The sequence below is a fragment of the Centroberyx gerrardi genome, chromosome 15 (assembly GCF_048128805.1).
Source record: "Centroberyx gerrardi isolate f3 chromosome 15, fCenGer3.hap1.cur.20231027, whole genome shotgun sequence".
Lineage (NCBI taxonomy): Eukaryota > Metazoa > Chordata > Actinopteri > Beryciformes > Berycidae > Centroberyx > Centroberyx gerrardi.
The window spans coordinates 9356958-9427028 of record NC_136011.1 but is presented as its reverse complement, the minus strand read 5'-3'; the positions used below and the strand labels follow the sequence as shown (position 1 = coordinate 9427028).

General features: G+C 45.6%; 5 protein-coding genes across 5 annotated transcripts; 2 read left to right on the top strand and 3 right to left on the bottom strand.

The window, feature by feature from the left end:
* The first annotated feature begins 21046 nt into the window (after positions 1-21046).
* Positions 21047-23593, top strand: map10 (microtubule associated protein 10). Its single transcript, XM_071922605.2, has one exon. It carries the CDS (start codon positions 21047-21049, stop codon positions 23552-23554), a length of 2508 nt encoding a protein of 835 aa, XP_071778706.2. The 3' UTR covers positions 23555-23593.
* Positions 23594-24219: 626 nt separating this feature from the next.
* ntpcr (nucleoside-triphosphatase, cancer-related) lies at positions 24220-27885 on the top strand. The gene is made up of 5 exons (XM_071922596.2): positions 24220-24291; positions 24901-25063; positions 25154-25256; positions 25870-26079; positions 26713-27885. The coding sequence occupies exons 1-5, from the start codon at positions 24246-24248 to the stop codon at positions 26785-26787; spliced, it is 597 nt and encodes a 198-aa protein (XP_071778697.1). The 5' UTR covers positions 24220-24245; the 3' UTR covers positions 26788-27885.
* Positions 27886-32766: 4881 nt separating this feature from the next.
* On the bottom strand, positions 32767-40972 carry LOC139929655 (uncharacterized). Its single transcript, XM_071922609.2, has 11 exons — positions 40899-40972; positions 36332-38326; positions 35947-36081; positions 35725-35799; positions 35531-35617; positions 35343-35434; positions 35081-35166; positions 34934-34997; positions 34630-34847; positions 33883-34029; positions 32767-33752 (listed from the first exon to the last, which is right to left on the bottom strand). The coding sequence occupies exons 1-11, from the start codon at positions 40938-40940 to the stop codon at positions 33481-33483; spliced, it is 3213 nt and encodes a 1070-aa protein (XP_071778710.2). The 5' UTR covers positions 40941-40972; the 3' UTR covers positions 32767-33480.
* Positions 40942-63927, bottom strand: mymx (myomixer). Its single transcript, XM_078288915.1, has 24 exons — positions 63427-63927; positions 62291-62380; positions 60753-60902; positions 57531-57677; positions 56716-56907; positions 55486-55572; positions 55066-55184; positions 54839-54953; positions 54661-54738; positions 54455-54570; positions 52972-53134; positions 49187-49332; positions 48994-49090; positions 48323-48472; positions 47926-48075; positions 47042-47298; positions 45783-45918; positions 44929-45123; positions 44240-44392; positions 43058-43275; positions 42537-42720; positions 42274-42429; positions 41010-41267; positions 40942-40971 (listed from the first exon to the last, which is right to left on the bottom strand). Exons 1-24 carry the CDS (start codon positions 63925-63927, stop codon positions 40942-40944), a joined length of 3888 nt encoding a protein of 1295 aa, XP_078145041.1.
* Positions 63928-64007: 80 nt separating this feature from the next.
* Positions 64008-64321, bottom strand: LOC139929627 (protein myomixer-like). Its single transcript, XM_071922574.1, has one exon. It carries the CDS (start codon positions 64319-64321, stop codon positions 64094-64096), a length of 228 nt encoding a protein of 75 aa, XP_071778675.1. The 3' UTR covers positions 64008-64093.
* Between the last annotated feature and the right edge of the window lie 5750 nt (positions 64322-70071).

Genomic DNA, 70071 nt, shown 5'->3' with positions numbered 1-70071 from the left:
GCAGCACTAAGCCAAGGTCACGCTCCTCCAACCGTCGTCTCGCCACACCTCATCTGTCAACAGTTACGCTCTCAGCCATAAAACTAAACAAAAGATAGCCGTTTGGTCTGTCATGGACTTTGCGGTTTGGGCCGGTGCCTATTTATTTATGGTCGTTGTCTTATCATCTAGGCAGCTAACACCAATGTGTATGTTTTTCTACAGGAGATTTACCAGCATACATCCCCCCACCCCCCTACCACCCACCACCCCGAAACCCCCCACCCCTGAGTGCGTTCTGCTTGATGCTAGTAGCTCCATCTGGAATGTGCTGGCTAGCTGAGTCTGGAGCACAGAGGACTCCCGTGGCCTGACTCCATTTCACTTAGTTCAGGAAAACTAGGCATTTACTGAACAGAAACAGCAAATGGTAAATTCTTTTCATTCCCTGTACACATTAAAATCTCATAATATCTACCATATGTTCTGTTACACACAAAGGAGGAGGTCTGCTAGAAGTGAGTGGTTTGAACTGTGATTGTGTTTTGAAGCCAGCACAATCGAGCCAAGAGCTGGTTACACTGAACTGGGAGCTGGGAGAGTCAAGGTAAATCCACTTATGGGTATAGTGATACACACAATGTGATTTCAAAAACCATTCATGCTCTCTGAAAACATTAATTTAGTGTTTCAAAGCACTTCCAATTGAAGATGTTGTGAAAGACAACAGCATGTTTTGAAGCTTTGTATGTATCCAAAAGCACTTCAGGAGAGTCAGAGAGCATTTGTGTTTGTAAAACAGTCACCAAATAGTGTTTTGGGCCGCTTTACTGTCTGTAAACAGCCGGAATAAAGCTTTTAGAAAAGCTCTACGAGAGCTTTGACTCTAACCAGTTACCACCAACTGGTTAGAGTCAAAGCTCTCGTAGAGTACTTGCTCAGCTTTAAAAACAGTGGTTTTTAACAGTGTATCTAGTGTATCTGATGAAAAATCATGCATGCTATATTGTTTCTGAATTTCAATGCCAGATTATGCATGACCAGATGACAGCCACTGATAAAATGACATTACCATTGCAGTACTGGAATGACAACCATTGCATGTCAAGATTAACCTGATTACTAACAGCAACCCATCAAGCAGGAGCTTAACTGTAGTGCTGATGGTAACCTCAAATAATCACATTGACAAGGTGTGGAGCTGAGTTATGGGGCGAAGTTATGTTTTGAACAGAATAGAACACTTGTTCTAAAGTCAGACTGAGCCTCTGGTTCCTCTCATACAAAATACCACAATAGCAGCAGTGCTGGCTGTAGGTACTGGGGGAGTGGCAGGCCTCCTCCTAGCTACACTGAAAATGGGAGTCTCCTGCCCAGTTGCCCTGCCAGCTGGCTGTCTGCCCAGCTCCTGCCAGGCAGCACACTGCCATTGTCCTTTAGTTGTTTCTGGGTGATTTGAGAATGAAAATAGACCGACAGGACAACAGATTTTCCCTCTGTATCTGTCTATTCACATGAGAACAAAGAACAACACCATCAAGGTAAATAGAGATATGCACAATGCACCAACCTGATAGATATAAGTGACTTTGTAAACTAGGCTGAAGAAAAAGTTGCGTGACTTCCAGTACTGTTATAAAGCTACTGGAATATAATTACACTAGAGGAACTATCACACACTGCTTGGTGGGATGTCAAAGAACAATATCAGCAGCCAGCATTACACCCAAGATATGCATGCATAGTTTTAGATGTCATTCTCATAGCCTCTTTCAGGCCTGAAGGCCAGACCGAAGCTCCTGTATGTTCCCAACAGAAGGAGATCGTGTTTGTTCTTGGCTGCTCCAGCAGAGCCCCACTGACAGGGAGCGCTGTGCCGTGGCCCTCCTCCAAAAAGGACCATCTGTCCCCCGGACCGGGCCTGGCCACTCCGGCCCTCACTTCTATTGGGGAGACAGAGAGGGACGGGCAGGGTTGATGTGGCCCAGCAGGCCTCCAGAATAAACCACCACCTATTACCATCGGCGCACATCCCCCCTCTGCCACCCTCCCGGCAGCCTGCTGCTTACCCTGCTACCTCCCTATCAATGACAGCCTGTCAGTGGAGCGCGCTCTCTCAGGGAGGGAGAGGAAGAAGGGAGGAGAGGAACCACAAGAAGAGCCCTCCCGTAGCAATCTGTTAAAAGGGGAGTGAGGATTGGTTCAGATGGGAAGCTCCGAAAGTGTCGCTGCTTCGTTCTCACTGCGCTCTTCAACGGAGGTCAGTCAGAGTCCACATTGTCACATTATCACTGAGGAACAGCGGAGCGGAGGAGGGAAGTGGGGATGGGGAGCTGTTTGACACTGTTAAGACGGATAACCTACACACTGACACACACACACATTCACACAAGCGCAGTCAGAGAACCACATTTATACACGCTGACCGAGAGAGCGACCCCAGAATATGTCAGTTCTGCGGAACATCCCTCCCTCCCTCCCTCCCTCCCTCACTGCAGTGGTACTTATTTTTCTTTTCAAAGTTTGTTGTTCACCGTTTTTGGTCTTGTGTTGCTGACAGAAACCTGGCAAAAGGGAGACAATTTGGACTTTTGGGGCAGCAGCTGTGAGCTCCACAGCGGAAAGAGAGTAAGGTTTACTCAACCAGAGGAAGTGAGGGGAAGACAGCGGTAGGGAGGACAGGAGTAAGTGCACATACACAGATGAATCACTCGTTTATTCACCTCTCAAGAACTGTCCATTCCTCAGCCTCTGCCAGAAACACACAGTCGCACAGATTCTTCAAACATACCATCCTCTCTAGAATAGCAGTCTTTCTTTAGCTTATGCTATGCTGAACATAAATGCAAAGCAAACTCAGGTACAAAACATTATTTAGCCTTGACACCTTTTCCTACAGGGCTATTACGTGCAAAACCAACATGGGATATTGACAGTTGCCTTGTTTACCTGATTAAGAGAGTCCGTAACCGTCAGAGCCATAAATCCTACAAGCAAGGGACACAAAGCCCTGTGAGCCACTGTGATAATGAGCCCACTGTGGAGACGCTATCCAACTGCATTAAATCCATCAGCCACTTGTTGAGTACAAGCCACCCAAAAAAAACACACACACAAGAGAGAGAAATCCACCACACTTCCTCCACTCACAGCAGAAAGGCTCGAAAATAAAATCCCACAACAACGCTTCCTTCTGCTCCTTCATCCAACAGCTAGTTTGGAGAGAAAAGAGAGGGAGAATGAGGAAAAAGAGTGAGAGAGAGCGAGAAAGAAGAGCCTATAGCAGCCATTGGGGAGTCAGTTTAGTGAAATGCATACAGCTGCTCCCCTAATGCACACTGCCCTCTCCCTCCCCCTGTGACAAAGCCACCAACAGCTGAAAGAGACTGCGACATTAGCATATGTAAGGGAAAAGTAGGTGGCGGTGCTGGGTGGGGGGGGGAAAGACCGCTGGGTGCTGTTGGTGGTGGTTGGGGTTGGGGGGGGGCGACATTCAAAGCTTCTCTGGCTGACAGGAAAGACACGAAAAAAGGGGGGGAAAAGAAGAGGGGGAAAAACTATTGTTCCCGGGGAAAAGATGCCCAGGCCCAGGTCGACCCCGTGACCTTCCGAGTTCCGTGCGATGGCCGACATTTGGAGCGGCTGGAGCAGCGGGAGACGGAGGAATCCACTTATCCATTCCCCCTCCTCTGAACTGCTCCGGCCCGCCACAAAGGTCTCCTTGACTAACCGAGTCAGCAACCATGACCACCTCAGCCACACTGAGATAAGGGGAGACAGACACGGGCAGAGAGGGGGAATCGCCCCGCTTTCAGAAACTCTGATAATCCCTCTATCCACATGCCATATGCTGAGCCTGCATATTTTTTAACTTCGGCAGAGGCCAGAGCAACAGACAGGCGGGGAGGAGGGAGGGGAATGCCGGTAAAAAGGGAAGAAGATGCGATGAAGAGTGCATGAAAAGAGGTTTTCGCTCTGCAGGACTCCGCTCTCCAATGCTCCACTGCAAACAGATGCGGCAGTAACATGGAGGTTAGAAAAGCAGGCTTGTGACCGGAAAGTCGACGGTTCAAACCTCTGGACCAGCTGGGAAAACGTGGGTGGGAAGAATGAATGAGAAACATTGTCTACCTTCTCAACAACAAAAAACATCGAGGTGCCTTTGAGCAAGGGATTTAACCCCCAACTGCTCCAGTGGCCAATAGTAGAAGACTGGGGTTGTACAGGCAACTAGCAGACGTGAATGTGTGTAAGTATGTTAAAGTGAAGCAGGGCGTTGCTGAAAAGGTCAACTTTCCCTGGACAAATAAAGGGTTTAAAAAAAGAACAACTCTGTGAGATGACTGAGTGTTGATGATATAATTCTCTCCTTGTATAGCTGAACCATAGAGCTTCAGTGAACTTTGTTGGAAAAACACTAAAACACTGTCGTTCTCACCACTTCCTGATGACTTGACACAAGCCCTTTGCTTTGCTCTGTCTGTTTCTAGTTGGAGGTAGGCGCGTGTTAATAGCAGGAAATGACAGACTTTAATCAAGCTGAATGAATGGCAGCAAGTATAGGTCTTTGTGCCACATTCCGCTTTGATCCAGCCTCTGCAGTCAGGTTCTCAGCTTTGAATTGACTTGAAGGGAAGGAAAGAGTTTTATTTGAAGAGCGGGGAGCCCCAGGAGGTAGCACTTAAGAGTGCTTGTCACTGCGTCCCAGCAAACAGACAAACTATTCATCAACCTACACACATGTGCAGCAGGGCCTGTGGAGAGACACACACTCCCACATACGCTTGCTGGTTTCCACATGGACGACCAGGTCCGACGGGTAATTTACATACCAAGGGTAGTCATTACACAAACGGATACACATGCACAAGGGCATCCACAAACACTCAAAAACTTTCTTTTTTCACAGCTGATCTTTCAAACACTGCACAGAGAAGATCTACTGATTTTTTTTTTCAAAGCCAACATAAACCAGTCCAAGAAGCAGTCTGATCCAATTATCTCACACTGAACATCCTCTGGGCCGCCCATGTTGTGACTTAGCATGGGGAAGCCACTTCCCAAGTAATAACTCTGTATCATCACTGGAACCCATTTTGATAGGAAGGCAGCAGTGTGGGTGACTCTTGTGATTTGGTGTAAACTACGGTCAACCTGAAAAGACAACCAAACTCAGCATGGCAGTAATTACAGTACTAAACAAGTTGAAACACTGTAATGTGGCAGGGAACAAAGGCTTTGGCGTGATTGCTTCCACCAGGGGACGTTGAATAATCCACAGAGAATGAGAGACACCTGTGTCCCACGAGTGAAATCTACGCTCCCTTTCATGAGGGTGTGATGATAGCCAGGCATTTTGATGCATTACTGTCCAGTATTTTTAGTCCTACTGATAACAGCTTAGTGTGGTGAGACAAGTTCCTCCTTAGTCATGCAGAGTGGGAGAGGAGAGGAGCTGTTTAGGGAAATGGCCTGTAACTCCTGCAGAGAGGGAGGGAGGAATAGCAGCTGGTTGGCAGCGGGCAGACACAGCATCCCTGAATGTCACTTCTCCCCCATCCACCCACCCCCACTTTCTTTCTCCACCTTCTCTCCTCCTCTCAGTTTGTTCTGTATCTGTTGTCTGCATTCATCAGAGAGCAGGAGCACTGTCCTCCCATGCCACTCCATCTCTAGGACAGAGGAAGAGAGGGAGGTAGGAAGAGTAGGAGGGAGGGAGGGAGGGAGCACACGAGGTGAGGGGATGGAGAGTAAACACTGCCTCTGCATCCCTCCACGTTGTTGCTAGGCAACTTTTTTCTGAATATGACAGCCATGAGTGACAGCGGACCTCCCCTCAGAACAAAGGCAGAAAGTTGAGGGAGGGAAGAGAGTGAAGAGCAGGGAGCTGCGGAGGGATGAGTGGTGCTCTGGTGAATACAGGGCCACAGACACATTGTCACACTGAAATTCAGTGCAATACAATGCAGTGTAATGAAAAATTCTGACAAAGTGTAGGCAAACTAATCTGGAAAGAGAAGGTGCACCGAGATTCTCTCGGATAGGGAAACATATTTTGGGAACATCCTGTCACCGCTGGAGGCAAAATTCAAATTTTCCCTATCAAAGAAACAAAATAAACTTAATTTATCTTGCTGTGATCACACTGAACAGCAAACTAATGGATTATTTTTTCAACAAGTGGCAGCTGTAATGTTGCCAATAGAACGCTGAGGATGTCTACAGCAGTGATGAGTTTATTCAATTCTTGTTTACATTTTGCAGCGTTATGCATGCTCTTTCATTGCCTATAAACATATGATTAGGATCTGTAAGAAACCCCTGAGGCAGAGCACCAACATCACCACCACAAACTATGCTAGAGCAAAGGTTGGCACACACCAATTCAACAAATCCGGCTCAGCTCAGTTGTGCGCCGCACAGATGACGTCTTTCATACATAGGGCAGATAATGAGGGTTTTTGACGATTGCAGGGGCTAAAATTAGCACGTGAATAATAATCACTGGCCAGAGAGCTGCTTTTCATTGGGAGTTTGGCAGAGGAGGCTGTGCTGCATGCCAGCTCAGGGGTGCTGCTCAATGGATGTGTGCTGAGGGAGCAGGCAGGCAGGAAGTAAAGGAAAGTTGACATTGGAAACCATATTGTTAGCAGCAGCACAGCAGCGCGGCCAGTGCCTTCAGATGCCCATGGAGGACGCCACATGCCCGCAGCAAGGTTGGCTGGAGAGCAGGAGAGCAAGTTCAGGGGCAGCAACACTAGAAAGAGCAGAGCAGTGGAGCTGTGGTCAGATTCAGAAATGTATCAGCCTGTTGACATGGGTATGCACAGTGTGAGCATGTGCAGTACACAGCAAAGGAGTAAAATAGAAAATCTGTATTCCGAACATACAGCAGAAGTCTAGCCACAAAAATAACAATAACAACAACAACAAAGAGCAATTTTTTCAAAGTGAAGACCATGGCCATCTGGAGCATATGTTCCAGTACAGCAATTTCCTCCTGTAATTAATGAAGATCTCCAAAGGGAACAGTCTGATTAAGTGAAAACTCTCCTTATTCTCCACAGGCCATGTTTCCAGCGCTCGGAGAGAAATGGCTCCGATACAATTCATGAGAACTAGGCGGCTCTGGTTTGTCATGCAGCTGGCATCTTTTTTTTATGGAGTCACTTTCAAAGCTTTTCCTCGCAAGTGGCATCAAAAACATCTGTTCCCAGGGCAGCCGCCCACATGAGAGATCGGCCAGTCCTGGCAGGATGGCCAGCAGATGTAGGCAACAAGCAACATGCAAATGCACATGCAAAACCCCAGACAGCCACACTGAGACAGTTAGACAATAATATGCCAAACTCAACAAGTCACAGAGGAGAACGGAGAGGAATAGAGGAGGACAGAGAGAGAAAAAATGGACAGCGGAAAGGGAGGGACTGAGGAATGATGGCTGCTGAAAGGTAATAATGACAGTGAGAAGAAAGAAATGAAAGGAAAGGGAGAAAATGAATGAAAGGAGATGGTGGGTTATAGTGGGAAAATGAGTGAGGTTGAGAAGGAGGAGTGTAATAACTAGTAACGCCGCGCCAGTGTCTTCTGGCCATATTCAAGGATGCACAGTAGCACTCTAAAAACCCAGGCAGCAGACCAATTTGACCTCCATCCTGTTCAAAGCAGCGCTGTGAGTGGAGGGGCCTGGTAACGGCTGACGAGGTAGCAGTAGCACAGCCTTGTTAAGGCTGCGCTGGCCTGGGTGTATGAGATGGCTTAAATGTGCACTCTGCTGCTGCTCAGAGCTGAGTAACACACTGTGCATCATTAAGGAAGTGTGCTTAAGTACTGTCCACGGCCCTGTAAAGAGAGTGCTAGTGGGGGGAGAGTGGATGGAGGGAGGCAGTGGGAAATGGTCCGAGTTATTTCCATTCCCTCAGCCCGTTTATGGAAACATTATGGGAGCAAGGTTCAGTTCTCACGGAGGAGAACAAGACTTAGGGAGCGAGTAAGAGAGAGAGAGAGAGAGAGAGAGAGAGAGAGAGAGAGAGAGAGAGAGAGAGAGAGAGAGAGAGAGAGAGAGAGAGAGAGAGAGAGAGAGAGTGAAGGGGAAAGCAAAGGAGAGAGTGAAAGAGGAAGAGGAGGAGGGACTGCAGAAATGCTGCTTTTAGCTGTTTTCGCTGGAAAAGACCTTGCTCTGTGTGTGTCCTTCATTGTGTAATTCTCCCTCTGGCAAAGGCCACAAAAGCCTCCATTTATCCATCCTGAGCATCTAGCCTTATTGAGGAAAGGCCCAGAAAGGCGGGCGGCCATCACGTGTGCCAGGGTGACATGGCTTTTCCCTTGTTAACACTATAGCCCTGCGCCCAGAGTGCGCCCAGCACAATCTCCACCGGAGTGAGGGATTACTCCTGCCGACAAACGGGAGAAAAGAGGTAGTACATCTGTTCTATATATTTGCATTTCTTTGGTTGAGATCACAATGCACCACTTGACTCGATGGAAAGCGAACATTCTCAGTCAGGCGTGAGAAACCCACCCCATCAATGAGGCCTTTTTCCACTCTTTGGTTTCTTTAACCGGGGTAACGGCACATCACAAGGAGCAGCTTGCACAAAACACAATCTGTCAACTGGAGGCAGACGGGGCTAGTTTATTCATGATTCTCTCTCATCACTTTCTATTTACCCAGTGTTCTTGGGAGTAGAAAGGGAACCGAGTGCAATTTTAGGACATCGCAATGTGTGCTATTCAGCGATCTGCAGCTCTAATTGCAGAGTGAGAGGAATTTTCTACATCTCTAGCATTGAGACACAACAGCTGCAGCTGGCATGGCATGCAATGGGTGTGTTCCAGGGAGGTGTCGCAGCTAAAAGGGTGTCGAAGACCAACCTCCCACTAAGAGCCACCCACACACACGCACACGCACAGGCACCACTCAAACACACACGTTAACAAACACACAGTATGCTTTGGACACTATTGGCAGACTAATGACAATAATGACACACCAAAGCATCTTGTATAAGTGAGATCCAGAACGGCGAGAGCTAAAGACGCAGAGAGCCATTGCCCATGTACCCGAGCTCAAACATGCACTCCCCTCACCACTGTCACTCATCAACACATCCTTGATCTCAATGATTTAGAAAGAAGTCAGCTGCCATAACCCCCCCCCCCCCCGCCCAGTCAACCTGTCACGGCTGATTATTCCCCCGTCTACCTCCACTCCTATTCCCCACCATCCCCTGCAAACCATCCACACACACACTGATCACAACAAGTGCGTTGAGTGGAGGAAATGCATATGAATGCTTTGAAAGTCTTTTAATTCTGCTGCTTTCTGCCTCTCCATCTTCCCTCTATCCCTGTTCCCACCTCCTTGCACTACCCTCTCACCATCCCCCCCTTCCTGAATGCTAAATGGGGAAAAGTGTCCAGGGAGATGAGCGCGGATGAATTCATTCCTTCCACCAGGAGCCAAGTGCACTCATCCGACCTGACGTGAGGCCCCCAATGATCGACCTTTGACCTTTAAAAACGCATCGAGGCCAACGATCTGATGAGGCGCTCTGATAAAAGGGAGGGGACACGAAGAATGGGGAACAAGGAGAAATACCTCCAACAGTCGCGAGGAGTTATGGTTCTGTCGCACACTGCAATATTCCCTTCAGAGAGACCTCACTGGTAAATGCACATGGGAGTCCTCGGGCATTAATATTTATGTAATTCAGAGTGACATAAAGGGAGCTGGAGTTACATACTTTAATGTATTTCCACTACACTCAAGCAGAGATCAGGCACCAGATGAAAAATGAGCGCAGGAAGGAGTCTGTCCTTAATCGCAGAGCTGGCCAGGCTTAACAACAGCATCCCAAATAAGCCCAGATTTCCTTATTCCTCACTTCCTTATCTCTAAACTGCAGCAGGCTCTGAAGAATGTCAGAAAGATGGTAGTGTTTGGAGAAAGCGCCAGGCACTGGCAGCTGTACAACTTGCGCTCAGGGTCACCAACCCAGTAGAAACGGGAGGAAAGTCTTCCATATGAACTTGTGTTTTTGACTTGGAGGGATTGGTAGATTCCAAACGGAGTGATAGCTACATCCAGCAGGGTTAGATAAGATCTACGACTACCCGGGCCACTGCTATAAATAAGAATGTGCTCTTAGTCAACTTGCCTGGTGAAACAAGAGATACAAAGACCAGTCAATGACTTTCCTCCATTAGCAAGTTAGCATCAATACAATGGTATCTTGTGTTGAACCAGTTGACCTTTGCCTTCTGGCCTTGAAATACCATCACAGAAATATGAGTATGATTCCATAAAAAATAGACTGAGACATATTCATATAACACAGTGGTTCTCAAAGTAGGGTCCAGGGACTCCCATGGGTCCTTGTGGGGGTTCCAGTGGGCCCCCAGCAAAATGAGCAATAGTTTAATTTCACAATAATTTAATTCACTGGTACAAATGATCCCAATTTGAGACTGTATAAAAATGAGTAGTAATCATCACTCACCACTATTATCCCCCCACATAGAGTGCAGGCAGTTATACCATTCAATACTAAAGCAACAACAACCACCACCTTCCAATATGGGGCTCCCTGGGGGCAAAATCCCATCAAATGGGGGCCCGCGGTCAAATGTGTCTATTTGGGGGTCCGTGGCAAGAAAATGTTTGCGAACTCTTGATATAATACACCTTGAGCCTAGCCCTGGACATGTTGTTGATTGCCTGCAGCACACAAGCAGTGCAACAAGAAGACTCCTAACACTGAAGTCAAAGAAACAGAGCAGCGCAGATTAACCAGGGAATTGGCTCTGTTTGAGCAGAGTCGCAGGAAAAGCAGGAAATCTCCTCGGGGACCGGCGGCTCAGACTGCCTTTCACTGACAATTAAACGAAATGACAGGAAACAATTAACCTATGCTCTTTTCTCTCTTTACACCCCCCCCAGAAAATGTCAAATGTCACCACCTATGAGAATGAATCTTCGTGTGTGACCTGATGAGAATGTGAGAAAGAATCGAACAACATTACCACACAGGACTTTGTGTTTTCCCATATGAGATCCTATTTTTTTACACACTTTCTAGACAGATCTTTGCACCCTATAGCGGCTTGATTGAGGAGCGAAGTGAAATATGTCGTACTAGATTAAATTATCTGTCAACAAGTCGGCAGCTTACTTTGACATCTGAGTTTTGGCGTTTTGTGTGCTCAGCCTGAATAAAAATCGTCTTGAGGATGAAGCAGTTGAGGGCATTATAATTATACAACTGCTCCTGCGGTCAGAAATGCAGCACCTGGCTGTGCGTATCCAGTAGTTCTGCGTTCAGCGGTTTGGCCCAGGCCCATACCGCTCAGTGTTGAAGTGCATGCTGCCTTACAGTCCTGTTTACATTTCAAAGAGGTTCACATAGGCTTTCAGTAAACACAGCCTGGGGAAGGTGGGTACTGGATGAACACACAGGGCGACTGCCGGGCATTGTAAGAATTAGCTGCACAGAGACTTGTTGTTGGGGTCTGAACACAGTGTCTGGGACATTGTTGGCCAGGATGCGTTATGTAATCTCCTTTGCCCTCACTGCCTCTTCTTTAAAGCTGGAGTCCCATATAAAGACTAGCATTCACTGTCACATGTGCAGTCCCTCCAGCTCTGGATCCCACAGCCAGTCCCCCCCCCCGCTCCCCCGTGGCTCAACTCCAAACGTCCACAGCAGCTTTCAATACACACAGGAGGAGGAGGAGGGGTGCAGTTGATCTCCTCCACAATGACAGACAGTGCGATTACAGAAGGGAAGAGAAAAGAAAAATCAGGCCACTGTCACTCCAGATCATTATCCTCAGTCAACAGCCTTTAGAAATCGCATAAAAGGAAGGCTAGTTCAAATGATGTTGCAAAGAAAGAGGAAAAAAAAAACAAGTGAGATGGAATATACTGCTCTGGCTTCACATTAGCTCTGCTTGGCTGGGCCAGCGCTCCTTAAACACATAATACTGCTGCTGCAGCCCCATGTACAAGGACAGGCCAGGCCAACATCGCCCAGCCCTGCACCACAGCTCCTCTATGTATTAGTCTTCCCTCCCACTCTGTCTGAGTCTAATAGGGTTTCCAATACACACCAGTAACTCCAGTATCTCAGGCTTGTCTAAAACAGTCACACAGACCACCATGTCTGATAGCAGCAAGCAATGAGATTAAGCTAAAGGCGACCTCATGTACAAGTATTTTTGTGCTTCAATAAGTGGATACATGGCAGGCTAAACAGTAACTGGTGTACATTATGTAAAAGTCTGAACTGAATTCAATGTATTGCCATGCAGTATTAATATTTTGTTTACATTTCAAGGTTATAGATGAAGACCATATGATGATTTTTATCAAATGATGTTCTTGAAAATGACAAAAGGTTCTTGGAAGAAAGCTAAAATGGGTGGAATTACTTCTAACAATGTATTAATGGCTTATACGATTTTGACAATTGAATCCCCCAAAGTCTCTTATTTCAGCTTTTCATTGCTTTCAAATAAAAGAAAAACATAATAATAAGCTGCATTACGCCACTTTGTCGAATCACAATATTTACTGCACTTAGTGTGTGGTGCAAAATGTTAACAATGAGACCAAAGTCGTGCCATGACCCAAGATTTGTGATCATTTTGTGATTCCTAGGATGAACCACAAGCATTCAATAAACTGACTTAACAAATTCTTAGCGTGAGAAATCCCCATTATAATCTGATTTATGAACCTATACGGAAACACAAACAAGACTAACATCCTCGAGCCAATTTGTTTTGTCAGCTTTTTTAAAAACACAATGACAGCCTACAGACCATGACTACACTTTCTAATTTGTCTCTTGTCAGTGAGCTGGCAGCATGAAAGGAACTAACAAAAAACAGATACTTTCTCACAATTGATAAAAGGCTGTTTAGGACAGAGTTCCTTCCTGTAAAAAGGCTGATACCCAGCAAACCTGCACATTCCCCTCAGTATTGTGCACAAAGCAGAGCAGGCCACCAACACAGAACAGCATGGCACAACCCAAAGCAACCACAGACAAACAACATATAGCAGTATTATTAAAATGCACAAACACAGGCACACTTAATACACCACTATATCACTTCATCTAAAATATTATATATTTTTAAGTCGTAAAAAAATTTGCGACACCTTAAGGAAATCTGTTCTCACACTGTGTAGTGTAATACCTGTTGAAGCAATGCTGCAGCTACTGGAGGTTAAATTGAATTTCTACACAACCTCATGCTCAATAACAGTGTGGAAGCACTGCAGTGCACTGGTGAGGTGAAGTGAAGGATACCGGCTCCAGCAGCAATGCCTCAGTGGCTTGCACACACACACACACACACACACACACACACACACAAACACGCCAACGCTGAGCACATTATAGCACATCTGTCACGGCTCTGCTCCATTTGACTTGTTAATTACAATCAACCTCTATCAGAAACAAGTCAGCGTACTTTTACGCTCTAAAACAACTCATCCGATGGCTATTTGCTCCTTGGCTTACCCCACGCCAATTTAACACTCAAGGACACAGATGTGCGCATGGGGGTATCGTGCAGTATTAGCCTACATTTTATGACTTCAAGACTAGACTAGGCTTCCTTTGAGGGTTTCAGTGTTTGGGTGATCTTTCATTGAGACAATCCATGTGCTGCTGAAGCCCCTAGATCTCCTGCCACCTATACCAAGGTGGTAACCAATGAATGAATAGACAGAGAGAGAAAAAGAGAGAGAGAGAGAGAGAGAGAGAGAGAGAGAGAGAGAGAGAGAGAGAGAGAGAGAGAGAGAGAGAGAGAGAGAGAGAGAAGAGAGAGAGAGTCTACAGAGGCAAAAAGGCATGCTGTCTGGACTCAGAGAGCAGCTATCACCCACCCCCAGTCCTGTCTGCCCATTCAGACAGGCCCTTTCTTTTTCGCTACAGTAAGAAGGAGGTATGTGCACCAGCACTCACCAAATCCCTCTTATCTCCCATTGGAGGCTGGCTGGGACCGGAGAGGTCAGTCGCCCCGATTGTCTGGGCCCGCTGAGGGGAACACAGACAGAGTTAACCCCCTGGGTCACGACTGGTCCCTGGACTCAGTGTCCCTCGGGTTAATGACTGGCCAGCACTCATTCTCTCCATTGTGGCCCAGTGACAGACATGTAGACAAAACATGTAGGGAGGGTCAGCAACTTTCTGTGGCCTTTTCCCCAACATTCCTGATACGGACACTAATGAGTCCCTAAGGGAACAGGAGCTGCAGACATAATTCATCTTGGCGGACGCATTTTCCTATATGCTGGACTATAGCAAATCCATAATGCATGAACTTGAGGTATTTTGGAGTGACATTGTTAAATGATTGGCTTGGTGAAACAAAGAGTGATCCTCCCCTGCTCACAGCTCTGACAAGTGGTGTTTGCTCTGCTGACCACAGAGCAGACCTTGCACTGAAAGGATAACAAAGAGAGGCCAAAGTAAAACCACTGTGTCCACACCAGGAACAGGGCCGGCTCCTCTGAAAAAGCCTACCGGGCTTAGAGCAAATCTGAAAGGTCGTGGTTTGTCCCCATTTTGCTATTTAGCCTTTATAATTAAGCAGTGAATACTACTGCAAAAACATGTTAATATTACGGATAACCAGGGTAGTAAGTAAATGTCAACAAGGCTCTTCAGACTTTTTGGTGTTATTCATAATGACGCTGACCCACATTTCAGCATTGTGTCTGGAGATCAAGGAGATTATCGAAAGGAATCTTGGCTGCCATTCAAATGGAAAATGATCTTATAGTTACATTTATGGTGGCTTTCAGGGCGACATCTGTAAGCCACCACCATACAGCGAAGATCATATGGGGCTCCATCTGTCAATCGTGTATATAGGACTGAGCTTAGCGCAGAGGGCCGTGTGGGTTCAGCATTATAGCTTTAGGAGGTCATGATTTAAACAGTGTGGTCCAAGCTTGTCTAAACTGGTCATATGATGTTTTCACTGTAGTGATGTGTGATGTATGGATATAATCTAACATTTCATTGCCTATTCTCTGACCTCACTGTCGCCAGCAACAAAAGAGGCTAAAACTCTTGCCATTAGTATGCAGTGAAAGCTCCAAAAGTGAAGCATAAATCGTCCAGCGCTTCTGCAGAAGAGTTATCAGGCGCGTAATCTTATCTCATCTTATCCATCCATCAGCGGTCTAGCTACGCATGAGCAGGCAGTGATGGCAAAGTGGGTCATCAGAGGGCTCAACCCGGCGACCTATGCTGCCCCCGCTTCCCACCTCCCGCTCAGCCCTGCAAAAGCACGTCTGCGTGTCGCCAGAGGTTGACAGGGTCTTCGTCAGCATTTGACTTCTAACTGTCATCGCGCCATCTGCTCCGCCCAGCAGCTTCCCCTCCGGCCACGGCAACGCCGTTTCACTCGGGTGTCCCTGGCACAACAGCAGGCTACTGGGTGAGTGGCAAGAGGGTGGGAAATTAAATAGCAAGGCAAATACAAGACGCACTACACATTAGCGATGGGCTGGTACACCACATCCGCTGTACACTGTGGTAAAAAACAAAACAAAACACTGTCATGTAAAACAGTGATAGCACTGCAGACAATTTCTAATATCATTACTATGATTTAAACAGAGCAAAAACTGATATAATGTATGCTCAGTGTAATGTTCAATATACAGTGTAGATGCGTGAGTTGAACATGGCAATAACACTGCCATGGTTATGGGTTTGATTCCCACTGGAGCCAGCCATGCTAAAAATGTACAGCATGCACTCACTGCTCACTCTACTGGATGGTGCTTTGGATAAAAGCATTCACCAAATGGCATATGTACAACTGTAGGAAGATGTAGTACAACATTAAATATTCTATGTTAAATAAAATGTTATTGCAATGCAGTGATTTGGCACTAATGGCAATTTTTCAGCTAATTTTACTGTGATAATAGCATTTACTAATACCATTAATAGATATTTTTGGCCAAGAGAAGCATGAAAATTTAATAACAGCCCATGCCTACTAGAAACTACAGTACAATGCAGAAATCTCTTAGCAACATGCCTTTAAATGACATGCATTACATCTGACGAAATACAGTGTCCATCTGTCTCCAATCTATGCAGCAGCCTAGGCTGATCCACATCAGTAAGGTCAGATTAACCAACCATACGTCTATTCGACACAAACAAACAAATAAACAAGAAATGCAGCAGACGAGGGCAGCAATCCACAAATGTCCTCAAGTGACATGCTACAGGCCATACAATCTCATTTGTAGGCAGCACATAAAGAGTGGAAATACGGCGCTGTGGAAAGGCTGTTGGCGTCTCCGTGGGTCCCTGATGCATGACGACACACGCCAGCCCCTGAGCAAGCTGTTAAACACGCCATCTTAATAACCATTACGCCGATTACACATGAGAAGGCATATAATGTGCAGTGCAGACAGAAATGCCAAACGCCCCCCAAGAGAAGCCAACATACTGACCTTGGGCCAGTTAGTGTGTGAATGTGGGCCAGTATGCAGTGCACCCACTGAGGCTCACCTGTTTCATTTCTCAGTGGAGAGCGCTAGAAAAACACGGACATGAGAACAGAGGCACTGAACACTGTATAAATCTACAGTTAGTATCCAGGTGTCAAGATGCTTCGGTAACCATATTTCATCCTACCTAGAGGGTGCGTCATTATCACCCACATGATTGGCTAGTATTGCTGGCACTGATGAAGCAAATAGTTATGGGGCTGTGATTGGTCATCAATGTTAAAACCAATCTACCCCAATGATACACCAGTCCAAATGATCTTACTTACCATACTCTGTGGGACTATCACTTTCTCCTTTCACAAGGAAGCCCCATTTCCTATCTTTGTCTTTGCTCTATCTTTTACGAACAGCGCTCAGTAAACCACCCACATCCATCACAGACGGGACAGACCCTTGGTGGAACATAGGGTCAATACTCTCAATCCCCCCTTTGCAACCTCTGCTGTCCAGTTTTAAAAAAAACAACAACAGGCACACAAGATGAAGAGTGGCAGTGTCTCAATTGATCAATTTAGAAAAACATCAACCTAATGACGGCATCTGTGCTTTCCCTGACAGTGATGAGTGAGCCCAAAGCCATCCATAAATCCAGACTGCTATCAAAACAAAGCAAGGGGCTGGAGGAGAGAAAGAGCCTGGCTCTCACAACAGGAGCAGGCAGCATGTGATTCCCTGTCTGCTGGTTGGTCGGGTTTGAAGCAACAGGATTTGGTCGGGAGGCCTATTGTGACTCGCGGCCAGCCAGACCAGACCAGGCTTCCTGATCCCAGTCACATGCAGGGGGGTGTGGGATCTGCTGGGAGGGGTGCACCGCACAGATCAGCAAGCCGCTCTGGTACAAAAGGGAAAAAATGCATCACCGCTGAACAAATGCGGCCCTGGGCCTAAGTCCTCCAGCAGTTTTTTTCTTCCACTGCGCTCCACATCATGACTACTCAGCACACCGGTAGCAAAGCACCGTGGGAAAGGAGGCAGACAGGGGAAAAGACTGGGGGACATACCAGTCAGTGCCTGGTGCACTGGGGGGGAGAGAGAGGGGAGTCACCTATGTTTAGTCATTTCCCAAGCCTGAGGAAAACACTGCAACAGCTCTGTGTTATGGTGGTCTGCCTCGCCATTTCTTAGGGAGGGGATCTCTGTGACACAGACAGGACGTAACCACTGTAACTCTAGTGGGGCGTCTCCAGCCCCATTGGGCCTACGCAGCTCTGCAATGATAACAGGCCTGTGGGCATGTCACAGGAAGCAGTTTCTCTGCCAAACCTGACAGGTGCCTTATTGTTCAGCCAAACACCCATTGTGCATGCAACTTTATTTTGAAAGACATATCTATCAGGCTCAATTACCCATTGTCTGGTTAGTCATGCAGAAGGTGCTGTTAGAAATAGATGAGAACCTGTTTCTTCTTCAGGGCCCTCTGTGCACCCTAATGACTGCAGAATGCAACAGATAGTCTCTATTCAAACTCAGACTGAAAGACTTTCCCTGGGCACTGCCATTATCACGGCTGCTCAATAGGTCTCTTCTGAGAGCACATTGCTGGCAGTGGCACCTCTCAAAGAACGGTGGTGGGTAAGATATTGTAGCAAGGCAGCCTCATTTTCATCTAGTTACTGTAATTGTGGAAGATCTGGGGAGACAGCTGCCTCCCCTTCAGTAATGTCTATCGTAGAATTGCCAGACGCATTCAGCAAGCCAAGATCTCAGGCGAAAAAAGCCCCCAGTCCAAGCTTATGTAGGTTAATTATCATATGCATGTACATACAGAGGATAAACATCACATACGATTCTGAACCCCTAGGGAATGTAGGTTGTATTATTGAAATATTTACATGACTGAGAAAAAATGATTGCATGCTGAATTTCCCCCGTGACCTGTACAGTTTAATCTGCAGATGAATGATTTTTGCATGCATCAACAATTGTGCACAATAATAGAAAATAATTTCCACATCACCGGATATTTCTTTATGCCCATTCAAGAGAGTGGTCAGTTGAGAAGTCTGGGATTTAGATAAATTAAGTTCTACTGTAATTGCCTCCTTGATGTGTGGGACAGCTGGAGTTGGGCCAAACATTTGGGTGTTAAGGGAAAATATGTTAAACGTTATAACAGGCCATGAGCATACTGGGGCCATCTTAAAACACTCCTGTGCCTCCTTAGTTCAACACAGCCCCACTGAAAACTAATCTTTCCCAGACATGACACCCTGTGAAAAAGAATGGTGTCTTATTGATTTCAACGCTCCAGGAGCAGAGAACGCTTTATGCTTGATCTGTTCAGATGGGAGCTGTGAAGCCACAAAGACATAAATCCAGGGCAATGAAAATGAAGGAATGGAAACTTCTCTTACATTTACACTGAAAAGCACCTACGGTCTTGTCTGCAGCTAGCCACCAGCACAGGAATGGGCCTATTTATTTTCCTTTATTGGGAATTTAGTTATTGTGTAGGCTAAACTTCCTACAGGAAGACAGTAAAGGATATGGTCCTGGACGACAAACAATATTTCACTTGTTTACTCTCCCAGAGGCGCGCAACACTGTGTGTTGAGGAAGGCCACAGCAGCAGACAACAATACAGCGAGACACATGCTGTGTAAGACGAGACTGACTCACATTATTAGGTCTGTTTGTGGAAAATCCAAACCACTGTAATGTGAGGGGCGACTGGTTTGGAGTTAGCCAGGACTTACTGATAACCTCCTAATGCTGCTGAAGGTATAGCTCCTGAATTTCCCCAAGGGGATTAATAAAGTGCCATCTTATCTTAATAGGATATTATATTTAAAAAAGGGTAATACAACATTAGGGCAAAGGTGAGCAGTTTGCTTTTGCCATTGTTTAGACAGGTGAATAGGCTACATGTCCCATCATGGGCTACACAGAACAACTGGACATGGCCTAGAAGACCTATAGCTGTGGATTTTACATTGGGTGGGCATGTGAAGGCTTTATTATCCATAACCAGTTGGACATTGATGTCTTTATCGCCCCCTACCTTTTAATGAAAGCACTCCACTAGGCAAATTCATTCAAAAATTATTTCTCAGCGAATCTGTTCTTAAGAATCCCATTGGTTCTCCCCCCCAAAAAAGACATTGAACGTTATCAAAAAATATGCTGTCAACGAGTAATATCATTACTGCAAAGCAGTGTAGCCTATACCAGAGTGAAATAATATTGTTTGTCTTATGTATATGAATGTGTTTTGCAGTTAGGTCTATATCTGAGATCAACATGCTCCCTAGTTTAAAAACAAAACAAAAAAACAAAACGAAAATGAGTTATATAAAAGCCAACAGCAAATTAAGTTAATCTCTTATAAAATAAACGAAGGCACACTTTATTAATAAACACACAATTGCGCTGTAGATATCGCGGAAAGATTATGTACTCCGGCTATTGTATGTGTTTGTCGCTAATATTAGGTCTGTTTTGGTGTCTGAATGTAGGCTAACTTAGTTCTCTCTGTTCACTACTATTACCCACGATATTTCCATGAGTTTCTATGCCAATCGCCGCTCAGACTGCGTGTAGCGCACCACACTTTCACTACAGCCTCACTTCTTCTTAGTTTGTTGTTTGTTTCAGACGAAAAGACATGTAGGTCTTACCTTACAGCGTGGACGACGCTCCCCCGGGGATTAGATAATGTTAATATCGTTAGTTATCCTTTATGGGGAAAAACCAGTTGGAGCGGTGGTTGTCGGTCTCACATCTCTTTCTCTCAGCCTCCAGACTGAAGTAGCATAGACTCGAGCAATATCCATCCAGCACCTATCTCAGTGATGACAACACGCAGGCACGAGACTCCGCCCACCCGATGCTAGTAGGATTTCTCTGCCACTCAGTTGCATTCAATTGCCACTCGCGCCTGTGCTGAGAAATAACTGTTAACTTGGTTATTAAACGGAGACTGTGAAAACGTCCAGTACAGGTTAAAGGCAATTTATAGTAAGGCTGTCATGTAAACTGGGTCCAGGAGCCCTGTACCATTCACCATCAAACTGACTTAGTCTATAGACACAAAGCCCTACAGTGGCACCAACTGGTGAACTGCAGAAAAGTTACTCCCCCCAAATTTCACCTGAATCTAAATCTTCCTATTCCTGCCATGCTTGCTTAAAATTAAGTAGCCTATTAATAATGACAGAGTTGTTTTCCTGCAGTTGCCAACAATAGGCTATTCTTGCTTCTTTGAATTTTAAATAGCTTCCTCCTATTGTATCGGCATTTATTCCAAACTAATTAAATAAGTAACACAGCACCAAACAGCCATAGTTCAATCTAAAATCAAGGAAAGCGATACGAAGGGAAATCCTTTCGAGCGGTCTGTTTGCACCTTAAAACTACTTTTCCCAGGTATCCTCTGACCTTAAATGACGTAAAAGATGTGCGACAGCTGTTTTGTTTCCATGGAGCCGATGGAAGCTGAGTGCTCGAATTTGCGGATTAACTAACTAGCCTGTTGTTTTTTTGTACGGTTATTTGGCCGTCAAAATGTCAGCACAACCAAATAGCGATAACCTTGAAACTCTGTTTTCACTTGAGCTTTTGGTGGAATATATCCGAATCGACAAAGAAAGGAAAGTTTCCGACGAGCTGGCTCTTGGAGTGCGACTGCTGGATTTCCCAACGCTGCTCATTTATGGAGCTGAGCAGAGGAGTGGTGGTATTCACCAACAACAACACCGCGGGGAGGATAACCGGGGTGAATACGCCTTTAACAGAGGCAAGTCTTGTTTGTTCAAGATAAACCTGGACTCGCTGCATACCCATCTGTCAAACACCCCTCTCTATGCCATGGTGTTGGACGTGAAAGATGAGATCCCTAAATTAGCTGGGACCGCTCTAATCTCGCTGGCTAAACTGGTGGACAGAATCAGGCGGGATGTGAATGCTCATGGTATTTCCACTCCCTCTTCGCAAGGAGAAAATAAGCTCGTCGACATATGTACACTCATGGGAGACAAAATTGGGTCAATTTCCTTGGCTTATAAACTTTCAAGTTTAGGAACTAGTTTATTGCCACATATCTCAGAAAAGAGGGTATGTAAAATAAGTGGAGGACAACACATCGAGGAGAACAGCTTGACTCTGGGCAGGTTTGACTCTGGGCAGGTACAGTCACACAGTCTGGACAACAAGTCTGATCTTTGTAAAGACATTCAAATGAATGGACCATCAAATGAGGCAAAGCAGGACGATGCTGTTTGCGTTGCCACCCAGACAGAACTCAGACCAAGAGGCAAAGTGCATCAATCATTCCAAAGAAATGACTACAGTTTCGAGGAGGATTTAACTGTCTTCTGTCCCCCACGTCTCTTCTACAGCAGTTCTGTGGAGAAGATGAGAAAAAATGAAGGAGCGGATTACAAATTATTGAAACTAGACTTGGAGTCTCTTATGCTGGAAGATGTAAATTCAGAGGAAGAGACGCCTGAAAACGAAATTGAAGGTTCAAGGCCTCTGATAGACCAGAGAGCGACAAGCAACCAAGAGCACCAAGAAATGAGTGGGGTGCCTCCAAATGTCCTTGGGGAAGCCTTAAGACAGTTGCCTCTACTAAATGCTCTTCTTGTTGAGCTGTCACAGTTGAATGGCCAAAACCCACAACAGCCCTTATCTGTTCATCCCAATCTAGCCTGGATTTACAGGCCTTCCCCAGAGCCTGCAGCTGGGCAGGTGAACACAACACCAAAGGCACAAACCAAGTTGCTGCATAAAAGCAGACAGGTGGCTAGTCCCAGATTAATAGATCTTCATTCTCCTAGAAACTGTTCTACTCCAAGAGTGAAGCCTGTATCTGAAAGGAATAAACGTTCCACCTCATCTCCTAGGAAAAAGCTAGTGTATGGAACGACTAAAACGTTCCGTCTCAGGCTGAAGCTGATTCCGCCTGATCTAGCGAAACGCCACGAGTGCATGGAAACACAGACTGATGTACAGACCAGAAAGACCAAAGGAAAGACATTAAACACCAGTAATAAGATGATAAAGCGCACCAAAAGAAAAGCATTAAACCAGAGCTCCAATCTGGATGAAAATGTTGAGACGGTGATAAGCGGCATCACATGTGACTCTGCACTACAAGAAACAGACGCACGGAAACACAAGCATGAGGATGCAAATAAATCTGTGGGGATAGTTTGCTGCAAGCAAGACAATGACTCGCAGAAGCTTTCAGGAAAACCTTCACGTTCTGAAGCGGACATGAAACTGATTCGTATTCCCAGTGTGGATGGAGGAGATGTTACACAAAACAGAGACAAGAGGAGCCATCGTAGTGAATCACGTCAAACACAGCCTGAATCTGACAGGAACAGAGGGGAAATGGAAAATCCGGGAAGCGGCCGGAAATCCTCCTACTCAGACTCCAGCGGAGGGGGAAAAGAGGAAGGCGAGTACATGGATGACTTTACCAGTCTTGAGCCCAGCGATGGCTACTCCCCCGACCCCCTGAGTAGCCCCGAACCCGCTGTAGCCAAGAGGCAGAAAGAGAAGAGGCAGTCACCCGTTTGTGGCGACCTCTGCGACATGGACTCAGACTCTGGAGGCGTCCGGAAAAGAGCGGTCCCCCTCCCTGCACTTGTCAAAGCCCCCGGCTCTCCACAGCGCTCCCTGAGGGGCACGCACGTCATCCGACCTCGAACCCAGGCCTCGGCGCTCAGCGTGTCCTCCGATGATGATGATGATGATGATGATGGAGATGGGTCCGCTTCCGTCCAAACCGTACGCTCCAGAAACCAGACGGCAGAGAGTGGCAGAGCAAAGAGGACTTCTGGCACTGAGAGTCTCAGATGGTCCAGAAGTGGAGAGAGCGCCTCCACTAACAGCAGCGCTCCAGTTAGAGCGTTCTCTGCAGAATCAATATCATCCTTTGAACCACAAGAGGCAGAGGAAGGTGGAGATGAGGTGGGAGATGAGCTCGGTTCTCTGGGTTTCAAAAATAAGTACCAGCACATCTCTGAGCTCGTAGCCAACAAGCTCCCTGGATACACTGTGTAAAGAACAAAACAATCATAATCCAAAATGATATCTGAATTACAGCAAAATCAAGGCTACACCATTTCTTTTAATTGCACTAACTTATTTGAATAAAAAGAATCTTTTGATGGAAATAATGTGTGCATTTTTGTTAGTTTACCTCTGTGAATTTACTTGCGAGTGTTGGACCGTGAAGATCTCAGCGATAAAAGAGTGATGAGAGAGTGATCATGTATGCAAACTTTTTAAAAGCACATTTCTCATTTCCATTAGCTTTGTCACACCTTGAAAGTCTCACAGGGTTGATGCTTTCCATCTCCTGATATTATTTGATAAGCAAAATAGGGACAGCTATTTTACATATTTTTAAGACTGGTTTGGTGACTGTGTCAGCATGAAAAGTTATAAATGTTTGGAAATGTCTATATATTTTGTGTTCAAAAAGTATTGGGACAACTAACTCCCCACCTTGTGACAATAAACAATATGTCAGTGTTTTCATGGTTAATAATGTTTTGTTCAAATAATTTGAAAGTATAAAATAGCCATTTTACTCAAGACGTGAACGTTTCTATTGATGCTGAAATGTAACTTGTGAGCTTCACTGACTCGGAGAAAGTGAGAAGTATGTCAACCAGCCAGACTCAAGGAATCAACTCGAGTGCGCATGCGTCACATCAGTGTGTACGGAAGTGCCGCAGCAGCATGCTGAATGCGAACTGAAATGTTCAAACACGTTTTCTTGACAGGACCTCCAGGTAACACAAGACGCTCAGTACGACGCAGTGTGCTCAGACCTGTTGAAGTTAAACTCGGAGTGAGTCCAGACCGCTCAGCCGGCTGGTTTAGCCTGACTGTCGTGTCGTCGGCGGTTCTAGACAGCAAGCTAGCATTCTGCTGAAAATTAGCTAATATAACGTCTAGTGTCTGACTGTGTAGCTCGATAATAATAAATCACAGTGGTGTAAGTTAACTTGACTGCCTTTCATTCTGATACGATATATAGGTAGTTAAACTATACCTTTATGTCCCTCTGTAGAGATAAACAATGTTATGTTTCAAATTCATAAACATTTCTATTATGCAGTATTCAATACCAACAGAAACATTTGACTCATATGGCATTGTTTTTAGCATTAAGGGGTTTTCTCAAACCTGTATTAACAATAAGTCAGACGAGGCTGTTGGCATCCATTCAGAAGATCCAAGCAAGTAAAGGCACCACTGGAACTCAGACTGCCTCACGCCTCCTCTTCAGGAAATGATCTAAACTAGACCATGCACTAAATATTTTACAGTCTGGGAAGCCCCTCATTAAAAATAATACTACTGTACTGCCTTGTCAATGTCTCTTTTTCTTGCTACAGGTGTGGGGAAAACCACACTGGTCCAGAAGGCGTGTGAGGCTCTCGTGTCGGCGGGTGTGGGTGTGGAGGGATTTTACACAGAGGAGGTCAGGGAGGCAGGCCGGAGAGTCGGCTTTGATGTTGTCACGGTGGCAGGAGAGAGGGGCCACCTGTCCAGAATCAGGTAGCGGTATTGTCATGTTATACAAATGAAACAGCCAACTGGCTTTTATCATGTTGTTTTGAGTAACCTTCACCGCATTTCAACTTACAGAGACATTGCTGGTGTGTCTCATGGAAGACGGGAATACACAGTTGGGCAGTACGTGGTTGATTTACCTTCATTTGAAAACCTGGCGCTCCCTCTCTTCAGAAATGTAAGACAGCAGCATGTCATTTTTTTTTTTTTTCAAATTACCCTCATCAATAGATCACAGTAAGCAAAACACTCCTGTTCTCCGCACTTATCAAATCATCAGAGCTTTACTTCTCTTCGAATTGATGGAGTAATTGAAGGCTTGCGAATGCATAAATTCCAGAGTGACATTTTTAGTGTTCGTGGTGCCGTCTGGCTGTCACTGACCATGATTAATCCTGCATGTAAAGTGAGCCTGGAGTGCCGCCTACACATGTGCTGTAAAGGAAGGTCTCTCTGCCTTGACGCCACATATTGCACTTTCATCTCATTTACAGTGTCCCCTGTAATCACTGCAGATCATCCATTGCGTGCATAATGCATACAAAGTCATAGGCCATACTGTCAGTCAGTGATATTCAAATGCACGACACATATTAAGCTGATGAGCTTTTGCCCCACAATTTACACTAGCCACATCATGGCCACCAGTCAAAAGTCTTGTATTAGAATATTTCATTTTGTTCACAGTCAAGGTCCAAAGTGAATTAGATTTCTGATTGTAACAATTATTAAGCCTAGGTCTATGTATGTACTGACATTTGGTTGCCTATTGCAAACATGTCTTGTCTCAGGTAGGGTCGGCCGATGGGGGCAGTAGGAAGGTGTTTGTCATCGATGAGATTGGGAAAATGGAGCTCTTCAGCCAGTCGTTCATCAGGGCAGTGAGACAGACGTTGGACAGCTCTGCCTGCACCGTCCTGGGCACCATCCCCGTCCCCAAGGGCAAACCACTGGGCCTGGTGGAGGAGGTGCGCTGCAGGAGAGACGTCAAGGTCTTCACTGTGAGTACATGAACACAGACACGTTCTCGAAAAAAAAAAAAAAGAAGAGATATTTAGGTCAGTTTATGCACTTGTATATCCCCCAATAGATCTCCATAATACAGCATAGAAAGCTATTTACATTGTACCCACTCGGTCTTGGGAGGCAATCTGCTTGAGGCTGAAGGGGCATGGCTCTGCATTATCCCTCTCCTATAGCGGGATTACCTCTAAATCATGCGTGACTGATTCAACAACAAAGGACGCTCTCAAACGTCCAAATAATTTATCACAGAAAACTCTCAGTTATGGATATTGTCATGCAAGGTGCTTACCATGCTGGGGTAGTTATCATGGCTAACCTGAGGTTATTGTTGTGGTATAAACAGTTTGGAGATTTTATGATCATTAATTTCACTTGATTAGATCAGAGATGAGGTATTTATAATCTATGCTTCGATAATCTCAAAGCAGACAGTGCAACACTATATCCATTGACCCATAGGTCCTATGGGACAGGATATTCATCAGTTCTCAATATAAGCCTGTGCTTTTAATTTTTGGTAGCACATGGCGTATAAATTTACATATTTCTAGGCTAGCCACTTTCCGTTTTGAATAGTCTTTACTTATTTCTTTTCCTCTCTCACTTAGGTGTCCAAGGAGAACAGAAATGTCATTCTACAAGACATTGTATCAGCGCTACAGGAGAGTCTAAAACACACCTAATAAGGAGACAATCTAGTGTCAATCAATGGAAAAACCTGCAATGCTTTGCATCTTTATGCTGATATGTCTTCATTTATTTATTTTTGCATATCCGTGTGCACACAGCCAGACATGTAATGCAACAGCTACACGCTCTTCATGACATGGTTGTGACCTAACCTGAGGGGCATTCATATCAGCTGGAGGATTTAGTGCAGTGTGTCACATGCATACATTTATGCACACAATTCATTTTTCTCTTTCACATACGGCCTCAAAATGGATTGCATGCTGAATAATTGATTGTGAGATAGAACACAGCAGAGGAGTTAGCCGGTTGGTAAATAGATATTCTGTGCTCTTGCTAGTCCTCAAAGCACCTCTTTGTTTAGCTGTTGGTCATATAGATATAAAACTCATACAGGCATTTCACATGTATCAGTGTATGATGTTAATGAGTTCTCTAGGATGAGCGGTGCTTTTTTTTCCTTTGTGGTCAGGTCGTACAAAGTGCTTCCTCTGCTCGCACTTTTTCTTCTTTGCAATGTGAGCCTGCCATGTAAGAGTCTTGTCAACCTGAGGATGTGCTCATGCAATGGAAATCAGTATTTAATGGCGCAACAATGACCGATCCCCACATGGTTTATTCATCCACTAGCATGAATAAAAAAACATTCATTGAAAAGTAAACAGCCCCACATTGCCCTCCACATTGTTTCAACATACTGTAGATGACCTTGTTTTCTTTTTTTGAGCATTTATGAATGTTCAGTGCAAGAGTCTCCCTGGTCAGATTTTAGTTAGTTTACTTATTTTTTTGAGAATCCACAGGCTAAGTTAAATTATTGCTAAAAAATGGCATTGCAGTTATAGATAGTTTTGTGCCTTTGAGCCATATATTTCCAGACTCTGAAGAAACAGGGAAGCAAATGTACTTAGATTACAGTCTGTGTTCATGTTCACCCACTCTGTTTATGCCTGCAACAGTTAACAGGATAGCATATTGATTTTTCTCTTTATTTCCATTGCCATATCTGATTTTTATGCACACAATGTGGAAAACAAACCACAGATGATAAGCTTCAGTGTTGTTTTCATAATAAACAGTACAAATAAATAAGCTCCACTGTTGTTTCAGGGATTTTATTCTCCATCCTGGGAGATTATGGAATTCCTATCCATGTGCATGCAGAGGCCACCTTATTTTTCAGGTTACAGTAAAAGATAAATGGTATCATATCACTGGACATAGGATTTCCAGATGTCTAAATGCATTTGTATAGGATTTAGTCCGCTAATGCAGTTCACAAGAGGTCTCCACAGAAGGAATTACTGTTGCAAAGCTAGACATGTTGTCAAACTTGAAGAAATGTGTAGCTCTCTATGACTGTCAACAAACAGCTGCAAGTTGAATAGGTCAAATTAATCCGGTTTGCCTGGTGTGCACTTTTTTTTTTTTTTAGATTCAGTGGCTGTTAATCTTCTTTAATATAGGTCTGTAAATGGGACCAAAGTAGTTCAAAGAGCTTCCAAGGTTCATGAGTTTGTAGATAGTTCAAATCAGACAGAAACCGACTGCTGGTGGGAATTTCGTGTTCGTCCAACGTCTGGCAGTTGCATCAAGGTTTTTAATATAAACCTTCTGGCAAAGTTATTTGTTTTAAAACCAAAGTATCTTCAGGTCATTTCAAAGTGAAAATACACGGAAGGTTTTTTTTTTTTGGCTCGTTTCTAATACTGCTTGTATAACTGATGTAACCTGTCAAGCTGGCTGTGGAAAGAGCTGCCAGCTGTGATCTGCGTCAGACACGCTGCTGTGCCAGCATCTGTTCTGTGGCCACCACTGACGTACCACTGGATCCACTGGCACCAGCAGTCACTGAGTAGCGCTTCAAAGTCAACACTGCAATGGTCATATTTTTAAAAACCAACATGCAAAGATGACGCTGGATCCCTATTGTAGGCCCAGACTTAACAAGTAATCAGAGTTGACGATGTGGTTCATGGTAGGACAGGCCCAGCAGCAGTGCTGAGGGAGCTGTCTGGCACTCCTGATTTGGAGGTGATCCTCAGCCCCCCTAGAGCAGGGCAGCAAATGGATTATGTAACAGTGACAGAAGGCCTTGCCAGCTTCACCAAATGTGTGTGTGTGTCCTTGTGTGTGCATGCGTACGTTTGTTTTGATGTAATTAGCATCCATGTTGTGGAAGAATAGGGAGTAAAGATAGCAATTTCCATATTATCATATATCCTGATGGACGCTCCAATATCGTCATCATCACCATTACAATATACAGTAGCATTGAATCCAGAGTCATAAGGGTGATATTGTTTGTACACAGAAGAGATGTAACATTTATATATTCTTTTTCTGTATTTGTTCGGTGATAAATTGTCCATCATGCTTGCTATTTTACACCATAAACACCCCGGGGTTCTTCATAGATCACCATTGTGCAACTGTAACGATTGGATGCGCTCTCGGGAGAGCTGCGTGTATTGATGTAAACAGGAGAAGAGTGCTGCGTGAAAAGCTATACTGAATGGGCTTGAATGAATATGAATTGAATTTGCCCTTAATATCCATATCGCATAGATGCATTCGCACCATATCTGTGGGACAGATGTCTGTGTGGCACCCTGCACCCTTTATCCCTCCCCGCATGGAGGACACAGAAATGCAAGGAGCTTACCAACAATCCAGGACAAAAGGGAGCTTGATGGAGGGGATGGTGGGGAGGGGGAGCTTAGACGAGGACATTTCTCTCCAGTTATTGCGCTTTGTGGTACCAGCCCAGGAGGCTCAATGGCAGCTGTGGAAGGGGATACATTATGGTATATTGTCCAAATACAGCAGATGCAAATCTTAAATATTGGGCAAAGACCATGTGGGAGACAGACAATGCCTGCTCCGGCCTTTTCAAATCATTGCCTGACTTCATGTTAACTGTTTATTTTCCCACAATGATCTGTAGCATGGGGAGCTAAAGCTTCTTAGTGTCTGTGTGATGTCAGATTACTCAGGGCCAAAGCTTGTACATGCTGGGCACTTAGTGATACTCTCCTCAATCAAGGTCAGTTCTCAGCATGTACAGTATATGTATGAGTTCTCCCTCTCAGTTCCTGTCACCAGGATCCCCCTTGTCCTCAAACTACAATGCTGTCTGCCAGGAATGCTAGGGATTGTGATTTCAGGTATTGTTCAGAAAGCCACAATTGAGCTCTAATTCACCTCATTCTGCTAATGGACATAACTAAGCGGTGACTAAGGTCCAGCGCTCTTGACAGGTGGGTAGTTAATGTCAAATCTGATCTGAGGGCTGTTGGAGCGAAGCCATTTGATCTGGTTTCCTAACCACTATTCCATACTGCTGCCCACCACCAGTGATTCCTAAACCGCTCTTCCCATTACATCACTTTCATGGGCTCCCTGGGGCCGATGAAGCCAGACAGTGTTGGGTTTCAAAGCCTCTGTCCTGGCCGCTAGCACACCCCACTACCAGCCTACCTTTCAAGCCTGGGATCAAAGCTCAAAGAAGTAGGAGAATGAAATCTCCTGGAGAGGAAAATCTTCCTATAGTCTCGACAAACACACATTTCTTCCTTTACTGTTCATAACATGAGCGAAATGCATTCCTGCCCCAAAATGCTGCCATAAATGTATGCTTATTTTGATCTATTGGCTCTACTATGATATGAAACAGCCACCACTAACATACTCCCTTCAGAAATCTGCGAGGCGTTAAGAGTCATGCATCCTTACGGAGACGCAAGTACCATTATCAGTCAACAGCAGGGGAGAGGTGGAGGCCTGAGGACATCCTTCTCTCCTTACACTGCCTTGGTGGTTCCTTGTGATCTCCGGTTCTCTTTGAAAGACTGTGATAACTCCTGTGAGTCACCCTTTATCTGGCCACATACATGCTCAACCTGGTTTTCAACACACCTTTGAGAGGATGTGTCATATGAGCTAGTAGTGGTTAGACAGGGGAAGTGAGGTGTGGAGAGGTGTGTGGGTGTGTGTTTTGTGGTGCACATCTCCATGGCCTGGCTGTATAATCAGACAGAGAGAGAGAGAGAGAGAGAGAAAGGCTTTGGTCCTGAGTGTGGTGACACATGAGCTGAGTCAGTGCATCACTTTCTCTGCAGGGGGAGGGTTACAACCCCCGGAGCAGTAGGAGCTGTCAGCGGATGATATGGAGGTCAGAGGGCAGAGAGGGGACACAGGGATCAGGGGCAGAAAGTGATCAATCGATCAATCGTCTCTTTTCCTCGTCACCCTCTGTTGTCTGGAGCTGCGTCCCACGGGGTCGCAAAGGATGTGGCTGTCATTCCAAACGTAATAGAGAGGAATAACACACGTGGCACTGTGTTGTCCTTCGTGGTGGAGGGAGGCAAGCCCCAAAGTTCACAGTCCATGCATGTAAAGGAAAAAGTTTCTCGCACACAAAATGTTTAGGTGTTGTGTGGGCAGGCAGCAACTTTCTTTGTATGTCAATCCTAACCTGAAGGTCACTGTGGTCTTTTCAATTTCACATAGAACATGATTGTGGCTCATGAACACAACTTTTTGTATAAATTGAAAAAAATAACAGTAACTCTACCATCATATATCATGTTTGGACCTCTGTGAAGGGAGGAAACCAGAATATAACGTGTCACTAACACCAGTCAATTTGACTTGATTGTAGCCGCTTTGGTAGCCTGCAGAGTGGAACACAGCAGGGTTGGTCATGTAGCCTTGATTGTTTGCTACCTTATCAATAACCAACTGGTTTAACACGTGTTGTATTCCTCAATAACACTGCAATTTGTGTGTAGTTTATACCCCCCGACATGCAAGAGGTATTATAGTCTTTTTGTGAGATGCCTATGTGTTTTCGTGGTGTTAAAAGCCTGTGATTATTGAATGATGTCAGTTGTATCAAGAGTGTGTTTCTTCTGTAGGGTTGAGCAATGGCAGCAGGGCGTATTTCATAGTACTGTAAGAGGCTGAATCACAGCAATCAGCTCTACAGAGTCTTGATAATGATTCACAGATTTCTGACCTGCCATGATTAATGCCTCTGCTAGATGGTTTTGACAAATTCGCACCACAAATGCAGAGGTATTTGAACTCCATTTTTTTTTTCCATACGCTACCGTTAGCCAGTGTGTGCATGCATGTGTGTGTGTGTGTGTGTGTGTGCGAGCGTACATGCCAAGACCACACTGTTACATTTGGCAGTGCCATATGAACTGAAAGGTGGAGCATTGGTTGTGTCAAAACCCAAAGCTTCTATTTTTACATCTGCCATCTATAATAGTGCAGCTCTGGGAAAGTGGGTTTATATCGATTGCAGTGACAATTGATTTTAGCAGGAGAAAGGTACATTGATCTTGTGAAATGAAGTACCTGTAGAGTGGCTGGTATAGCGCATGGGCTGATGGTTTGTTGGCTGAGAGCAGTGCATGGTAGACCTAGTTGTTAATGTATTCCAAATCCTTTATCAGTATCAACTCACATTGAAAGAATTTTCACCAAGTGATCCATTTTCTTCCATTTTACCTCTCAGCTCCCACTAATCTGTTCCTCAGACATCTATAGAGCGTTGCTGAATATTTTGTAATGCTAAAGAACAGCAATTTGCAGACCATCTCTCTTTTATGCATATGATTAATTGATTATGCGGCCCTAATGTATGCACAGAATGCTTCTAGGTTCCTCAGCATAAATGCAAAGTTCATTATGGATTTGTTTGAATCGCCTCTTTGAACGGTGCCAGCTTTTTATATGCAAAACTAAGGCTAATGATGTGAAGATGTTCTTGGCCAACTGCTCAGAGGCCTGCCCTTTAATCTCTGCTAACATCCTCTTTCTATTCATCTCATCCTTTTCCCTCTTGGTTCAAAGGCTCTGGAGATGACAACAAGGCTTGAATAATAGACCATTTCTCCACAACAGTGCAGTGGTGAAAATGAAAATGAATATCTCCATCCATTAATCACAATCAAAGCAAATCACTGGATATTGATGTTTTATTATGAATATCCCGTACTAAAATTAGTAATTAAAATGTGTTAATGATATCAATCAAGCACAAGCAGTATCAAACTGCTGATTATGGCATGGTGTAGGTCGGCACAGTGTCTTTCGGTGCATCTTGCCTGGTGTATGTCACACACTGTATGAGGGAGGGGAGCTGTAATAGTCTGGTACAGTAAGTGGTATTATTTCAGTAAATGGTTAAGACTTGGCCATAACAAAGTCATGGCAACATTACTTGGATCTTACATCAAAGCTTTTCAACTGATCATGTAGGTCTACTGTATGTACATGATTGTTTACCCAACAACACAACAATCCAAGAATACAACAGACATAAGAAAATGAGGTTGGTGGGGAAATGTGTCTTTCAGCTCATCAGATCTACAACTACACAGTGCACACCCACACAATATTGTTCCTTTCACACACAAGAGAAATAAAAAGAAAGATGTGAACACTGAATAACAAAGCCGTCTCAACAATAAAAAAAAAGAACCAATGATAGTGTCTTTTCACCTCTGAAAGTGATTTCTTAAAGCACATCAAAAAATAAAACTGTGGTAACTCTTCAAAACATAAATATCGTCTGTAGTAGCTATTTTTTTGCTCTTCGGCAAACGTGCACTGCACATTAGAAAATATTTGCAAAACCTCTTTTTGGAAAACCTTTAGAGCTCATCCAGAGCTCAGAGGTGTCCGTCCTTTTTCCCAAAGAACTTCTTGAAGACGGACTTGTTGCGCGGCCGCGGCAGGCTGGCGTAGCTCCTCAGAGCACAGTCCTGGAAGGTGTCCTGCTGCCATCCCGCCGCGCCCAGCAGGGGAGGCTCAGTGCTTCTGCGTACGGATGGGCCGTCCGATGACTTGTCTCCTATCACCAGAGTCACCGAGTAGTTGGAGCCGCCTTCCCGGCCTCTGCCTCCAGGGGGCTGCATCGTCGGCTTGATCTTCTGATAAGTCGCTGTGAGAAAAGACGGAATAGGAGATAAGTGGGAAACAAAATTACATACTTGTCCTTGTGGCTGTGGGCGTTTATGCTGCACACACATTACGGATGACACGGTTATTTAGGTTAGTCATTGTAAACTGACCTGAAGTGAAGGAGTGGGAGCGGCGCTTGTTGCTGAGCCAGTCCTGACCGCTGGATACCGGGGAGTGAGGGGAGAAACAACTGTTGTCTCTGGATCCTGCAGACAGTCTCTGAGTCATTGTCTGCCTCAAACTACCGAAATCATCATCTGGAGAAGGACAAAGTCAAATAATAAAAAGGAGAAATGAAGAAAAGAAGGAGCTGAGCATTAAGTTAAGAAGAAGTCTGTGAGTCAGCTTCTAGCATGACACAGATAATAACAGATGTGAGCTGTCTGTGTAGCTCTAATACACTAGGTGTTGGAAATGTTGCACCATGACAATCCCTTAGCTCCACCTAGTGGTTCATACTCCACCAGCAACAACCATACACTGCACATTCTTCGATAAATATCTTCAATAAAGCACTACTTTATTCAAAATAGTGCTTTTAAAAAATCAACTAGTTTGAGAAGCAGGCTTGTGACCAGCCTGGTTGGAAAAATCTGGGTGGGGAAAAACGAATGAGAAATGTGCTCTCGTCCTTCAATAACTACCATGGAGGATCCCAACCTCAAACCACCAATGACCCAAGTGGGATTACTCAGCAGCCAATGACAGAAGGCGGTGGTTGCACTGGGTAACTCCCAGGTGTGAATGTGTCTTACTGTATGAGCCTGAAGCAGAGCGTTACTGACAAAGAAGGATGCGTGCTCGGGAAACCTTCCCCAGATAAATATAGGCTGTGTCCACACAGCAGAAGCTCTTACCACAGCAACCTGCATCCGAGGATGAGACGGAAGACTGCTCATCCAAGCTCTTTAAATGACTCTGTGGCATGTGACTGAACTCTCTGGTGAGGACAACAATCTCTTTGGCTTGGGCGGCGCCGGCGGGTTTGCGCCTGGGGAAGGTGGAAGTGACATCATGGCGGGAGGAACAGTGGCACTTGGTCAGACCGCGACAACCGGAGCAGAAAGAGGGATTTCTGGAGGGAGAGAAGATTTGTTTTTGCATTCCTATAAGAAGGATTTCAACTTGGAAATCAAAAGTTTTTTAAGAAGCATATCTTACGAGGAAACAGGGAGGTCTTGATTGGCAGGGGCACTTGATATTGAGGACACAGAGTCACTCAGCCCTGTTGAGAAAAAAGCTCGCAAATTAATCACATAATTGGCACATCAATTTTTTAATCCAGCTTTATCATTAAATGATGTTTACCAGTGTTTGCTTGTATTTTCAGCATCCATTTCTTCATCATGAAGCGCGAGGAGGCATTGAGCAGATATTCCGATCCATCACGCAACCTAAAGGTCACAAAACACACAACTGTCACAATCTGCAGGCGTCAAAGGAGTCCAGCACACAGCTGCAGCTAACATTGCCTTTATCCCATCAAAGGCTAGATCTAAACAGGCTCTAGCCATAAAATATGCAAAGGGAATAGTGCATTGTATTGTAGTGTGTGTTCTAGCCTTCTCACCGCAGACGGAAGCAGTTGGGTTTTTTGGTGTAGTCTGGTGCGGGCGAACACTCGGCTCCGATGAGGTTCAGAGGGAGGCCACACACAGAACTCTGCAGCACAGATTGATCATTATTAACAAATTCCACATAATTACTATTATAAATCCTGCTCTCTAGGACTCTTTTTGCTGTACTTTTCCTACTTACCCTCAGTGTATCCTTTCTATCTTGGTAGAAGCACAAGGTGTGTCTATACAGGACGGCATGGTAGGAGTTCCAGGCTCTGGAGGCTGCCTGTGAAAATAAGATAAGAGGCGGCTATGAAGTGTGTGTTGCTGACCGCAGGGTTTACATTTGCTGACTGTTGGCTTTACTTAAATATTGAATGGAGCCTTTCTCACTTTCTTTCCTCCCAGCTGCAGCTTATGCTTCCTCTCAAGGGTTCCCTCCATAGACTGGAGCTCAGGCTTTCCACTCTGAAGGGGTTTGAATTAACACCAGAATTAAGACAAAACGCAAGAAACTCCTCTCTGTGGTGCACGATAAGAACCATTTGGCATGCTTCCACTGTGATAATAGTAATACTTTTGATAGGCACAGATTTAGATTCTGTTCAATCTCACCACAGTGTTACACCGCCCCCCTGTGGCCATCAGTTGTCCCTGCTTCTCCAAATCTTCCAGGCTTTGAGAGGCCATTCTTTGCCGACAGGCCCCATCCAGACCCATGTGAACTGACAGTAAACTCATCGACTGGTCCTGTTGAGCGAAAGGATCACACAGTCACCACTGATGACAACATTATTTATTCATGCATTTTTGTTGACCTTAATTTGGACTGTGTACAGTAACAAAAGCTGCTGACCCCGACTACAGTTTTAGAACATGTTTGCAAATCAATCTCAAAATGGTTCATGATAAGTGAGCCAGAGTGAATTAAGGGGAGCGAGTGTGACAGGACAGTCTCGTACGTGCCGACATCAGAGAGTATATCAAACGTGGACCTCACCTTCGAACAGCCTGTGTGCTCTTCCACCTCCTCCCCCACCTTTGCCTCCACCTCCTCATCCTCCTCCTCGTCCTCTCTGTATTGGTAAATGTATCTTTTATTATCTTCTATGTCCGGTAGCTTCACTGGATCGGATGCGGTCTCATTCACTGCCAGTGAAGGCTTGCAGGCTTGTTCCCTGTTGGGAAAGGCGGCCCAGGACCTCCTGTCTCCTTTGGCCAGAGGAGGGAGCTTTTGATCTTTGGGACTCTGCTCCTTGTCGTAGCCCAGCAAGCTCTGGATGTGGGACGGCAGTCTGAACTCAGCCACGAGGAGGTTGGGCGCTGAGGCTGTGATCAGCTTCCTATAGAGTACGGCCTGGGCCTTAGGTGAGGGTGGGGGAGAAGAGGGCTCTCTGGACTGGTCCGAGGGTACAGCAGCCTCTTCCTGGTGGGGCTGGTACATGATGTCAGAGCAGATACTCTGCCTGTAGCCATTGGTGCGGTTCCAGATGTCCTCCAGCTCCTCTTCTTCCTCCTCAAACTGCTGGTGGTCTGGATGGACAGGCTCTGTTTCTAGCGCTGCTGAGTCTGGAGATGGAGTCAAGGATGCCTGAGGGTTCACCCGCGTTTTTGCGCAGTCTATACCCCCCACCTCCAGGGACATGAGCCTCCCTACCACCCCCTTGGGCTGCAGGTTGTCCGGACACGGAGCGTCTGTGCAGAGCTTGAAGCTGCCGGAGCTGGAGATGCCAGAGTCCACCGAGTCCTGCCGAACACTCACGCTCATGGTTGACTTCAGATTCACTACCATGTGAGAAGCCTGACTCAGACTCTGGGTCCGCTGAAGTCCAGGACTCTCTTCACGCACACTTTGGGGTCTTGCGCATTTATGGTACTGGTGTCCATTTAAGTCTTGAATGAGCGTATGGACACTGGGGCACTCGTGTTTGTGTGTGGCTGTAGTGGGACTGTGGGCTTGGTTCACACACAGAGGCACTTGGGACGGTTGGCTCGTCCCCTCCCTTCCAGATATGCTGGTGTTAAGCTCTGAGGACATTTGGTCCCACTCCTGTTCTGCATCCTCATGCAGACTTATGGTCCCAGAGCAGCCGAACTGGGTTTTAGATAGGTCATTGCATGGTACAGTCTGATCCTCGTCTTCATCCAGGGCAGGAGGAGGCGGCGGTTGGAGATCAGGCAGATCTTTCACTACAACCGTCTGTGTTTCAGGACAGCCTGTCGTGCTGCTGACTGCTGCAGCAGGAGGGGATCGAGTCTGTTTGAATGAGCTTAGGGCTGTGTGTCTCTCGGATCGTGGCTCAGGATGGGTCACCGCCCCTTTCTTGGACTCTGGGGGGCCGATGGTAATGATGTCCTGGATGCTGGGGATCAGGCTCATGTCCTTAGGGAGGTCAAAGCTCAGCACCGAGCCCAAAGAGAGGAACCTACAGTGGCTCCTCACCTGACTTGTGGAAGGCAAGGCGGACGAGCCCTCTGACACTGCATACGGGGTGATGCTGTACTCCCCCGAACACTCTGTATCAATGTCCTTCAGCAGGGGATTCTTCATATAGGCCATCGGTTCTACTCCATCCCCACTGGCTGGGCTCTTTGGGGAACTCTTCTTCCTCCGGCCCTCCTTCAGCGGCCACGTTTGCGTGTCGTATGTGATCGCCTCGCAGGCATAAATAGGCGCCTCGTCCGTTTGCTCCTCTACCCCCATGATTTTCTGGATGGTGTGTCTGCGTGCGTCTCTCTTCCTCTTCCTCTTCTTGCCCATTCTCTTGAGGCTGCTGAAGATGGAGCTGCTGCCGCTCCTCGTCAAGGGGTGGAAGGACACGCTGGTCGTCTGAGGCGCGGGCCCTGAAGAAGATGGCGAGGAGGAGGAGGAGGACGGCGATAAGGAGGAGGAGGCTGAGGCTGCAGAGCGGGTCTTTTGGCGGGGCAGTGTGATACTCTCATACACCGGGGTCAGAGCCATGTTGTTATCCTTGACATGCAAGTAGGTACTTACCTATAAAAAGGAGAGAAAAGAATATTAGGCATGTGTGTGACCTCTCATTTCATTTAAGCTGCAAGTGCTTCATCACAAATGGTTAACCCCAGAGAGACTCATGCTTGCTACAGGCCTCTGTGAAAACAAGGGCTCTTTAGTTTTCATTTCACATGTGTTACAGATGAATGATGACATAAGAGCAAAAATGACTAGGACAATCAGCTACCTTCCAGTGACATACATCAGCCCCTGTTTCCTGAACATCCCACACATCCAGGAAACAATGGAGCCAGGAATGTACAAGCCTTATGTCACACAGCAATGCAAATGTATAAAGGAACATGAAAGACAAAAAAAACATTAGATGAAAGGATAAAAGAACGTGGACACGATTGCAATCGCACTCTTTCTCCTGCAGGACTTAATCAAAATCATATGTGGCTGAACATGCCGTCATATGCAGCTGTAATGGCTTGACCTTTCAACTCTGTGACTAATCTCTTGTTGCTGTGGAAGCCCCAGACTATAAATCATGGTGTGCAGTCTGGGGGCCTTTCTTGAAAGTTCAGCACCAGTTCTCCGTCTAATGACCGTGCCTGTGTTGCCGTTCGGGCCCCACTCCTGCTGGGAGCCATTTTGGAGCAGGACTTTCATGGGAAGTGAGGGGTGAGGTCACTTATTTTACACAATTGTGGCAAAGTCACGGAGAGACAAACAAGAGCAGGTTTACGTAAGGCCTGTGGTGAAATGACATAAGGAAAAGAGAGAGCTTCTGTCCACATTCGCAGCAGGCTGGAGACTGCGTGTGCTTTTCTTACTCCTCACCTTCATTCAGCCTCCGTCAGCCCTGCCTTCCAATTTTAAACTCCTCCTGGCTCATCTAACAAGTTGAGGTCCAAAGAAAAGTTTTAATGTTCGGGGAAAGTAGGAGACTTTAAAATCTACCCATGTAGCGTTTACTTTTCCAAGGGGATTTTTTTTTTTTACCATTCATCTAAGTTTACACAAGACAAGCTGAAAGGGCAAAAGACTAAAGACACGTCATCTCAGAGTAGGCTTCAGATTCACTCTGGCACATCCAAAATATACACATTTGTTTTCAGTGCCATTACCTCATACACAATATATTAACATAGATATAAGATATCCATGTAAACAATATTAGATTCTGAAATGGCTGGATCCTCAAGCTTACTTATGTAATTCCTCTCTTGTTATGTAAGGCTGGATTGTATGAAAGGTTACATCAAGCCTCTTTTTTTATGTGACTATTGGGCGTGTTTTTTTAAATACTGCCTAAGGTATAATACATTTCCTCCTATTTAAAAAAAAAAAAAATCACAAACTAACCTCATATTACATCTAATCAGGGAAGTAGTGGAAGGTAAACCCACCAAAACTCTTAAACTTACCTAACTTTTTATTTGCAGAAGTTTATGCATCTTTTTAGTAAAATAAATAAATCTTTTTGATGTAAATTCATAGTATACATCATAGTAAGTACGATCAAACTGATGTAAGTTATATGAAGATCGGGTTTTATAAACAAAAAAAAGAATAAATTCATGTTTTTCTGAATAAATAATTGATTTTTGTTTATGTTGGTGGTTGTGATGCCTTCTGATAATGGCTGATTGGAGGTCATAGTTTACCTGCCATGTTATTTACCCTACTCACTACAGCACTGTTTGTAATATATTTTAATGAACAGATTGTAAAAGTAACACCTCCCTTTTCCCATCCCATTAACTATCATTAGAGAACGGGCTTCATAAGGAATATAAGTTTTGTTTTTGTAGTTGCATTTATGACTGCATTTAAATAGGAAATTGTGAGTTTTAACGAGAACATGGACTGTTGTCATTTCTCAAGCATGTTAACTGTAAGTTTGCTGGTCACAGAGACTTTGGAGAAGGTTGGAGAGAAAGTATGATAGTACTTTGGCAAGACTTGAGATTCTATGTCAAGTTGTTATATATACTGTATAGATATATGGCTGGGTGACAGCAGCATGGGGCAGAAGACTTCAGCATCTGCAGGGAGACTGACTCTACCTTGTAGCCGGGGTTAGTAGAGCATGCCCCCCAAAAAACAACTCCACACAGCATGCACTCCCAGCACACTCATAGAGACGCAGCATGCAGCGCCAATTCACACCGCGCGATTTACCTCGTCTGCACTCTGCCGATAAATCTTTTTCTTTCGCTTTAAACTACCCAAAGTATTTTCCAAAAGCCCCTGGCAGCGCCTCCAAAAGTTTTTACAGGCAGAAGATTGAGGCACAGTGGGCTGAGGGAGAAAATGGGAAAAAGGCAGATATGAAGGCCAGAGGAGAGTGAGGAATGAACAGCAGCAGATAGTCAAGGAGGGAGATCCCATGTGGCGTCATTGCAGAGGAGGAGCAGACACCTCACTGCGTTGTCCGTCTGACAGGAACAACTAACAGCTTACAGCAGTTTCCTTTTCAGCGCTGAAGAGGGAAGAAACGTGTGATGCCAATAGCAGTGGTGGCCTACAGTGATGCCAGTGGTGTACGGTGACTTCTAGTGTGCGTTCTAGATAGGTGAAGCTGTGTGTGTGTGTGTCTCACCCTGTGGACCGGTTCAGAGGCCTCCTCCTCCACCTCCTCCATCCTAGCAGGGGGCTCCAGCACCTGAACCTGGCTGTCCCCAGTGTTACCAAAGCTAAGGATGAGGTTGACCGTGCCCCCCAGCGCAGGGGTGCTGGGCTCTTTGAGGACCAGGACGGGGGACTCCGAAGACGAGGCCTCGCCGCCCCGTGGCCCGATGCTGTTCATGACCTCGTACCCGTCCTCCGATTGCTCCTCGTCCTGCTGCTCAGCCTGTCTGGGCGGCGAGGCTGAGGTTTGGCTCTCTGCTGCTGCCTTTAGCTTGTCCTCACAGGGGCTGACTGCTGGGGACTGGTGCGACTGGTAGGCCTCTAGCTCAGGAGCTGAACTCTGTGGGAAGTGATGGAAACAACAATTAGCAATTATTCACATCACCACAGCCACCACATCTTTCTCAAAATTTGTAACGCACAATGCAATATAGCAGGGTCTGAAATCAACTTTTTTCTCCAAGGGCATTTTTTTGCCCCCTTGATCTGATTTTTAGGGGAATTTGGGTACTTTTCCACATTTTTGGAACTATTACCGACTATACATTTGCATTGCATATTGGCAAATAAGAACTCAATTTGTACCACTAAGATTTATTTTGTTTTAAATCATAATATACCACACATCCAACTGCTGGAAATTTGCAGCAGGCCTTCCAGAAGAGGATGGTGTTCTATCTCCAACCAGTCCATCTTCCACTCATCACTTGTTGAGTTTTTTTTTTTTCTAAGATTATTTTTTGGGCCATTTTCACCTTTATTTGACACATCAAAGTAGAGAGAGACAGGACAGATTGGGAGAGAAAGTCGGATGACATGCGACAAAGGTCCCGGGCCAGATTTTGAACCCAAGACATCGCGGTTACATAGCATGCGCCTTAGACCACTGATTTACCAGGACGCCCGCTTGTTGAGTCTTTTATGATACTGGTTGTTTTATTGGTTGTTGACGCAGTGCATGTGCGGGCTTGGCATTTTCTCCTGCTGGCTGCATGGTGTCATCATTCTCTTCTGCTTTGGGCTGCGTACTCGGTTGCTTTCTGATCAAAAACCGCTCCATTTCTCGCCCAGAACGCACTGGAAAGAATCCCCCGATCACAGGCTCCTGTGAATCACCATTGGTGGCCCACTGGGGACAGCGGTCGCATTCACCCGCAAATATTTGACTACCCAACAAAAGCAATGTGAATAGGCTGAAATGCAAAAAAGGGTACTCCTACTTATCATGGGCATTTGTTGCTCCCTCATTTTTAATTTCATGGGCATTTTATGACCTTTTAAGGGTTTTTTTGACCCAAGCCCCCGAGCCTGACCCTGCAACATACAGTAGGCCTCTCTTCTTTTACCTCTGTGAGTGGGGAGCACACCGTGGCCTCAGAGTAAATGTTATCTTGTGAAGGCTCTTCTCTCCTCATCTTGAGAAGCCACTGTTGCTTCTGAGCCCTCCAGTGCACCAAGATCCACCCGAGCATGCTCCTCAGCTCCTCCATACGCTCTCTGACCTGCAAGAAGCAGACAGATCACTCAGGGTTTGTAAAATGTGGCAACATTTATTTCAAAGCATAAATTCCAGGATAGCAGTGAGTCCTAAGTGTGTAAACCTTCTCACCATCTCAGTGAGGTGGTGTTCTGTGTGTAAAAGGTTCCTCCCTGTGGCCGCCAGCTCATCGAACTCCTCAAACTTCTGCTCGATCTGCATGTCCAGCTCTGCAGCCAGTGGCTCCTGCCCGTCTTTCCCAAGATGCATAGCGGTGTCAGAGAAAATGCACGACCGGGTATCTTCTGTCCACGATCTGTCCAGAGGAGAGGGGGCGGTGGTGGAAGAGACAAGGAGGAGAAGAGGACTGTGAGAAAAGCCATGCATACACAAAACATGAGAATTACCAGACTCTCTGATAGCACAGACATTCATTGCCTTGTCACACATACCGGGCCCAGGAAACTTCTACTGACCTCCTAAGCACATCTTAAATTACATATTTCACCAGAGACCCGTGCTTGACAACAAGAACATCCTGTTCTTTCCATGAACGGATATTGTAATGGGCAGATGTTCCCTCAAACTGAAGAGGGATGATGAAAGAGCGTCTGGCCCTGAGAGGGGTCACACCATCCCCACGCCCCGCTTACATCACTGCAAGGTAGCTCCTGAAGAAGTCCTGGAGCTGGACGAACTCTCGCAGCCGCGCTTTGTTCTCCGACACGCTCCTCCCCAGCTCCGCCCAGGCCTGCAGCGTCGCCTGGATCTTGGCCCCCAGCGCGCGCACTCTCTCCGGACACAACTCCTCCAACCGGGAGGCCTGGCTCTCCATCTCCTTTACCTCCTCCCTGATGACTTCATAGTCAATCTGCGGAGAATCACAATAAAAAGCTATCATCTCTCATCATCCCGGGGATCAGTCGGACAGCTTTTGCCAATTGCATCCCTAACTATGAGTTCATCCCCTTAGCTTTATACATAACATTCAGCTAGAGGCCCATATGGTCTGCATATGGCCTGCCGCGCTATAGCGAGCGAGCAATCTTGACCACTTTTTTCTCCCTTTGACGAGGCAGTAATTAATAGCATTGAGGGTTCTATGGGAGCAATACTTCATAACGTTTCTCAGCTACAGCAAGCCTCAGGAACACAGAGTAGTGGATGCCTGTGCGCTGACGGCACAGTTATTTCAGTATGGGAGATTAGGTCATTTCTGTTCTTCAATGGTATCAAGTCCAGACAGCTGTGTGTGCGTGTGATAAACACAACGCTGCCCAAAAATGACTCACACAGAAATTTACCATCCCCAACCTCACAACGCCAACCCCGTAACCCCCAGACGCATATACACACCCCACCAGATTGAACCGCTACTCGCAAACGCACACGCATAAACACTTGCACACGCACACACAAGTGCAAAAGCATGCACATGTGCATATGCACAAACACACACACTTGACGCTAACAGAACAGTGACTCACACACGCATAAATAAATATCCTTTGTGGATAATAAACCTTTGCACGCTCTATGTGTGTATGTGTGTGTGATTGCATGGCGCAGTTTATATCATAAATTAAACACAGCACAAAGCAGGGGTTGGCTGGCCCGCTCTAGATGTGAGAAAATCTGGCACAACAGGAAACAGACTGTGGAACAATGTGTTAGAGGGGAGGCGGCCAAGAGAGAGGGGGGCTTCCCCTTTTTCATTACACACTAAAGTCCATAATCCAAAGTCAATGGAATGGAATACTGGATCATATTAGCGCCGCTGTATCATTTAAATGTTTACACCATAATCACTACGTGGGTCGGCATCTTCCTCTCACCTCCAGGTGGTCCTGCTGCTCCTGCAGAGCCTCCAGGCCGCAGCGGTCTGGCTCGCACTGGACGGCCATGTCTGTCTCGCTCTCCAGGATGTCCACACTCAGCTCCTTGCTGCAGCACAGGCACTCCTCCACCCGCACCGCCAGACTGGCATGCTGGGGGAGCGCAGAGTCATCATTACTACCATCAGCTATATGAATTATAACTAGCAGGATGTCATTAAGTCATTACACTTCACTATGTATTATTTGTTTTCCAACGAGAGCCACATTGGGAGTAAGTGTGTTAAATGCCCCGGGTACAGATGCGCGTGTGTACGACTATTTTGACATGAATGCTGCTTTTTACCCAGAATAAATCAAATCAAATAAAAAACACTCATATGGCCAATAGCAAGGGGGAGTGGTGGCTCATTTGAGGCCTATTAAAGTACATAGCCACAGACAAAAGGAAACCAGATGTTGCTCTATTGGTTTGCGCAGCTGTTTGTGACAAAAGTAGAGGGACTTAAAATCCGCTCAACGTCATCTAAGATCATTATAACTTAACAAACACTGTGCAGCCGTATAACTATAACTCTTTGTGGTCAATTACAGCTTCCATGTGACACGCTGAGGAACACCGAGTGTAATACGAACACAATCTAGACCCGATCGGACCGTGTCTTCACCGAGTCGTGCGCTCTGCTTGCCTTGCTCAGCAGCTCCTGGACGGCCTGGTCGTGGCTCTGCGAGCGGCCTCGCTCCCTCACGGTGTCGTTCAGCATCTCCACAGCCTCCCGCAGCTCCTCCACGGGGTCTCCCATGCTCTCTATCAGGGGCTCGCCACCGCCACTGCTTTGGAGGCCCAGCAAGGCGGGAGCTGAGGTTATCTCACTGTGGAGAGGCTGTTATACACACACACACACACGCAGACACACACACACGTACACCATAGTTGTTACAGGCTTCTATAGGCGTCTATTCAGTCAATACACTGCAAAAAACCTCAATTTTAACAAGTCATTTAGTCTCATATTCAGCCTTCAAATCTTATTTTTCTTAAAACAAGAGAAGAAATGAGTGTCAATATCTTGAAAAAAGCCAGATCATTTGATTTGATTGATTTGCATTGGAAACAAGTGAAATTATCTAACTTATTTTAAGAAAATTACGATTTTAGGACTCACTAATAGACTAAATGACTTGTTAAAATGGAGATTTTTTGCAGTGTATGACAGGTGACTGGTCCAATATTATTGAAGCTTTGCCACACAGACACTCCTGCCTTTACCCAATATGCTTTGTGACTAAGTGTTGTTTACAGCAAGAGTCTGGGAAAACAGTAGAGGGAGGAAGGGAGGGGAACATACACACACTTGAGGCCACTGAGTGATCGCACTGAAGCGGTCGAGAGTTAAGTGCCTTGCTCAAGGGCATTCTATTGTTAGCTGTTGATTGAGGGGAGAGCATATCCTGTTTTTCCCAGCTGAACAACAGTCAAAATTCAGGCTACCAATTCCACCGCACTTAAAGTCCCATGGTAAAACGTTGAACTGTGTCTCACCTGTCCCAGGCTGTACTGACTCCCGCTGAGCTCCTGGCTCTCCTCCAGCTCCACGCGCTCCAGGAACTCGGTCAGCATTCGCGTGTCCTGCAGCTCCGAGCTCTGCTGGGTCAGGGCACTCTGGACACGCTGGTACCTGGGAAACACAGAGAACCGGGCCTCAGTGTAATGTTTTAACTTGTCAGCTACACCTCATCCGCATATACAAACCTGCTTCCTCCAGCAGAGCCACTTTACAGAGACCGCAAGAAGCACCGAGAACGCATTTCATCACGCAAGAGTGCTGTTTATGTAAAGGGATTCATACATCATGTGTCTTGTAAATATATACTGTACCTCAGGACATAAAGGCACCCTGCCCCTCCATAGTTTATATTTGAGGTTGTAAGGGGAGCAACGCGGAAAGGTATTTTTTTTCCAGAACAAATGAGCCTTAAGTTCCTCATTCGCAGGGTTAAATAATGATGTCAGCCCGACTGTCTTACAGCTGCTTAGTGAGAGAGGGAGCTTCGACCTGCATCAATGGCCCCTCAGACCGCACAAGTGCCCATCGCTGCCCCCATCTAACACCCCCACCCTGGAAACACTTAAATGGAGCCCTTTCCGTTTCTTTATTTTCTTTGGTAAGCCCGGTGTCCTTTACACAGTCTGAACCTGTGTTTATAGACATAGGTACGTCCAATAAACCAGGCCGCATTATAAGGTTTTACTGAGAGTCCAAGGCAACGGCCCTTCTCTAGAGGCAACTCAGCCCAACCACAGAGAGAGGCGTCATCCTGAACACATGGAATGGGTGACTCTGACACCCACTGACAACCTGTGGGTGAAGTGCGTGTCAGGACTCGGGGGTAGACCTCGCTAAGTGCTCCATGAATCACAAGTGAATAAACTTGAGCCTTGGTATGAATAAGCACATGGAGATGTTTTTTTGGCAGGTTGGAGGAAAAAAAAAACGACTTCTAAGCTCTATGGATATATACTTTTGTGGTTTATGGGCTGAAATTGTTTTTCTTAAATAAGAACTCTGGATTTTATGAATAAACTCTTCCACGTTTGATTGATATCATGAAGTAATGGCGTGCTTAAATTTGCGAGCGCTTGGAAACACTGACAGCATTCTTACTTTATTTCCTGACCACAGTGAAGACCAAAACCACAGGGGATAGTCTGATTGTTCTGATCCATAACATGAATCCTCATGACAGCAGGCAGAGGGCTACCCCCGACTTCTCCCCCCCCTCCTCCTCTGAACAACTCACTTTCTCTCTACCTCCTCCATGCGGGCCGGCAGGCCTTGTGTATGGGGGTGACTCTGTCCCCGCAGCCGGTCCACCTCCTGCCTGAGAGCGCTGAGCTCCAGGCTGCGGGCCGCCACCTCTCTCTCCAGCAGACAGCTCTCCCTCTCAGCCATGCTCATGGTCTCGGGGTCTCCGGCCAGGGACGACTCTCTCATAGAGAGCTCCACAGACTCCAGCCAGGCCTCCAGGCTGCCCAGGGCCTGGAGCACTTTCACAACCTGTGTAGGAGGGAGGAAGACAGGGGAAAGGAAGCGTCAGAAGAGGTTACGGGAGAAGCGAATCATCCATCTAATTTAGGGGTTTTTCCCACTGAGAGCTGATGTAGTGCACTTCGAAAAGAACAGGAGGTGAGGTACTGTACAATGAAGTCAATAATGGGCAAACTGGCAAGCTTAACACTGGCACACTGATGACTTTGGAGGTAGACCATGCCCTGACCTACATCTTTCGCAATAAAAGACTTGTACTTTTTCCCACTCAGTCATCAATCTGGGTGGATTTGCAGCCTCTTTCCATCCCATAATCGAATTATATGGCAGGACAATTTATACCCTTTGGATTAGCCTTTGTAAAGTTTTGGGTATATACCTAGCAGGCTCTATCAATTAAGGTGGTAAAGATGTAAGTAAATGAAAGCTTCTAACCATGAGTGTGTGTGTGTGTGTGTGTACAGCCCAGGCTCCGGGCCAGTATAAAGCTTCTCACAATGGGAATACTGATCCAGGATCATCCGTCATAACCATAAATTTCCCCTATAACTTCGGAGGTAAGTAACTTACCTCAGGATGACATAAGAGGAGCTCCTATTCTAAGACATTTTATGAATATGGGCTGTGGAGTCTCACCCTGAAACCCAGCTCCTCCGAGGCCTGCAGAAACACGGCGTTCCTCTGGTGCCTCCTCCGCAGCTCTTCCCACAGGACCTCCAACTGGCCAAGGAACTCCTCGATCTTGGTGCTGCCGGGGTGCTGCGCGCGCACCAGCCCACGGCCCTCCTGAGGAAGGGGCATTAAGCTGATGAGAGCGTGTGATGACTAAGCGCTGGGATTTACGTTGCGGAATACATCGCCTAAGCTGGAGCTTTAGTTGACCAAAGCTGTCTTGGATGAAATGTCAGCTCATTATTTGATTAATACCCTCTCATCCGGCATGATCAGACTTCTCAAGATGCCCGGATGACAAAAAAAAGAAATTGAAATTGTGACCGTCATTTGTGAATGTGACAGGAGTGCCTCTGTTTACCCTTTTCACCACCTCTATCCTGGCTCTGTTGGTGAGGATATCTTGCTCCAGAGCATCTTGACACCTCCTGGCTGCCTCCAGCCCCTCGAAGCTGGCCACTGAGCACACCTGCGTGGCCATGGAAACGTTGTCTTTCAGCCAGGACAGAGTCTGTAATGGAGAGGAGAGAGTTAGAGATGCATGATTTGAAGGAAAGGGCTGGAAAGGGAGGAAGGATAGCTGATAGCAGTAAAAGAGAGGTGACATTTAGCTGCCAAACCACAGGAAACACAGCGAACAGGATCTATCTCATCCTGGCCTTTAAACCCAATGCTTCCCCACCCAGCATTTCCAGCATTAGTAAAGAATTCAGGACTGTTACTGGAAATTAGAGAGCAGAGGCTTACCAGTCAGCACACACACACATTTGAAGACAAGACAATTGGATAACTGTCGTAGTAGGCTCAATGCTATTTTATTTTAAGTAGTTATGGACCAGATTTGAAAACTGTTACATAATGTCTGTGGTTAGTTACATGATAATGGTGTAGTTTTTGAGGTTGAGGTCACAAGTTTTAAGGGAAGATTAACCATTTTAGTGTCAACATATGGTTTAACAATACACTGACTACTGTGAAAAGTGATTTTTGTTATGGAGGAAATGCAGGTGTGTGTTGCAGGGGTGGAGGCACCTTGTCGGCAGACACGGTGAACTTCTGGAGCTGGATGTGAAGCTGTGGGTGGCCTCGCGGGGCGGCGGCAAGCCTGGGCTCGGCTCTCGCTCTCCTGCTGCAAAGCAAACGCCGACATGTGACTCCAATTACGACTTACATAATGAGAGGGACAGAGAGAGAGAGAGAGGGAGAAGCCAGGCTGAAATGTCACCTTTCCCCCTCCGACTGATGTCTGACCATGACATCATGCGCGCGGGCGGGGCCCTCTCCCATGGGTGAGGAGGTGTGGCTCGCTGATTGCTGCTCCTGGCTTTGGCCGCTCGGCGTTCTCCTACCATTCCCGCAGTCGCGGGCGCTCTGTCGACAGAGAGAGCAGAGAGACTGTGTAGGAAAATCCCAAAAGAACGGTAAAGTGACATGTGAGTAATGTTTTGCTTTCTCTGTCAGTTAGCCATCAACCGAATAAATGTTGACTGGAGCCATAAACATATCAGATGGAGGAGGATTTTCAGCTCTGAGCAGTCGCTAGACAATGTGGCGTTGCCTGCTCGCTGCTGACATAAATGTTACAATGTGGCTGGAGGCCGGACAACATGGACAGCTGCCCAGAGCAGAGTAAAGCCTCCTGTAAATTACACTAATGCAATCGTCCTTACAAAGGTTGGTTATTCTCAGTGAAAAAGCCCAGACATGCACAGCACAGACTAAAGATACAAGCTATTTTATTAATTTTTATGTGTGACAGCAGTCAACTTATAATAATAATAATGGGAGCAAAAGTTAAAAACAATTATTCCGGCTTTATGAATGAACACATTAAGTCCAGCCAGGTCGCCAACATGTGCTATACCACTCTGATGACTAAGAGGAGCCATTGCAGTTGAAAATATAACCCTTATGTTCTTTACTCCCTTATCCCCAACTCTCATTAAATAGCAACAGTGTTTTTTCAGCCTAACATTGATTTCCATGGCCATCCACCCTGCCTCTGTATAGGACTGTGTGGAGGGGTTTTTAGCAAGGTCAATGGCTGAGCTATAGACCTTGTCTGTGTGCAGAAATATATTAGAGACGTCAACAGCCACTAAGCCGCTTTTACAACCATCTGAGTACTAAAAAGGTTGGCCAAAGGACTCTGCACCAGGGTTTCCAAAGTGGGAGCTACATGCATCTGGACTCCTCCAGAGAGCAGAGTATGAAATCCTGATCACATTGAACGGCTCTTTTTGCCACCTGCAGTCTATTACTAAAGGCCGTCTCACATTGCACTGCATCAGGATCCACAGAACCAATGAATACCTGAACTGAGTCCAACGCATGACACTGAGAGCAATTCTAACCGAACTGGGTGGTAACCATTTTTTATTTAAATGTATAAATAATGCCATCCTGTGTCAATTGTCCTACATCACATAATGTCTTTCCCAAACGCCAGTAAAAACAGTGCTGGCAGCAGTGAGGTCTCTGTGACAAATAGCATGGCAAATATGCATCTGTCAATGTTTTTCACATTGAAAAATCAGAAATGCTGAATGTATACAACAGCCAAAAAGCACAAAGCAGCCATTAATAATGGTGTTTTATGGAGTAGCTTTAATTTAACCATGGCATTTTCTGACTCGGCTCACAGAAGAAGTGAGTCAGAGAGCTGGAGGAAAGCGTCGCCTCCACAGTTCTGCAGGAGATGCAGTAAATTGAAGGGGTCTAACATCATTTACTAACATGCCAGTCATTTTATAGGCCGGTCTGAATTACATAGAGGCACATTATCGGCCTATTTATGTATTCAAACAGCAAAAATAACAACCGGGTGTGATTCATTTGACAGGGCTGATAACCATCGCTGACGTCTACTCCCCAGATATTTGCTTCCGTCCTTCATCCTTCACATTGGCCTCCACTGTAAACAACTCCTGTGGAGCTCTCCACATCCCACTCTGCCTTATGAAAAAAAATTATGTCACCCGCAGCAAAAAATAGCCTTTTTAACGATTCGCTATGCCGCATTCAAAGGTGTTCTGTACTTTTTAAGCCTCATCCGATCCTCTCCTCTTTCGCCGTACTTTTCCTTCCCTGAGTGCTTTTGATTCTTGTCTTTCTTTCTACTGTTCCCCTCTTCCTCTGTGCGTCTCTCTGCATTGTGCTATGAAGTGATGTCAGCCAAGAACTATCACTGAGCTCCGTGCCCATCTGGTCCGCAGCCCCGGCATCTGGCTACGATTAGCCAGAGAAACAGACGTTAGCCATGTTTACCTCCAGCAACAAGAGGCTGCACTACTGCTAACACTGGCTCCACTAGAACACAATCACAAACATGGGCATGTAGGTTTGCGTACACACACACACACACACACACACAGACTAAAACGTGTACACTTAACCAACTGAATCAAATTGCACCAGAGAGAGAGACTAAGAGAGAAAGAAAGCCCTGTATGTGTGTGTGTTTGTGTGTGTGTGTGTGTGAGCACATGTGAGTATATGTGTGTGTGCACATACAGTACATTGAAAGCACTGTCTACAGGACGCTGCGAGCACATATGCAAATGTCTGTGTGTTATTAGCAGCCCACAGCCCTACGCAGCTGCGTCCGGTATCCTTAATAATACTGTAATCAATTCAGCACTCCCGGGAGTCGGAGTTAAAGCGCTGCGAAACTATGTGACAAATTACTTTTACTGTTTGACTAGCGGTTGTGCCTGGCGCTGAGTTTGGCCTTTAGGCTCCAGGGTTTTGTTTGGAGTGTCCTATTAAAGCTTCCATAAAGAGTAATGAGCGGGGCTCCCACAGATAGTTCGCCTAGGTAACCCCCGGCTCCCGGCCCGACAACACAAGCAACTATTGTTGTGAGAGGAATCGGGACGCCCAGGCTGGCCCAAGGTGAGAGGAACACCTGAGCCCGGGCCTGCTGGCCTGATGGGCCTCTGTCACATTTGGCCACAGTCCTGCAGGGAACGAAACCAAACCAGAAAAACAGTAAGAGGATGGAAAGAGTGAAGTTTTCTCTCCTCGAGCATCTGGGCATTTTCTCATCGGGCAGAACGAGGCCAGAGGCTCAGCAGGGACTTCACGAGAGCACGGGGTCAGAGAGAGGAGAGGAGGAGAGGAGCGCTGCATTATGGGATACCTCTGGGCCGGACACAAATAGCCACTGTGCATTCACTTTCAGACTGTAAAGAGGTTTAAATTGCCAAACTTAAAGGACTAAATATAAACATAATTACTGGCTTTTAACATACCACACACTTAAGTCAAGTTATTGAATACCTCGTATAAGAAAAGACGCAAACAATATTTCCTTGTAGGTTTCTGGGCAGCGGGGCGCGCTGCGGGGGCACCCACGTGTTCAATAAAGCGCCGGTCGGCCTCTGACACGAGGAATGTTGTGTCTGAGGAATCCACATGCTCCGCGGATTATCCACAAGCCATCTATTAATGTTGTATTAATCCAATGACTGTGTACTTTTGTTACAGCGGTTGAAAGCCAAGATATTATTCTAACCGTAATGTCAAAGGATATGAAAACTATTACGATTTTGGGTTTGGAGGGAAAGTCTTGTTTACTCTGGCTCACCGTTCATCCATGTTGTACAATCATGGCTTGACATTTTTCATGGAAACGTATGGAATTCCTGCGCCAGAGTAAATAACACCTCTAAAAAGAGTTGTACAGTGCAATATTTATAACACTTGCAGACTGAGGCTCTTGTTAGGAGATAGAGAAGACTGGCGACTCCTCTCCAGCACATCAGACGGCCCCAGAATATTATTATTTAGACAATCTGGACACATTGTAAATCAAGCATTTTCCAAACCAAGGGACAAAGTGCGTCATTCTCTCTAGCCACAGTTGTCGTCTCGCTGGTGGCTCCTGGTCGGGCCGGAGGAGGCTGAGCTCATCTTTAACCACCGCTGATGGGGCTGTTCTCTCCTCGCCGCTCGAGAGCTGCGCTGTGGTCAATCCAGTAATAGAAACGGAATACCGAAGCCGCTTACCGCACAGCCTTTGAGACGATTCTGCTCTTCTTTCACCTCCTTTCCCATGATCCTCTGTGGCTCCGTTCCCACGTTGCACTGGGGCTCCCGGGCCGGTGTCAGGGGGTCGGCGTCTTCCCTGGTGAAAGCGGGGCCGGCGGGAGGCGGTGCGGTCCTGTCGCTCCTGCAGGGGAAGAGCAGGACAGGAGGTTGATGTAGCGCTGTCAGCGGGGCTTTGGCCTCGACAACACGCACGACTCCAAGTATGGGGCGAAATTATTCTGACAGTGTTTGTGTACGTGAAGTTTAAATAGCTATGAAAAGCAGCAGATAAGAGCGAGGAGATGATGTAATATCTGGATCTAAAGATAGCCCACCAACGTGAGAGGCTCTCAGCTTGAGAAATGTTTGGAAAACAGGAGTTGTCGGAGATGGATGTCAGAACCACGGACTTGAATTATGCCTGACCCCATTTATTATTAGGAACATGGAAAATGTTCATCTTTTTTTTCTTCCCGGAATTGTGAAATAGCATAAGGCAAACTGCACAATGAAGGGATTCAACTCTAAAGTTTAGAACAATACTATTTCTATTATGAAATATTTCTGTCATGCCATATGTGAAAAGCAAGCTGTTTTTCAAATTTATGTCAAGAGCTTTTTATATTTCCAATAAAAACTCAACATCTATGACATAAATGGGCTTGGATGCAACTTTCACTGTGCATGTTTCTGTGTAACCAATATTAAACATTTAGTAGGGATCACAAAACAATACACAATCCACCTCTCTTTTACATTAGCCCACTTTTTTTAGCACAGAATTTAAAGGTGGCTGTCCTCGCTAAGCTTAAATTCAATAATCAGCCGAGTACATATTAACTTACCATGAGAAACTATCCCATGAAGTAAATGTCTGGATCCCTAAAGTAAATCCCTCCAGTAAAAACTGCTAAATATTCTTGTAAACATGTTTCATCTTAAATTCAGCAGATGTTTTTAGGCCATGGCGAGAACTGAAGAGTAAGCACACAGCACACCATGATGCCTTCTTGACTCGGTAACTGGAGAGATCGTTCTCATGGATCCAGTCGGTGTAGTGATCAAACACGCGGTGACAGTTTAAAGCGCCGCAGAAAACTGGATGTTTTAAACAAAAAAGAGAGTGGTGAATGATGCTGTGAATGAGCGGCGCTGGGCCTCCAGACATCCAGACAGACGAGCGCTTCGCTTTGCTTATAATTTTTCACTGATTCAAGCCCAGATTAAACACGGCTAATCAAGAGAGGGGAAAAAATCTTTATACAAAACTAATTGTCATTTGGAAAGGGCCTACTTGCTCCTGCCAGTGCATTTCTTTTACATAGGGTACCACTGCAGTAATGACAGAAGGACCGACTCCAGCTCAGTGGAAACCTGTGGCGCTCCAATTACTGGGTGAAATGGGTCGTGTATTCGCCGGGCCACCAGAGTTGTCTGCGGTGTCCTTGGCCTGCCGTCTCACCTGAAAACCTTCTGCAGGAGCGCCCAGCAGTCCTTCACCTCGCTCTGCTTCTGTGTGACTCCGGCAGCCAGCGCAGGATGGAGATTGGACAGCTGGGAGACTGTCACATCCAGCATCTACCACAGACAGGCTTGCAGGTTAGGCAGAGTAGACTTCAACAACACACTGTCAGGGTTTGGGTTTTACACTGAAAAGACGTTTCCTACCATGATTTGACTGGCGATGTCGCGGATTTCCCTGTCTCCATAGCTGTCCGGGTCTTTGGCCGCAGATATGCTTTTCCTCTAAAAGAGAGAAAATGCATAATTGAGTGGATTCTCAAAGTGATTCTCAGGCCTGGAGTAAAAATAAACAGCATTAATTAAGCTGCCAGGTGGTTTTTACCATGTTGTTGATGGCAAACAGTGTATTATCGGCCTGCTGGTAGAAGGAGGACACTTCCAGAGCTAGCTGGAGGTTTTCATGGTAGTTCTTCAGATGGGACTGGACCTTCAGCCACCTACAGTACACACACAGCAGATCATGGTACAAATGAGTTCACTCTTCAATTCGTCTTCAGAGGCAAGATGTTTCTTTCAACATACCAATTCATCTTAAGGGACATAGTGTACATTTTATTGATGTGTTTCCTTCTGCTGGAGATGTTTTTGCCATCTGTCTTCCCTTGTTTCTCCAGTTTCAGGGCCAAGTGGTTGATCTCCTCATGGAGGTTTCTGTATAGCTGCTCATCCTGCAAGGAAACAGTGGACACCATCCAACTATGACTTCAGCTGTCTTTACCATGCACCCTGGGAGAAAAATTATGTTCAGTGATAGATAGATGACTATTGGAAAACCTCTGTGATAAGCTCCAACAGCATAATGTATACCATACAAGTTTGGAAATGTGGATATCATTTACCAAAAGAAGGTTTGCGTGGCATGTGTGCTTTTTTCAGCCAATGTTCTGTACAAAAATAGCGTAAACCCAAACAAAATAATCTCTGTTAATGATTAATCCGTTCCTGTGCTTGTTCCGTTGCAACGCTCACCTGTTTCAGATCTAAGATTCTCCTGGTCAGCTGCATTTTGTCAACGTTTTCCCCCAGGACGTTTACCAGGGACTGCTCCTCTTCCTGCTGGCACACATAAAAGTCAGTGTTTACAGCCCACATTTGTTAGCAACCCAAGCATTGTTTCTTTTCAGAGGCAGCAGTGTTGTACGAAGTTATCCCCGCTACCACAGGAGATGCGAAGCAGAAATAGCTTCCAGCGCGATGGGGTGAAACTTTGAACTTGACACCGACGCGCGGAGGAAAGGATGGAGTGGAACTAAACGGGGAATACCATCTCCCCTACGGACGGATGAACTCTTAAAGACTTCTTAGCAACATCCTCCGCTGCGTTCCCTACAGGTCCATAATCAATCATCAGCTTCCTTGTGCCAGACATGGAATTCCTTGACAGAGGAGGGATGACGCTAACTAGCCGTAAGAACATCAATCCTCGCTCCTGGATGATATACAGGAGCAGGGGACATGAGCAGAGACATAAACACAGATCTTAAACCCTCTGACTGATTGTGTTTTGATAGCGAGTGGCAGATGTTTTACACCAGTGAATATATGAGAGGATGAGCGAGAGTTGCCCTCAGGATGCAGAGATCATTTTCCGGAACTAGTAAGTTGATTTTTCAGTGACAGTTGACATGTGTTGATTGGAGACTTGTCTGTCCACTCATGGAGTTGATATGCCTCTGGGGCGGCTGTTCAAAACTATCAAACGTGTTCAATTAACTCTGATAGGTGTGGACTTGTATAAACACTGGCATGGCATAAGCAGGGGAAGAGGAAAGGAAGAAAGGTGGGCAGATAATAAAGAGGGATGTGATCAGGGTTGGAAATTAACAGAGGCTCGGGGGGGAAATGCCTGTGAAATTAAAAACGAGGAGGCAGAAAAAATGCCTCGATAATTAAGAGTATCATTTTTTGTATTTCACCCTGTTCACGTAAAAAATTGAGCAGTTTTTGATTAGAAAACAACTGAGTTTGCAGCCTGAGGCAGTAGAAAATGTTGGTACCACGCAGCCAGCAGTAGAAGAAATTGCCGACCTACAAATAGCTACCCAAAAAATGTAAATGTAAATATATTATTCCATAGTTCATAAAATTGCCTCTGAAAAGGACCAAAATACCCCTAAAAATCAAATTGAGGGGGCAAAAAATGCCCAGTAAGAATAGTTAATTTGTTAAGAGAAGAAAGTCTTTTTCTTGTAGTTTTACCTTCTCTTTAATCCATGCCTCCAACTTGTCCACCTTCTTGTTGAACTCCTGCAGGTTCTTGGCCCCGCCCAGCGCCCTCGTCTGATTGGCTGCCGTCTGTTTCAGGGTCTGCCATTGGTCCCTGAGCTGGCTGAGCTGCTTCTTCACAAGATCTGACGTGGGGTTCAGCTTGCAGATCAACTGCTCGCCCATCTTTTTAGACCGAGAGGAGGAACAACAAGACATTGCTCGTTAGAGGGCAGCGCAGGCAGAGCAGCAACACCGACACAGAACAGTAGCTAAGTACATCCGACACCTCCGGTTGGGTCAGAGTCACTGCTTGTGTGCCAGCTGCCTGGACACATGTTGGAATATCGCCATTCGTTTCTTGGACGAAACCCTTGCAAATCTCCTCGTTGTGCCTCTGCCCTCCCCGGGGTGTCCGAGTGTCAGGGAAGGTTAATTATCAGCAATGTACCATTTCCAAACAATCCCTCCTGAGGGAGAAAGTATAAACTGGCCTGACAGTGCCGTCTGGAACACTGAGAGCCATGAGAAAGGGTCTGCTTTCCTCTCCGGGCCACTGGGAATGGTTACAGGACTATTATGTTATGCGTTATGGGATCTGACAGACTTTTTTCTTCCCTTTTAGAACCAAAGAAGGTGATTAATGGCTGCACACAGATCTCCATTACCTGTTGAAAAGTTCAAATAAACATTTCACTCTGGACGCAGGGTGGCTATAATGTGGTTGCTCTGATAACTTTAGAAGTGTAGTTGAGAGATCAGTGGATACTTCAGTCAGATTCCAGCCTTGCGTTTAATCATGTCACTACCTGGTTGAGTTGGATTAGGGTGTTCTCGAAGTCTTTCAGGTCTCTCTGGAGAGTCTGCGAGGCTTCCTCCCAGTCCTGCAGGGGGCAGCGCTGAATATTACAGCCGTCCTTCAGGTCCTGAAGCTTCCCTTTGATCCACGCCTCCGCCTGCATCACAACAACAACAACACACATCTGAATATTAAAGATATGCTGGGCCATGCACACAGCCATGTCAGTGTGGGAGCAACACACAACAACACCGCACATGATTTAGCTTCAGTTTCTTAACATAAATCATTGAGCCTCTAATTCTTTGTGCCAGGAATGTGTAACATGGAGAAAAGTTCACATATATTCATATTTTCACATATATCTCAGTTATTTGACAGAGGTTGTACTAGAATACAAAGGACACTTTATGAGAAGTACATGACCCTTACATAACAACCCATGACTTCAACTGGTTTCTCCTCCATTAAGACTTTGTATACTTTATGTTTAAAATAACAAGTACAACTATGAAATAGATCTGTAGAAAACAGCTTAATTGGATAGAATAACTTACATACATGTGCAGACCATTATGGATCCATTCCAGTATACATGAAAAAATGGTAAAACATGGTCCTATTTTCTGCAGTGTTTTCAATGGAATTTCATACCCAGAGCTTTCACATTAAATGCTCAGCCATATTGGTTGTACAGTAATGAGTGTATGACAGAAGTTCAACTTAAAGCATTACACTCAGCAAGGTGGCAATCAAAGTGGCAGAGACAGTGTTATTCCTGCTGATCAGGAGACCAAACACGGCTACGTTTTCTTCCCTGACTCCGGAGTTATACAGCGCTTCAGAAACATCATCAAGAACCAGCCCTTTGTTCTCCGATGTCATGTTATGCAGAGCAGAAGTTTCTCTTGGCAAGTGCATGGGGTCCATTGCATAAGCCCTTGTCTTTCTGAGCTGCCTTTTCTGGCAACATGCGTATGGAGTGAGAACTCCAAACCAGGTGGCCAAGCTCAAGAAACTGCTGGAAAGTACATGTTTGTTTGCTGCGAAGCACAGCGTGTGGATGTCAGTGACCCACCCGAGTCACAATGATCAAATGGATTATCAACCCATTCTAACTCTGATTTAAAATGACTATTGCAGTTAATAAATGCAGGGTCGTTTTTTTTTATTTTTTATACTATTACTTGTGTGGATTTGACAACCTGCAGAATGTCAAATAACAGTTAAGCGCACACATAACTCATCGTAACATTACATCAAACCATTACTTCCCAAGAAATTGGACTGACACTGAATGATGGACTCCACTGCAGCCCGTCTTTTGCATCAACAAAACATCCAAACCGCACATCACATGGCGACTAAACAAGTCGTTTTGCATGAGATTAAAATGTGATGTCACTTCTCCTCAGAGAGGCGAGTCATTAACTTTACAAGGCCCCTGGGGCAGCGGAGGTATTTCTGGGTTGAACAGAAGGAAAAGAGCTTGACTAAACAGGCCGGCCCCTATCTCCTCACACTGGCTCCCATGGCATATAATGACCTCATACAGGAAGTCTATGATGCCTTTGTTTCTTCCTGTTCGCTCCACAACAATGGTCTGTTTATAAAAATGTACAGTCAGGCCTTAGTATAGGGAGCCAAAGCATGCAGTCTAGATTGTATCACTGCTTCTGATTTCATGTGAAAATCTGTCATCATAAAGGAAAATATCATAACAGTTGACAGAATACAACAGATTGTAAAATCATACCCATCTAACATTATTATAATCTGTAAGCAAAAAGCATTCTGTTTTGCTGACAGCTTCTCATTTTCAAAAGAGCCTCATTTTTAGCATTTGAACTGAAATTCAAGTGTTAACAAAACAAAATGTTTACCAACAACCTACATTTTTCCAAACCCTGCTGCATTACATGTTGGCACCGAACCGTCTCTGTGAGTGAAAGTGTCTCTAGTTTCTCGCTCCTCTCTATCATGGAAATGAGATGGTGAAAGCCGAGATGTTTTGCCGAGCGGCCGAGCAGACAGACGGGCTGTCGAGGAGGCTGCGCTCCTCCATGTGGTGACCTGCTTTGCTCTCCTTACTCGAAGCATCGGGGGGGTTTTAAAAAGTCTTTCTCTGGAAAGCTCGCTTCCACCTTCCACCGCCATGTAATACTGTAATAACACATTTTCATCAGTGATATCAGTCGACCAAATCCCTGTAAATCAGAGCGGGTCCCCCAGGTGCCGGGGCTCTGCCGATTTAAAGTACACTCAAAATAATAATAAAAAAAAAAAAAATTAAAAAAAAAAGGCCATTCCCTCTAAAAACAACAGCACTCCTTAAAGAGCAAAGGGCTGCTGAGCTTGTTAACATTAACGACGTGCTGTAGAGGCGTTTTCATCATGCATCATGTGTTTTCTTCATCTGACACATCCCAAATTAATGTCTTATTATCGGAAGTAAATGGCCTATCACTTTGGACGCCGCACTCACACACGGCTCTAATGACAAAGCCAACTGTTGGACCGAAACGTCCCTGAGCCGGACCTCGCTGAAATATGTCCTTGTATGCCGGGGCGGACGCAGCGATGAGATAACACAGCCAGTTGTGCTGCTTGGCTTCGCCTCTCCAGGCCATAGGCGTGAAGAGATGGAGCCAAACAATGATCTCATCCCCAAATAATTGCTTCACTTGTGGCGGTTTCCCCCTCCCTCTCTTTTCCCCTCGACCTAGCGCGGCTCATGCAGTCCCTGGGACAAAAATAAGAACCAGTACATATTTTGTTTCTCCTCCGAGGGTCATGGGAGAGGCAGCGTCCGCTCTGACTTCATCTCAGCAGCTCTGCTTGTTTGTCGGCTCTCTCTTTTACACTAAGCCCAATCCAATTTCTTTTCTTATTTGGCTTTTGTGCATCAGTGGAGATTATGGCAGAGGCTCTGATGCATTTATAATAAGCCAGTTGGATTTTTTTTTTGAATTGATTTCAACCTCGCATTCTTCTCCATCTGCTAAATAGACATATTCTGGACTAAGTGGAGTGGGAAGTTCTCCCTCCTCAAGTATTTCATTAGTTTACAGCTAGGATGAGGAAACACAGAGGAGAGCAGCAGCAGCATATCATGAGCAGGCATCCAAAGCCTCAAGCCCATGCAGTTGTGAGCATGTGATAATCTCATTAATGACCGAGCGAGTAAGCGGGGCAGCCTGCAGCTAGGGCCGTGTGTTGTGGTTTACTGTACCTGCAGGATTTCCTTGTTGAAGAGCGAGGTGCGCTGGGTGAAGCCGTCGCCGTGGGACGGGACAGCGGCCGACCCTTCGCCCTGCGTGTGCGGCTGGCTCTCTTTCCTCTGGAGCTCTCTCCTGGGCGACCGAGGCCTGGGCACTGAAATCTGCGTGAACCCACAACATCAACTACTCAGTGTTGCACACAGGATGGCATGACGGTCTTTTGTTTTTTTTATTGGGGAACCTTGTAAGCCAGGTGCCATTAGTGCCTCTTTGAATGACGCTTGCCTCTGATTAAAGCCATAAGAGACAAAGCCCAATAAGGCTCTCCAGCCGTAATCACCTCACAGGGAGGGGAAGTTTAAGTGTCCATTTAAACTGTTGATTACACCTTTTTTTTTTTTTTTAACAGTCTGGAGACTTTGCCAACATGTGTCAGACGGGCCCCCGGGTCCCTCCTCACAAAAACCTACTGTCAGCACTACATGAGGTGAAGTGAACAGGACTGGCACCGCTTCCTTAACGGACGAGCATTCCTGCCGCTCCTGCAGTCAGGAAACATCTGGGCGAATGGAGGAAGCGGGGACGGACAGATCCTCAGACGTGTGACGGCCTCAGACGTAAACATATCATCTGGAGAGGACTTTGGGGGAGATCAGGTTCATTCCTTCATACCTGAGCAGGTAAAGGCACCGCCGGGTTCTCGTGTGTAACACAATTCACCATTGTTTTGTGTTAACGTGCATGGAAAATATGTGAGAATAGGGGAAAAAAAACCAAAAAAAAACAGCATATTTTTGTGGTTACAGAATGAGAAATGATGTCGAGAAATGTTGTTTTTTGTCCTTTGTGCAGAAGGAAGGGAGCCTTGCTGTGTCAGTGTGTTGTTACCAGCCTCCCTAAGGACCTCACAGGCCTCTTCTTTTGTTAACATCTTCCCTGACCTCATGTTTTCCAGTGCGCCCTGCCTCTGTGTAGGGTCTGATGACTTCAGCAAGGAACAGGCACCATCCAACAGCCCACTGACTTTAAACAAAATGTCCTACAATACGCATAATCTGTTTTTTTTTCTTTAGATCCTCGCCTCTTACCTAAACCACAGGCAGGCGAGGGTAAGAGACAGGCCGCTTTTAAACCTCTCAGAGACACGTTGCTCCCATGACTCTATAAACAATTACACTTGTTTTCCCCTCTAAGTAACCCTGCTCCAAACTCCATAATATAATAAAGCCTTTTAAGTTTGGCGAACGCACCACATGACTTCACTTCCTAAATTCCAAGAGATTCATCAAATCCACAGCTGGCTATGAAGACCCCACTCCCTCACAACTAAACAACTGTTGTGCTGCAGCCTGAGTAAAGCTGAGTGAAAGAGGAGTTTTTGTCTATTCAGTGCATCATCATCATCATCATCATCATCATCATTTTAGGTAGAATGTAGCACATAGAAGTTAAGTCTACTCACAAACATTTTTCTATGTAATATGACCATTCAAATAAAATTTTCAAAATATGAGTCATTATGTAAATTCAGCAGTAAAGCATTTTTTACCTGTTGAATGGATTTCTCCCCGTTCATTTCCAGTCTGGTTTGTCCTTGAATGGGCTGATAATCATCATTGCTGTCTTTTCGGAGTAAAACCTAAAATATTAAGGAATAGAGCTTGGATTGAGTTCACAAAACAAAACGAAACAGACCATCAAGGATCTTTCCATTTAAGTTACAAGTGTGTCTGAGCCGTTAGATGTGTGAATTGTCCTGACTCGTGACTGCTTTTCTGTATCAAGCTGTAAATGAATTTAACAAGCTAGTATGAGCCAAGTTACGCAATGTAATTAAAAAGCGAAACTAAGCGTGTAAATTAACATTTTTTTACGAGGAGTATTCGGTATGTGCTTGCAGGAGTCTGACACACTTTGTCTATCTGGACAGTTACAATAAATGTAACAGTTGGACTTCTTGAAATCAAATCTTGTGCTTTTTCGATTACAGCCACGAGACTGTTAACACATTCTATTACGATAATTTAGTCAAACGAAAAGTCAGCCAGAAAGATATTCAGATTGCACATGTAATCTTTACCCGCGAAAATTTCGATGAATCAAATGAAGTTTATTATTATTTAGAATTAAACCGATTAGAAACAACACCTTGTTTCCCCACGGTTCATTTTCAGATGATGCACACATCGGTAAGTCGTTAGATGCGTCCTTATACGTTTCTGGTTATGTGAAATATGATTGGATTGAGCTGGACAAGCTACAAAACAAGTCCAATATTTGAGCGTAATGATGGACATGTGGCGCACTCAAGTTTGCAATGTATGTTGGGAAATAATACAAAAACTTCTATGCTGGAAAAAGCAGTCTACCCCAAATGCATGCTGAGTTTGAGGCTTGACAGTGGTACAGTACATTTATTTTTGTCTAAAAGAGTTTAAAAATAAGTTCAATCATGTTAAACTTTATGTAAAGAAACACCCTTTACACATAATTTACTCTATAAAAACGCTTATGTAAATTGCCTTAATTATGCCTTTTCTGAGGAAGAATTGGAACTTCTATTTCCACATCTCAACAAGTGCATTTTATTTTATTCATACTGTGCTATTAAGACACTTATATTAGGCCTAGGAACATTATGTTATCAAATTTGACAATAATGCCATTGAATGAACTGTCATGTACCTTGAAGTGAGAACTGGGCTTTTTCTCACAGCTCACACCCACAATCCTGGGCAGCTGTGGATTGGAGGAAGTGTTGGCGGTGATGTTGTTGTTGTTGTTGTTGTTCTCAGATGTGGAGCCCCTGATGGCCGGTCCCGCCGCCGCCTTGCTCCCGGAGATGGTGATCTTCTTGATGGACCTGGAGACGGCGGAGGAGGGGGAGACGGTGTTCTGGTTCAGGTGGTCCTCGGCCGCCATGTCCTGCTCCTGCTGCCGCCGCTGGACGGGGGCTACCTGCCGCTTGACGATGGGTGACACCAGACACGGGCCGCGCGCGCAGACCTGGGAGCGGCTGAGGTAGAGCGAGACGCTGTCGTTCAGGTTGTGCTGCAGCGTGCAGTTATCCAGACTCTGGCTCTGCAGATAGCTCTGCGTAAAGTCCTGGCATTTGGGCACTGCGGGGACCGACAGCCTCGTCCCAATGGTGAAGGGCTGGACCTTCCTCACGATGCTTTCCGACATGGCCAGTGTTGCGATAAGAAACAAAAAAAAAAGTCCAAATAAGCAGTGATAAAAGTCTGTCACATCCCTTTGTACTCTCACTCCCTCCCTTTCTTCCTCACTCACAGGTTCTCTTTGTCCGGTCTGTTCGCGAGTAGAGGCTGTAAGGAAAGTGGAAGGGGAGAGCTCAGTTCTCCACCTTCTTGTGCATGTTGAGAATGCACAGCACGCAGCCCAGGACGGCTTCCTTGGACTCCTGGGAGCGGATGCGGTCCCAGACGTGGCGCAGCGCCGTGCCAAGGTGGGCAGCGCCTGTCGAGAGGCTTCTCCTGAGGAACTGTGCCACCGAGCCTGCCAGCCTGCTACTGAGGAGCCTGATAACCAGGGACCGCAGCAAGATGAAAACTGCTGGCATGCTGCCTGACTGAGCTGTGCGAGGAGGGAAAAAAAAAAAAAAAAAAGAAAGAGAGAGAGCGGGACTAAAAAAGGAGGGGGGAAAGGAGGAGGGTTGGTTAAAGAGAGGGAATGAAGTCACCACCTCTCTCTCTCTTCTCTCTCTCTCTCTCTCTCTCTGTCAGTCAGAGCGTTTGCAGGGCCGACGGAGCGGAGAGAGAGGGGGGGGTGGGGGGGCTGTAATGCCTGGCTGTCAAAACTTCCTCTCTGAACCCGAACAGAAAATCTGCCCGAGATAAGAGGCGAGGAGTAATGGAGTCAGATAGAGAGACCTGTGTCAGACCTCTTCAATCACAGCTTCTCCCTCTATGAGGTAATATCCTCAACTTAAACACACACACACACACACACACTCACACACACATACACTGCCTCTACCTTACCTCTGCCTTGCAATGCACAGGGAAGAGATGTAGCCCAAAAAAGACAAAAGTAATGTCTCTGAAAGGCAGGTTTAAAAGAAAATCCAAGTCTGAGGAGAGGAGTAGCTTCAGGTGTGGAAGAGGCACGTGTGAGCGCTGTCTGTCCCGGAGTGAGAGTGCGGTCCTGCTGCTCCGAGCCTCCTGTTTGCCCCCCAGCAGTTGTCACGCAGGCTGCGGCCGAATGGAACAGTGCCGCCCTGTCGCTCAGCTCCTTAAACTGAGAAACTGCTGGCAGGACAAGTGTTGAAGGGAGGAGGGGGAGGGAGGGACGGGGGGGGCGATAATAGTCAAGCAGATGATGACCACCACTCCTTGATGGTGTCCACCCCAAAATCGTGGCGGAGGGGGTGGGGGGGGGGGGGGGGGGTCGGTCAGCGGAGCACATGTCGGGATGACTGATTGGAATGGCAGGGGTGCAGTGCGTGTGTCGGGGGTTGGGGTGGAGGGGTTGGGGTGGAGGGGTGGGGGTGGGGGGGGGGGTCAGGGAGTGTTTGAGGAGGGGAGACAGCAGAGAAAATATTTGCAGGGAGGAAGATGGGAGAAACTGCTGCCTCCGGTGAAAGCTTTCCCCAAAAAAGGAACTCTCGCTCCTGGCTGCTCTGCCCTCTGACTCGACCCCTCTCTCCACCTGGTGCTGCGGCTCTCACTGGCTGCTCAGCTGCTCCCTGCAATGGATTACAGCCCCAAAATCTATTCAGTACAGTCAAATGGAGGGTTATACATGCCTCATCTCACTACATAGTGTACATAAACATCACAAAACGTCAACCCTGTAGGCCCGTGCTGTAAAAAATAGCATAACATTTAAATACAGAGCAAGTGGAAACATAAAAGAAAAGCAGGTGGAGTGTAAACTGTCATTCGTTAATACAGTCCCAGTGTTTGTTGCTGTATTGTTGGAGTGGGGCTGAAACTTTCAGCAGTTGGAAGTCAGTCACTCACCATGTGACGGGGGCAGCCCCGGAGTCGACATGGTTAATGATGCTTTTTAAAGAGCTCTGGTTTCGTGATGAAGTCATCTAAGGAAGAGTTTTAATGTGTTGCAGCTTGAAATTAGAGATAGATTGTGCACAGGCAGGGTGGTGTTCAGGGAGGGGTGGACGGGTGGAGCTGGAGGGGTTTGGCTAACTTTAAAACGCCTCATTTTGCTGGCCGAGTGGCTGTAAAAGTGTGGGACTTTTGTATGTAGTGTGTGTACTCTGTGACAATGAAACTGAAACGTTGTGCAGTAGGAATTATGCAACACACTGCAACACAATATGTAATACACAGCTGTATATGTCAGATTACAGTAATCTGATTACACTAGAAAAACCAAACATTTCATATACTTTTGAAAAAGTAGGTGATTATTTGTTGGCTCGTGGATCATTATTTGTTGGAAAAGAAATGGGAAAAAAACATCATTTTCTATAGAAGCAAAGCAATCCAAAACTAAGAGTAAAGGATTTTTTTTCCTAAGAATGAAAAATCCTTGGTTTACATTACTGCTTATGTTTTGAAGCAGGTAATCACTAATCCATAACAGATTTACACTATCAAAGTAACTTTCCCAAACCTGAATGTATGACATTCACAATATGACAAATGTTAATCAACATTTTCATTTAAAACATTTAACTAAGGCACACAGGAAAACATCAAAGATATGCTAAATGTATCACATATCTGCATCTTTTGAACCCTGTTCAGCAGAGACTCAGGAAAGTGCCAGTTTTGTGACTGTATTTGTTTTGTTGGTTGATCAAGAATTAGATCATTATTACCATATTTTACAGTGTATTAGTTATTATTTCAGTATTTTCATATGATCTGTAAAAATGTTTGAGTAATTTGTAATTACTTTCAGCTAAAAGAAGGGTTAAATATTCAACAGCAATGGAGAAGCCTTTCAGCAGCTTATCTCTGCTGTGTCGTTCTCACATTCCACAGTCATTAGGACACAAAACACAAACATGACACAATCTAGGAAGAACACAAAACACAAAGCGACTCCAAGTTGTTACACACTTAAGAATCACCACAATTTTGAGATTTTGCGTTTAGTAAAGGCCTCAAAATGGTAGACATTCATAATTTCAAGAGTGTCTTTGAATTCAAAAGATTTGTTGATATTCATAGAGATGTTTAGCCCAAAGATTACGCCTATAAATTATTTGGCAGTAATTGAGAAGACTTTTAGTTACTTACAGTTCTTAACTTACAATTCACTACAATCATTGGATAAACAGAAAACATAAATTAAATTCACACATTTACATTCATCTGCAAATATATTCATCAACTAGTTTAATCCACTAGAACAAATTTCAAGTAAAGTTGATCTTTACTTGACCCGAGATCTGACCCGAGATTTGCTAAAATTTGAATTGTACTTTTTTTATGAATAAGCTCCCAGGTGAAACTCCTAGCCCAAGAATTTTAGCAAAATGTCAGAAAACTCCATCTTTGAATGAGAGGCTTTATGCATGTCGCCCCTCTTTTCCACATATATAAACATTTATAAAAGGCAGAGCGTTGCCTCCTCGCCGAGTCACTGTTGGATCAGATTTGAACCAGGTGTCCCACCTCTGCCATGCAAGTCGGATTAGGCTACTGTAACACCTTCCTTATGTTGTTTACCCTGGACGTCCTGCCTCCCCACAGCTCTCAATCACATCCCATGCGTAACATTTAACCGGGCTGCCCACATCCCCTACGAATGATCACTTCAATCTCAGCCTTGATCTAAAGGCCCTTTATGTGTGCCATCCTCCTTTATTTGTATCTTTGAGGATGTCTGGTGAAGACAAGCTGTTTCTGGCCTGATGGGTGATATCATCGCCTCCCAAGATGCTAATAAAAACCTGATGCTTTCTCACCACAGGCCCGGTTGGCGAGAGGCCTTGTTAGATATCCTCCGCTTTATTAGAGTCAGTAAATACAACATGGAAGTCTTGCGCGGAGGATGATGTCATCAAGATTTGCCCGCATGAAAGCAGAGTGATGGCTGCGGTGGAGGAGAGAATATGCATGGGAGCTAGAGGGGGTCTGTACTTTTCCACTCGGTGTGTGTCATCGCAGAGGCATGATCGGCCTCTCGGTCGAGTTCCAACACAGATAAGATTAAGATTTTGCTGTGGATCATCATCAAAAACGAAGAGATGATTAAGTTTTGAAATTGGGTTGAAACGAATGCAATAGAAAATAGAGAAAATATTGAGTTATACAGCCTTGTTTGTTTGGGTTTCTACAGTTATATGTATATGTACAGTAAGTTTATGTCTTATGTCATATTTTGCTTGGTTGGCCTGAGCTCCATAGTGACTAGAAGACACTCAGAGAGCTCAAACCTCCACCAATGCTGAACAATTCTCCAACTTGCTGTTACACCCAAAGACATCATTCTTATCTCTTAAATTTGAAATTAAATAGATTTCTTGACCCTGCAAACATACAAGTCTCTATAGTTTTAGTTTTAGCTAAAAAATGATAATCATCTAATGGCAGAAATCCCAGACCGGGATCACCACCAAAATTGAATCAACTGTTCCTTGGCCCGAGTCTTATCTGTTCACCCAAATTCATGGAAATCCGCTGTGAAGTTTTCATAAGCAGGAGCGACGGGGCATTAGCAGGATATCTCAGAACATTACCTCCTTGGCAGAGGTAAAAAGGCAACACGTCCAGCTACTTGTTACTTCGCTTAAACGGCGAGGAACTGACAGGGCGCTTTAAGTGGCATCTGCCAGCCGCAAGTGCTAACACAACCTAGACTAAAGGGAGGATTGTTTGCCTTGTCAAGCCTGGGAATGTCAGTGAAACTTTGCGAAAACACTAGCGAGAGTCAACTGAGAGGCAGGTGGGGCACGATGCCAATGAAATCGTGAAGTCATAAATTTGTACTGAGGCCTATCTGTTGATCTGAGTAGCTTTGAATTCCTTTGTTCTTAGCTCAAGTGTGTGCGTCCACATCTTGACAGTGACCCAGCCTCCCTCACACGGGCAGCCTGCTGTGTTTTTCTGCTTCAGCCACTGACAAAACGCTCCCAGAGGACGTTGCATGAGCAGTGAAATGATTTGTGTTTTTGAGTAGAACAACAACATGACAAAGGCAACTTATGGACGACCCCAGTGGTCGAAATGCTGAAATTATAAACACATTACCAAAGCCGCACTCAGCATTTACTACACGATGTCCACATGTTTCTCTTCGGCCCGATGAGAGAGTATGGTGGAAAACATAACTTTAATAACACACTTTAACTCTCCTTGAAAACATTGATGCCACAATGTTGGAACTTGTCAGCTTTAACCCTCATATCAATGATTTAATACTCTGAGGATTATGACACACAGGTTTGAGGCTCACCTTAGGCTATTGGCCCTAATGAGACTGCATGCTTGTCCGGTGACGTTCTCACACACCTGTAGCACCGCAGCCGGGGAGTCCTGTTTCACACATTTCCCCAGAGCATCTCTGCCCTTATCGCAACCATAAAGAGCTCGAGGAAGTGTGGATGACCTCACATACAATAAAATACCAGCTCAGTCAGTCAGTCAGCACTCATTGTTTGGAGAGACAAGAGTGCCAAGTTCGTCACATGGCAGGAGGAGGCAAGCAAAGACAGTGAAGATCAGCCGTTATGCAAATATAAACTTCTTTAATTCTCTCTGCTTTATAGTGGCTGCATTGTTCCAAGAACCGATCATTGGCTCCTGTTATTCCCTATTCTCAAATATAGTGTATTTGTAAGGTTATGGGTCACATTTATAGGAGACTGGCATGCAGAGTGGCTTGTAAATGTCCGAAAAGTTACTGTACTGATCCTACATCAATAATGCTGTGATCTGGCCTGGCCTTCTCTAGCAGCATTCCTCCAGGCAAACTCAACCTGTAATGTTTGTCCCACTAGATCCACTGTGCAACCTTGGCAGCAGGCTGGCAGAGCAAGTAGGAAGACTGTCCCAGGTTTACAATCTTGTGTCAGTAAGTATCTGAAAATACAAAGGCAAGAGTCAGACTGGTCTCACTGAGAGGGCTTTTGTTTTGATTCAGCACAGACCGCCTAAATGGATTACTTTCACTTTAACAATTGGCCAGAAACATTATACAAATACATTTAGGCAATAGAGTTGGGAAACAAAAGGATTTTGGAGTGGTTGTGAACATTAAAGACCAAGAGAGGTTTTGGCTTGCAGTGGCACTTTGGAAAAATAACTTTGTTCTTCCCTGAGACCTACAGCATTTTCAAGCAAAATAATTGGTAATGCAAAGTCAGCTTTCAACTTTGTGTTTCTTCCTCTGGGC

Coding starts and splice junctions, on each gene's coding strand:
- map10 (XM_071922605.2), top strand. CDS start 21,047: ATGTCAGCACAACCAAATAGCGATAACCTTGAAACTCTGTTTTCACTT.
- ntpcr (XM_071922596.2), top strand. CDS start 24,246: ATGCGAACTGAAATGTTCAAACACGTTTTCTTGACAGGACCTCCAG. Junction 25,257..25,869: donor CGCTCCCTCTCTTCAGAAAT/GTAAGACAGCAG, acceptor GTCTTGTCTCAG/GTAGGGTCGGCCGATGGGGG. Junction 26,080..26,712: donor GAGACGTCAAGGTCTTCACT/GTGAGTACATGA, acceptor TCTCTCACTTAG/GTGTCCAAGGAGAACAGAAA.
- LOC139929655 (XM_071922609.2), bottom strand. CDS start 40,940: ATGGAGGAGGTGGAGGAGGAGGCCTCTGAACCGGTCCACAGG. Junction 35,435..35,530: donor ATAGAAAGGATACACTGAGG/GTAAGTAGGAAA, acceptor TCTGTGCTGCAG/AGTTCTGTGTGTGGCCTCCC. Junction 35,167..35,342: donor CCCAACTGCTTCCGTCTGCG/GTGAGAAGGCTA, acceptor TGTGACCTTTAG/GTTGCGTGATGGATCGGAAT.
- mymx (XM_078288915.1), bottom strand. CDS start 63,927: ATGTCGGAAAGCATCGTGAGGAAGGTCCAGCCCTTCACCATTGGGACG. Junction 60,903..62,290: donor GGGAGAAATCCATTCAACAG/GTAAAAAATGCT, acceptor GGGTTCACGCAG/ATTTCAGTGCCCAGGCCTCG. Junction 47,299..47,925: donor CGGAGGAGCTGGGTTTCAGG/GTGAGACTCCAC, acceptor CCTCCTACACAG/GTTGTGAAAGTGCTCCAGGC.
- LOC139929627 (XM_071922574.1), bottom strand. CDS start 64,321: ATGCCAGCAGTTTTCATCTTGCTGCGGTCCCTGGTTATCAGGCTCCTC.